We start from the raw sequence: 71,669 nt of genomic DNA, 5'->3' as shown, positions 1-71,669 counted from the left end.
TCCCTGGTCCCGGCCCTAGGGGTGCAGCGCCGAAAGACTATGGCTGAGCAGGACGCTGTCACCAAACAATTCCACAAGAAAGGCCCTCGTTTTCCTTTTATGGCATTGCATAAATTCCCAGCCACTGCTGCTGGTGGGACGTGCTGACTTTGATGGAGCATGGTGCATCGACTGGAATTTACAGCTGGGCTTTTCAGTGTGGGGCTTAGCTTATTACTCTTTTGGGTAACCTCTCAGGAGATGTGGGATAGCTTCTCTGTGGCCAGACATTCTGAGTAAGTTCTCTAATTTCCATGAGGCATGTTTGCCCTAGCCCTCAGCTTGTGTGCTAATAAAGGCAAAGGGTTGCTATTTCAGTGAGCAACCCAGAAAATCTGCACTGGCTTCTTTCAGGGAGTGTGGTCTCGATGGCCGTGCAGCCCGACCCATGTGCGCCAAAGGCTGATTGATGGGGCGTTGGAGGAAGGTTCCAGAGGTGCTGATTGCCTGTTCACCTAGACCGGTGCTTTCTGATGCTTTAAAAATGAAGCCTCCTTTGTAATCTTAAAAACTTCCAGAGCCCCCTGCTCCCCACCAATATTGCTGGTTTTCTTTTAATACTTGTTGACCGAGAAAAAAGCATAAATAAAACTACCATGCATTTATTTATAGTTTTAAAATGGATTCCTATTTTAGAAAATATAGCAGCATCTGGGCACATCTGAAAACAGTCTGTTATTTAGCCTACAGCCAAGCCCTGGACTCACACTGACGAGCAGAGCCCGCCCCACCCCATTCCCAGCAGCTCGAGGTCCCCAAGGCTGTGATGTCTCTGAAATCTGTAGGTTGGAGTCTGTGGTTCTCGATGCTCTGGGAGCTCTCCCTAAACTAAGCCAGACTAGCAGGGAACCTTGCGTGTGGATTGCCTTTCTCTCCTCCTTTCCCACAGCAAGCTTCCTCTGCTGCGTCGTACTCTGTGCTGATGTCACGGTCCGAGGGACAGCACAGGGATGGTGCTCGGAACCCATCTGCCCCGAGGGAGCTGTGGGGCTGCTGCAGCTGGGAGGCTCGGCTGGGCTTCCTGGTCGCCGGCAATCGCAGCCTGTTCTGGCCGAGCTGGGTGGGAAGGAGCTTAAACAATGTTAAACAACCATGAAAATGGGAAGCGTTTATGAGACAACTGTGCTCAGGCACAGACGACAGGCAGTGCAAGACTGTGAGCCCAGGAGAGGGGACACTGGCGAGCTGTGCCCCATGATTGCCCGGGCTCCTGGCCTGGTTAAAATTTCCTATTGTGTCACAGAAAACTGGAATCCAAAGGAGCACGGCAACCCCACTAAGCGAAGGAGCCAAAGCTCAGAATCTGTGGAAGCAGATGCACCTGGAGTCAGCAGAGTGGGCACGAGGGAGGAGGGGCAGTGCAGAGGGGAGCCCGGGAGTCCATGTGTGCGCTCTCCATGAGCACTTGGCAGGGACCTGGGCTGTGTGTGTCCAGGCCAAACTGCATGGGGCCCACCGGTGCGTGGCTGCTGTGGGGCTGAGGGGGACAGAGATACTAGAGGCCACACAGTGCTGGTGACATCTGGGCCCGAACAGAGTAGACAGAGACTGTTAGCACCTCCGTTAACACCCTGCACCTTCATCTCATGGGAATGAAGGGAAAAAAAAAAAACATTTCCTGGAGTCAGTCCTATTCTAGAGCATCCCTAAGTGTAAAACTAAGCCCTGATAAGACCTGCAGACATGGAATTTGGAGGTTGAGTCCTACCAAGTTACAGAGTTTAGGCACAAGTAAAAAGGAAAATGAAAACAAAACAACAACAAACGTGTGTATTCATTCAAGGTGAGTAGCCAGTGAATGAACTGCCTAATAGAATAAAATGGGCACTCTTTCAAAGAAGGTGACAGAACACAGAGGCCATATAATGTCTCTTCAACAAGGGCAAATATACAGAGGAACAGGAAATGTGACCTGAGTCAAGAGGGCAGTTAAAGGAAGCAGACTCAAGATAGCCAAATGTTGGATTTATGTGAAAAGGTGATAAAGCAGCTATTATAAGTATGTTTAAAATTCCAAAGTAAAACATATTTAAAGAATTAAGGGAAAATATGGCCCTCACGAGTTCCCGGATAAATAGAGAAATAAAAACTAGAGAAAAACCAATTGAAATTCTCTAGAACTGAAGAGTACAACAACTGAAATAAAAAATGTATGGGCTCGGGGTGCCTGGGTGGCTCAATCGTTAAGCGTCTGCCTTCGGCTCAGGTCATGATCCCAAGGTCCTGGGATCGAGCCCCGCATCGGGCTCCCTGCTCAGCGGGAAGCCTGCTTCTCCATCTCCCACTCCGCCTGCTTGTGTTTCCTCTCTTGCTGTGTCTCTCTCTGTCAAATAAATAAAATCTTAAAAAAAAAATGTATGGGCTCCACATCAAATAGAAGAGGTCAGGAGAAAAAGTCCATCTAAACTTCAAGTCTAAACTTGAAGACAAATCAATAGAATTTATCCAATTTGAAGGTGAGAGAGAAAAAAAAAGAAGAAAAGTGATCTCACATACAGTGAGAGTCTCTTAAAAAGAGCATCTTTTTAAGGGCAGAAAACATTTGAAGAAATAATTTAGCTGAAAAGTTCCAAATTTGGTGGAAAACTTAGAGATTCAGAAAGCTCAGCCAACCCCAAGCAGGTTAAATACAAACAAAACCACAACTATAAGTGTCATTGCCAAATTGCTGAAAACCAAAGATAAAGAGAAAATCTTGAAAGCAGCCTAAAACCCTGAAAACAAGCAAAAGGACATGGGGGGGGCAATTATAAAAATGATACCCATCTTCTTATAAAATATAATGAAGTCCTGAAAACATTAGAACACCTTTAAAGTGTTGAAAGAAAAAAAAAAAAACAATAGTGTATGTCCAGAATTTTCTATTTCAATGCAATATCTTTCAAAAATGTAAGCAAAATAAAGACATTTACAGAAAACCAGAAAACTGAGAGAATTTGTCACCAGCAGACCTGCACTACAGGAAATGTTAAAGGAAATCCCTTAGATCGAAGGAAATGCAAAGCACGAATTTACAGGAATTCACAGAAAGAAGAGCACCAGAACTGGAAATAGGTAAATATAAGGTGGTGTCTCTCCTCATGATTTCATTGGAAGACAACTGACTGCTTAGGACAAAATAATGACGGCATAAGGGGAAGTTTATAAAGTGTGGGCAATAAAGGCCTGAAGACTGCCACACAGAAGCAGGGCGGGCGCTGAGTGGGTGCATCGGTGTGGCCACACTGCAGTCGGGCAGGAGTGAGGCCTGACGTGCAGATGTAAGACATCAGATGGGAAGCAGAAGGTGTTAGAACAGAGATGTTATGGCATTGACTCTAAATGGACTTTGGTCATTTAAGGATGTATATCGTTCTAGAGCAACAATGAAAAATAATTAAAAAGAAAGAAAAAGCAAAGAAGCTAATAGAGGCTATAAAATGAAATCCCAAGAAACGTTTGATTAACACAAAGAAGGCAGAAAATCAGCATCAGAGGGACAGAGACATAGAAGGGGCTGCAATAAACCCAGCCATGTGAGGAATTACATTAAATTTAATTGGACTAAATATTCTAATTAAAAGGCAGAGATTGTCAGGTTGGATAAAAAAGCAATCTCCAATTACATGCTGTTTACAAAAGATGCACTTCAAAGTTGAAGACACAAATAGTTTGATAAAAAAAGAAGTTAAACACTTAACAACCCAGGTTGTGCATGGGCCCGACCGCCAAGCTTTAAAATTCACTATGCAAGAAGCGACAGTTCTAAGGGGGAAAGAGGCCATCCATAGTCCTCATCTGGGGCCGTTAACTTTGCCAACATTATATATCTGAACATTACCTGTGAACATGATCTACTTGGCATTTATAGAACACCACACTCAACACAACACATGTTCTTTCCAAGTGAACACAGAATGCACCACAGAAAGTGTCAATAATTTTTAAAAAATTAATATGTAACAGAGAATGTCTTCTGACTAAAACAGAACTAAGTTTGAAGTAAATAACAATAGGATATCAAGAAAATCTCTAGACTGTTGGAAATAAAGTAGCATGCTTCTAAACAGTACCTGGGTCAAAGAATAAGCCACATCAGAAACTGGAAAATAATACAAACTAAATGAAAATCAACCCACAATGTATCAAAATTTCTGTGAAATAGCTAAAGGAGACCAGAGAGGGAACTTATGGCTTTAAGTGCATATTTTATGAGAAGAAAGGTTAAAATCAACAATCTAAGTTTCTTCCATTAGATGAAACAGAAACAGAAAAGTGAGTTAAATCCAAGTAATTAGAATGTAAAAATAATGAATATCTGTCCAGAAAATCAGTACAATAGAGCTCAAAAGGACAATAGAGATAATAAAGAAAGCCAGATACTGGTTCTTTGAAAATATTAATAAAATTGGTAAATCTCTAGAAGGGAAAATAAAGAAAATCAGATACAGCTTACCAACAGCAGAAAGGAACAAGGGAATATCGCTACATATTCTGCAGGTATTTTAAGTAGGAAACTATTATGACCAACTTTAAAAAGATAAAATTTACAACTTAGATAAAATGGAAACATTTCTGAAAAGCAGAACTTGACAAAACTGACTCTAGAAGAAATTAAAAGTCTGAATAGCCTTACAGTTAATAAAGATTGGATTAATAATCAAACACCTTTCTATGGAGAAAACACTGGACCTAGAGGGGTTCATCAGCAAACTGTATCAAATTCTTAAGGAAAATAAAATATTACCAATCTTATGCAAGCTCTTTCAGGATGTAGAGGGAAACTGAAAATTAGGGAGGCCAGTATTGATCTGATAGCGATACCAGTTAAAGATCATCTAATTAAAAGTACAGACCTATGTCCCCATGAAAAGAAACAAAAAGTCCGTATCAGAAATATTCTCACATCATATCTAGTATTGTATAAAAAGTATATTACATCGTTATTAAGTGGGGTCTGTCTCTGGTATGAAGGTGTAGGTTCAATGTGAGAAAATCCACCCATGTGAGTTCCCACTGGTGAGTAAGAGCCTAACCAACCAGCTCTCCTGAAACTAAAATTCCTGGGAAAAGAAATAACTACATGAATGCTCTGAAGAGTGAACTAACCAGGCCGGTTTTGGATGGGCATCACACCTGGAAGGCGGATGGATCCCCAGGGACCCCGGTGCACTTGTATAACCATGTACAGAAGCCCTCTGAGGGTGTGGGGGGTGGCCCCCCATGGCCACCCCTGATCTGCACCCTGGGCGGGATGTGCGCTCCCCTGAGCATGGCGGCTTCTCAGCGGCCACGCCAGGTGCGCCTCCTGGAGGCTGCGAGGGAGGCATGTGTCTGTCTGTGCCGTTGTCCTTCATCCTCGTGGGTTCAGGGCCCCTGCAGACGGTCTGGTTCATTCTTGCGCTCAGCTGTGCCTCGTTTTCTTACTCCTTACTGTGCCGGCTGACCTAGGGCCCCTTTTATCTGGGCCTTCTTTTCCTTTTTCTCTAGTGTCCCTATCCTGCTTTAGTTTGATCCACCTTCCAGAAGTTCTTTCTCTGTGTGGCCTTGTCCTGAGAGAGAGTCCTAGCTGGTCAGGGTGAGCCGTCTGGCCCCTTTGGTCCTGTGCAGACCCTGCCCCGTGCCACGGCGTGGCCAGAAGGGTTTCCAGCCCAGCTGCTGTGCTGAGGCTGGTCAGACACGTCTCCTCCCTCCGTTTTCCCCTCACGGATGCTGGGGTCACGCACATCTGCTAGATGGCAGTGGTTTGTCCTCCTCTACTTATATTTTGGGATTTGTGGGGAAACCTTATATAGTGAGTTGAAGTATGTCCCCAGAAAACATGTCTAAGTCTGCAGTGCCAGGCCCTGGGTCTGTGACTTAATTTGGAACAGAGTGTTTGCAGATGTCATTCAACTGGGGACTTGGAGATGAGATCATCCCCCAGTCCCAGGAGCGGAGAGGGAGACTGGACAGAAGGACGCAGAGGTGGAGGCAGAGGTTGGAGCGATCAGCTGCCAGCCGGGCCACACCCAGGACGCTGGCAAAGGCACAGGACAGGTTCTCCCCCAAGCCCCCCAGGAAGACTCAGCCCTGCCCACGCCTTGATTTGGGGCTTCTGGCCTCTGCCACTGTGAAGACACGAATCTCTGCTGCTTCAGCTGCTGGGCTGGTGGTGCTCATTACAGCAGCTCTGGGAAACTAGGCAGTGGGTCACTGGCGGCATCTGTTCGGGGCGGCTCTCACGGGGGCCGCAGACCCGGCAGCTCACGGACCGCGGGCAGGTGTGTGTCTCTCCCGGCTCTGGAGGCTGGAAGGCCTGGTGTTGGGGAGGGGGTGGGCGCTTCCTGGCTCAAGGGCCCTTTCCCGCTGTGCCCTCACCTGGGGTGGGGGCGGGAGCTCCTGGGGTCACCGGGGCTCCACCCTCAGGACCTGACCACCTCCCACAGCCCCACCTCCTAACCCAGTGCACTGGGGGTTAGGTTCCGACTTGTAACTGCTGTGGGGACACAACATTCAGTCTCAAGCACCTGGTTGAGCTCTGAACGTGAGCTCTGGTTTCAGTGGGGCTGTCTAGCTGCCCATCTGCTTTCCCGGGGATGTTTCAGGAAGAGGCTGCGAAAACTCTGCCGTCACGGCCACCATATCCCCAGGTTCTGTTCACTCACCATTTTGTGCAGTCCGGACCCCTCCTCTCAAGCCCCCTGCCTCTCTGTCCCCTCCAGACTGTGTCCCGCCCCTGCTCCTGCCACTCTGGACCTGCTGTCTGGGATTCCTCCCCTGCCCCGCACGGCGGCTGGGTCCCCTGCACCCCCAACCTGCACCTTCCCTTCCCTGGTTCCTCTGTGCTTTGTTTCCCTGCCTTTTCACCCTGGAGCTCGGGCGTCTTGGTTCCCACGTGCCTGGAAATGCCTTATTTGCACTGTGCTGGTTTTGCTAGTTGAAGAAGTTCCGCCGTTTCCCGGACCCAGTGCTGGTGACATCCTGACACAGTCCTGTGCTCGTCCATTGTATGTGACCCGTTTTTCCTTCCCGGAAGCGTTTAGTGGGCCCCTCATCAGGGCCGCGGACACTCCGTGGGCCTCTGGGGCGCAGGGGACACTTCCTGCATTCTTTCCGTGGCCATCTGAGGATGGCCTTTCTGGCTGTCCTATTTCTCAGGCTCCTAGGAGTTGGACACAAGACGACCTACGTCCCGTCCTCTAAATCTTTACCATTTTCCCTGTCCTCTGTCGTCTCTCCCACATTTCCTGTCCTTCATGTCCCAGTTTGTCCTGTGGATCTTTAATTTCACCTATCTTAATTTTAAAGAGACCTCTCTTTTCGTTTTCTATAATTCTTACATTTTTTTAAACAAATTCAACCATCTCCAGACCTGAGAGTGTTTCTTCTGTATGATTTTTCCCTCAAATTTTTTCTGTTATTATCTGTTTCCTTCTGATTCCAACTCCACCTTTGTTTCTTGCAGCCTCAATTTCGTGCTTGGCTGTCTGCCTGGTTCACAGCGAAGGGCTGGGGGCCGGAAGCGGCATGTAGCACGGGGGTGCCCGCCGGCTGACTTCAGTGCGGTTGTGGGGAAGTGGTGGGTGTTCGGGAACAGAGCTGCTTTCCCTCTGATCGGTGGTCCCTGGCACAGTCCGCCAGCTCCCTGCCGGGGCTCAAACCTGGCGGGGCAGAGGGCTGGTGGGGTGGGCACACAAGCGGTGAGGCAGCCCGGGAGATCGGTCCTTCCCCCCGTCTGGGCCCTGTGTGTTAGTGTGGCCCTGGGGTGGGGTCGGGGGAGGAGGGAGTCATCCGTGAGTTTGCAGCGCTCCTGGGTCATCCACCTGCTCTGTCCACGAATCTCGGCACCCCCGTTTCTGATCTCGTTCCTCGTGCCCGCGACCACGAGCTCCCAGCTCGCTTCTGCGGAAGCTGCCCGAAGCCTGATCTTTCCGTCCTGATGCTTCTCCTGGTTTCCCGAGGCAGAAGCAGCTGCTGGTGCCACTGTCCTCCTCCACCCACGTGCTGTTTTCACAGGATCTGTGGACAGTCTTGCATCTGCTTGCTCCCTATACCCTGTTCTCTCTGGTCTCGCGTGTTTATAAATTTTAGTTCTTTCGTCTTTATTTTGTGTGGTCTAGTATGAGATGGAAGACTTGATGTTTAAATTGCATTGCACTATGATATTCTGCGTTTTCCTTGGAAGTCTTCTTAGGTCCTGCCTCGGACAGAGAAGGCGCATGCGTGGGAGCCCCAGGCTCTGGTCCGTGGTCCGCAGGCATCACGCTATGGTTCTGGGCTACGGAACCATCTTGGTGGGGTGAGCATGTTCTTCCCTTGTTGTCCTCCCCGCCCACCTGCAAGTTTAGGTGCCTAATCTTTTAAGAGTGAAATCCCAGGGAGTACCTTCAGCTGGCAGTTGGGGCCACAGGGACGAGACACCTGGACTGTGATCCTGGTTCTAGCTGAGCCTACACCCCAGCTTTGTGGCCCCCCTGGACTGACCAAAGACGGCGTCTGATGTCGCAGGGACTTTGTGTGGATCCACGTGAGCAGGAATGTAGAAAACGCTTGCACAGTGCCAAACACACGGGGGACCCTCCGCCAATTCTGACTCCAGCTGGTCCTCTGTGGACCAGAGGAAGCCAGGCGCCTGCATGCAGCATGGAGGAAGACGGTTACAGGGAGTCTGGGGGCTGCTGGGGCTCACGCATGCGTGCCCACGCCCACACATGACTCCTCCCAGACTGGGAGCCCCCAGGGCAGGAGCCAAGAGTGGTTTCCTGTGGTGCGTCGGCCCCGCCTCGTCCTAGGAGGTCAGTGTGCATGTGTGGAGTGGAGCCGAACCATGGGAGGGGTCTCGCCTTCCACCCGGGCCAGGTGGTTCGCCCACAGGGGCGTGCAGTGGGGGCTCCCCACGGTGAGGGGCGGGGGAGATGGAGGGAGAACCCCCAAACAGGGCTTGAGAAACTGTTCCTAAGGGCAGCAGACCACCTCCCATCCCGGGGTGCTGAGGGCTGCATGGCCGCCTCCTGCTTGACCACCCAAGTTTTCCCGAGAACTTTCTCTATTTGTTATAGAATTTGCCACAGGAACTAGATTCCTTATGGTGAAAAATGTTTATTCACCATGAAGGTTAAGAAAAACAGCCCTTGAAAGGGAATGAGCTTTTGTCGGAGGATTGTAGTTCTTTTAATGAACAGGATTATGTTTATACAATTGTGCATTTTGTGCGCATATTTTTCTAAAAGGAATGAGGACTTTTCAGAGTAAAATGAAATCCTTTAATTAGAAAGCATTTGAGAAAGCAGAATAGGAAATAATCCCACACTTGCAGCTCTGCCGTATCTCCTAGGAGGGCCTAATAGCATGTGTGTAGATCGCTGGGTTTCTGCCGAAAACAAGCTTGCTGTGCTGAGCTGCAGGCCGGGAGGCTTTGGGAGGACGAAGACCCAAATGTCCGTGTGCCCAAACCCGTGTGAGCACAGCATGGCCTGGGCAGGGCCCTGTGTGACTTCCGCGCCCCCTGGCAGGTGCAGGTGGCCCCCTGGCCATGCTCGGGGAACAGACGTCTGGGGCAATGAGAGGGGGTTTGGTGGCTTGCAGGAGAGAGCTGCTGTGAAGGGGTATTGGGGTCCTGGGCTGATGGAGTCGGGCCAGCTGGGGGGCCGCTCTAGACTCATGGACCCAGCAGGAGAAAGAAGACCCACGGCTGCTGTGGTTCACCAGGTCAGCGGTTCTCGACTGGACGACTCAGCCCCCTTGGCGATGTCTGCGGACATTTCGATCGTCATGGCTGCAGGGAGGGAGGTGCTGCCGGCACTCGTGAGTAGAGGCCAGGGGTGCTGCTGATCACCGTGCAGTGTGCAGGACCCCCACCCCCACCGAGAATCACCGGGTCACTGAGCCGCAGTCGAGAGATTCGCGTGTGAAGCCCAGAACTCTGGACTTTCTGTCCAGTGTCTTTGCTTCAAGGTTCTACATTTGCCTAGGACTTACCTGGTGGAAGGAAGGACAGGAGGGATGCACAGTGTGATCCCAGGCTCCGGGGTGGCCCACTGTGTCAGAATTACGCACGGACAAGGCAGGTGCCGTACCCAGATTCCGCTGTCTGGCCGGGAGCTGCGGGGCAGGCCACGCCGGTCACCTGCACACTCTCTGGGTCGGGCTGCCGGACCTTCACAGCGTATCTCCATGCTGGGAGTACAGTGCAAGTCACACGAGGACGTCGATTACTTGCCCTGTGAATCTGGGGTCACTGGAAAGATGCCTCTGTATCTGCTAACCATCCACACGTCGTTCTTGTGTCAAAGACTGTAAATATGAAAATGCCCCAGAAGAGGGTCAGATAGAAGCTCTTATTAACCTTTTATTTTTTTTTATTTATTTTTATTTTTATTTTTTAAAGATTTTATTTATTTATTTGAGAGAGAGAGAGACAGCTAGAGAGGGAACACAAGCAGGGGGAATGGCAGAGGGAGAAGCAGGCTTCCCGCTGAGCAGGGAGCCCGATGTGGGGCTCGATCCCAGGACCCTGGGATCATGACCTGAGCCGAAGGCAGACGCTTAACGACTGAGCCACCCAGGCGCCCCTCTTATTAACCTTTTATCCTTTCATGTGAATGAGGCTGTGGATTCCAGGCCATATTGATCATTGGCTGAAGCCAGAGAGTTCCGTATTGATCATTGGCTGAAAGGTTCTGAATGTTGGACAGAAAACCCTTGCCGAGTGTGGGGCAGGCTTGGCCCTGGGTGGAGGAGGGCCTTGCGGGCCTGGGAGGTATGAGGCCAGCAGCCCTTGGGTGGTGGAGCAGAAGGCAGCCCCCAGGGGCACCTGTGCTTGGGCTGGTCCCGGGCCTCGGCAGCCCTAGGAAATGAGCGTGAGCTTCAAAGAGGCGGAGGTGATGGACCAGGAGCTCTTCAATGGTCCATGCGGCTAGGTCTCCAGGGGCCCGTGAAGCAGGAGCTCCCTGTCACACAGGAAGCTACTGAAGACGCTGGGGGAGAGCAGCAAGCATTGCTTGTGTCTAGACCAGAAGCTTCTCAGGATCCCTGGTTCTCTGGAAGTTAGTCATTCTAGAAAATCGGGAGGCAAAGATCCAGTGACTCCACTGACGGGTCAAAGCGACCCTCAAAGTATGCTCCAAATCTCACCACCCTGCACCAGCTGTCACTGTGTCTGTCTGGGCATGGCCGTGGCCCCAGATGGCCTCCAGGTGGCCCCCGCTTGGGCCCCTTTCCCAGTCTGCCCTCTGCAGAGCAGGATAACCTTTCAAATCATATTTCTGATCACATTGCCCTATTATTCAGACCATACAATGGCTTCTGTCACACTTAGAGGGAATGAGAAGCCGTACCTCGGTTTGCAAGGCCTACTGCTCTCTCCCGGCCTTCGTTCTAGCCGCGTGGCCCTTCTTCCACGTTACTTGACGACGCTGAGCCTGTTTGAGCGTAGGCTCTTTCCTCTTGCCGTGGCTTCTGCTGGAAAGTTCTCTCTTACCCACACACAGCTCATCTGAACCTCTGGATGTTCCATCTAAAAATCTCTGTGACTTTCTTAACTCTTACGCTCTACTATTTTATATTATCACCACTTGAAATTACAGTATTTATTTATTTGCTTGCTTTTCGTTACCTAGTTCCCACTAAATCGTAGGCCCAGTGTTGGCAGGAACTTTGTCTTTTTCATCTGTGGTCCTAGTGACTAGGACAGTGCCTGGCACACAGAAACCCTAAGTCAGCATTTGTTAAATAAATGCCTGAGTCATCAGCAGAGGGACTAGGAAAAGGGATACTTAAATAAATTACCTTAAGGCATAAAATTTAACTAGCACATTTAAGAGAACAAAATAATAAAAGTTCACCAATAAGTTTAATAACATAAAACAAATTTTGTCAAAATGCTTAGATAGGAAGGGGTCTGCAGCAGACACTTGGTTACAAGAAGCTAAGTCAATTCCAGAATGGTCCACCTGAAGGACAGGGGTTGGAAGGCCCATTTTATGAGAAACAGAATGCACAGAAGTGATATGGCCTGGACCTCCGAGAATGAGGGGATTATTCCCAGAGAACTGGGCATTCGTGTTGGAGCCTGCGGTCACTGTTGGCCGGCATCCATGAGAACGCGTGGTTGGAGAGGGGCTTGGCGGGGTGTCTAATGGGGCAGCGGTGTCTCCTCTCCTGGGTTCACACCTGTGGGGAAACTCTTTACACGTATGCACAAGGTGACAGGCATAAACTTGTGTATTGCAAAATTGCTTATAACCACAAAGAACAAAATAATCTAAATGACTATCCCTGTAAATGAATACATTGTGATATATTGAGAGATTAATTTTATAGTAATTAAAATGAACGAACCTCAAATCTCGCTCTCTCTCTCTCTCCGTGTATGGACATTTGTAAGTCTCGGTCATGTGATGAGGAGCCACGGACAGCTGGTTACGTGGAATCCCCATGGCAGGAGCTCACGCATGTACAATAACGGTACAGAACCACGCTGGGAATGGGAAATGCCGGATTCTGGGTGGTGTTTGCTTCTGAGGAAGGGCAGGTTAGGGATGCGCAGAGGTGAATACGGAAGTGAACACGTTTATCACTTAAGTAAATGTTTAAAATTGTAAACATAAAGCATACATGGCGCCACGTGATAGAGCTGCGTGGGCAGTACTTGTGTGTTTTTTCTCTCGTTCTCTGTACTTTCATGCATGTGTGTCGTTTTTCGTAAGCATGTGACTGATTTTTTAATGGGCTGAATAAATGGCAAACAAATAGGAAACAGTATTATTATTTCTATAGTTTCTTTTCTTTTTTTTTTAAAGATTTTATTTATTTGAGAGCGAGAATGAGAGAGAGAGAGAGAGCACATGAGAGGGGGGAGGGTCAGAGGGAGAAGCAGACTCCCTGCTGAGCAGGGAGACGGATGTGGGACTCGATCCCGGGACTCCAGGATCATGACCTGAGCTGAAGGCAGTCGCTCAACCAACTGAGCCACCCAGGTGCCCCTTTTCTTTTCTTTTTTTTTTTTTAAGTTCAGGGGTAGAATTTAGTGATTCATCAGTCTTATGTAACACCCAGTGCTCATTTCATCACATGCCCTCCTTAATGCGCATCCCCCTGTGACCCCATCCCCCCACCCTCTCCCCTCCCGCAACCCACAGTTTGTTTCCTAGAGTTCAGCGCCTCTCATGGTTTGTCTCCCTTCTGATTACATCTTGTTTTATCTTTCCCTCCCTTCCTCTATGTTCATCTATTTTGTTCTTTAAATTCCACATATGAGTGAAATCATATGGTATTTGTCTTTCTCTGACTGACTTATTTCAGTTAGCATAATACCCTTGGTTCCATCCGTGTGTTTGCAAATGGCAAGATTTCATCCTTTGTGATGGCTGAGGAGTATTCCATTGTCTATATACACCACATCTTCCTTATCCATTCATCAGTCCATGGACATCTGGGTGGCATCCATAGATTCTCTTAATAGCACTCTGGGTGGTTGGCTTTCTTCCTTTTACCTGAACTCGCAGGCAGACCTCACAGCTCTGTGTCGTCTCGGGGCCACAGACGATCCTGCTCTGATAAATATCACCTGCTCAGGTCCGTAGAGGTCCAGGCTCGTCCGGGGCAAGCCCTCAGCCTCACGTTCCATCCTGGCTTTCCTCCCCCAAGTAGCGCTGTGGCTGGGGGTCCTCCTCCTACAGGCCTGCTCTTCAGGGGGTTGGGGGCCAGAGAGCAAATAGTAAGACATTGTTTTCCTGTGGCCAAGACCGCTGATGGCTACTGGAATCAGGGAGGGTGTCGGAGTGCTCCGGCCAGACTGGCACCTCTGGGGTCTGCAGGAGAGGGGGGCAGATGCTGGTCCCCATGCTGCAGGGACACAGCCAGTCTGGTCCAGGATCTCTCCCACCACACGTTGCCCTGGTGGCCAGGCTGGGGCAGGCCTGCAGAGTCCCCGGCAAGTGTTCGGCAGGGCGGATGGGATGGCCAGCAGCAGACAGTTGGATCGGAGGGTGTGCAATTTTTTTTTTTAATAAAAAGTAAATCATGCTCAAAATTAAAAAAAAATCAATTTGATATTCAAAGAGCAAAAAGTGTTTTTATTTCTCTTCCTACACCTACCCTGTAATTTCTTTACCTATAATTTACTTAAAATGTGGTCATGTGCTTAATACATCGTACTTGATAAATAATTCTCAGTTGGTTAGACATGAAGATGTTACAAAGGTAAAGGGAGTGAGCAAGAAAAATGCCCACAAGGAGAGTTTTCATCCCTAAGTCTGGACTGTGCGGAAATGTCAGGGGCTTCTGAGGAGGGGCCAGGAAGTAATCAGCCTTGCTTGTTGCACCTGTCCCAGGGGCCCTTGGACACCTGTAGCCCAGACACGATGTAGACTGAGCCCTTCCTCTTAATGCTCATAGAGCAGATGCTGGAGGCGGTGACATGTCGTGGCTCGGTTCCTGACCATCCCGCGGCTGGTGAGGGAGCCGAGGAGGCTCTAAGGCACCGTTTGCGGGAAGGCGTGAGGTCCAGGCTCAGCGTGGGCGGCGCTTACTGCGGTAAGAAAGGATTTCTGACAGCCTGACAGAGAGGGGGAAGCTGGGAGAACCATCAAAAGCGTATCGACTTGAAATCATTTAGCTTTTAGGAGAGAAGGCTTGCCTTATTTATAGCTCTTCCATCCCTGGGTGTGGGAGCTGGTGGGGAGCGGGGTGGGGGGGCAGGCTGAGAAAAAGGAGATAGAAGGCCCAGGATGTGTTTGGCACACGTATCGCATTTGGTTTTTAATTGCGAGTGCCTCTCTGTGGGGTGGATTTGACTGTCTGCATTTATAAGTGAGAAAAGCAGGGCTTGGAGATAGGAAACAGGTCAGATCTAGCTCATTACAAGGACCACCGAGACAGCCAGAGACGATGAAACTGTATTCCAGGATGCTGTGTCAGAAGGCAGGGGGCATGCCCCTGGTGCAAAAAGGTCTCCAGAAAAATGGCTCCTCGCAAAGGTTTTGGTCGTGCAAGGGGAACAATGCCATTTCCCCAAAGAGTCCGCAGTGGGCGGCGCTCTTTCCCTGGTGTGGAGCGCCGGGAGCCGCCCACACTGAGGGCAAACCCCGGCTACATTATAATGCCTTTTTTGGGAAAGAGGGGCTTCTTCCAGTTTGGGGGTGCGCTGAGGGAGGTTTGGGGTAGGTAGGTTGCTGCAGGATGTCCCATCCCTGGACTCAGGTGAATGATGCAGGACAGGCAGCCTGTGCACTGAGCTGAATCAGGTCTTATTTGGGAGGAAGTGCACGGTACTTTGAGGAAAACCAAAAGATGCAGAGCATTAGGATGGGTGTTGTTTGGCCCCAGGGAGCCATGCGGGGTGGGGGGGCGGAGCAGGGGCAATTGCTGCTTGTCCTCCTCCAACACTGGTCTGATGGCTCTGGGTAAGGTGGTGTCCCTGGAGGCTCCAAGCTGGGAAAGCTTTCCCCCCTTTCACAGGCCGAGCCCACATGCAGGGGGCTGGCGCATGGAAGGGCAGGGGTGGGGGAACGTGTATGTGGTGTGCAGTGCGAAGTTCACGGGGTGGCAGGTGCCGTGTGTGCATAGTCCCTCTGCAAGCCTCTCTCATCGTGAAAAACAACTGGTATTTATTCTGTGGGCTTTGGGGCTAGCCTTTGTTCCTTCGGGCCCTGGAAAAGTGCCCTTAATCCAAAGTGATTACTTTGCTGCTGACTCAGATTTATTCTTTGGTGATAGGCTCTCCTCGTGGCCTGAATCTGGGGCTCAAATTACCCGAGGCCTGTCACAGAAGGGCCATCTGTCTTTCCATTCCCACGCTGGGAATGACATTGAGGCCTCTGTGTATTCTGAATCTTTTGTGTGTGTGTGTGACATTGACCTCCATGCTTCATTTCCACCCGCAGTTAAGAGGAACCATAAAGAACACTGGGACTTTAAAAAGTGGCCTGGACAGAAGGAAATAGCTCTCCCAGCAAGGGCTTGCAGGGTCCCTGCGTCTCTCTTTCTGGCCATTGGAGTGACCAGAGCACACGGGGTCAGCAGGGGGCGCACCTGCATCCCATCTGCATGGGGATATGAGTGGCTGGTCTCCTATTTGCTCTGCTCCTGGAGCCCACTGGCTTTCTTGGCAGGCTTAGAAAGGATCAGAAAGGGCCCCAGAGGGTGCATGGAGGAGAGAGACTCCTTCCTGGCAGGGTTGGGGATGCCCAGGTGTTCAGGATTTGGGGCCATCCCTCTCTCCATTGAGTGTCTCCTTAGCCCACAAGGACCCTGTCTGTGATGCTTTAAGTCTTGCTTCTCCATCCAGAGCATTGGCCACACGGCCTCCCCTCGTGTTTTCCAGGCTCTGCTGCCGTTTCACTGATGTGGGTGTTTATTTCAGGCAGGACACAGGAGCGGACGTGATTCCATTTCACGGGCGCTAGGCATCGACTGGAAGGCATGCCCAGTCACACCGAATGCTCGCTCTCTTTGGAGTGACACAGAGAACATCTTTGGTCTTTGTGTCTCTGCTTGACATGAGGCTTGGCTATTTTGCACTATATAAAAAGTAAAATTTCAAATTAACTGCGGTTTAGTTGTGACTCAGCTTTTAATTGCTTGGAATTAGCACTTGATTTGCATAGTACTTGATTTGCTAATTATCTGTGACTTTGGGGTAATCTGTGCTAAAATGAGGGACACGTCCTGATTATATTCAGTAACGGGAAGAAGCAGGATCACGAATGATCCCACGATGGAAAACCCCCAATGCTATGATTCAGCCTTACCATGCGCTCCATCCTTCCGCTCAAGTGTGAGCAAGCTGCTCGTTCCAGAAGGAAGTGGCGTGATGGAAACTCAATCGGGGGGCCACGGGGGAGCTGCCTGGCTGCCCCTTTCCCACCTGAGCCCCTGTCCTGGCCACCCGTTCCCTCACAGCCCAAGATTGGCAAGATCGGAGACAGAGCTTGGGCTGACCTGACCTGCCCCGGCTGCCTGGGGGCGGGCGGGGGAGGGGGAGAGTAGACAGATCATGACGTCAGAGTGGGTGGTTCACCCCACGTCACACCGCTGTCAGCTGTGGGCCTGACACGGACCCCCAGTCAGTAGTTCCTAACCATGGATGACCCAGGGTCTTGCAGAGGTACATAGATGGAGGGCTGCTCCCAGAAGCCCCACTCTCGGGATGGTGGAGTGGGGACCCAGACCCATGACCCCGTGCCCTGTGGCCCGTGGTCTCAGCTGTCTAGGAACTGCCTTCCAACACAGGCTTCTCCAGGGGCTGGTCGAGTCCGTGGATTGATCTGAAAGGGATGAATCCTTTGTGCCACAAACAGAGGGGCAAACGAAGACACGGCAAACTGGGAGTTTTGGTTACCACTGGAGTGAAGTGCTCTCAGGAGCAGATGCTTCTGGAAGTCGTCATTGGCCCATCCACCCCTCCCGCCGGTCTTTACTGGGCATTGAACATAGGCCAGGTGCTCTCAGTCCTGGGGCTACAGCAGCCAGTGAGACTCAGTCCCTAGCTTCTTGGAGCCTTGAGCCACATGGCAGAGCCAAGGAGAAATACTTAGGCATATAAATTAATGAGAAAGTAAGAAATGGCTGAAGGGCTCAAAAGGTAAAAAACAACAACAACAACAACAAAAAACCTAGTAAATAAAATAAATAAAAATAAATAAGATCAGCTTTCTGAGCTAAGCAAAGGGAAGGAAGTAAAAAATTATTTAAGGTTTGTTTATTTGTATGATTTCCTGCCTTCATTGACTTTTTCAGTGATCCAACCAGAGACCCATTCTAGAAAGAGGATTGCTCCTGGGCTCACCCGTAATGGCCCCACTACCCAGTAGTGCAATTGCTGGGTCATAGGGTAGCTCTATTTTTAACTTTTTGAGGAACCTCCATACTGTTTTCCAGAGTGGGTGTACCAGCCTGCATTCCCACCAATAGTCTAAGAGGGTTCCCCTTTCTCCAAATCCTCACCAGCATTTGTTGTTTCCTGTCTTGTTAATTCTAGCCATTCTGGCTGGTATCAGCGAGGTGGTATCTCGCTGTGGTTTTGATTTGTATTTCCCTGGTGCCAAGTGATGTTGAGCACTTTTTTTTCATGTGTCTGTTGACTATTTGTATGTCTTCTTTGGAGAAATATCTGTTCATGTCTTCTGCCCATTTCTTGACTGGATTATTTTTTTGGGGGGTGTTGAGTTTGAAAAGTTCTTTATAGATCTTAGATACTAGCCCTTTACCTGATATGTCATTTACAAATATCTTCTTCCATTCCATAGGTTGCCTTTTAGTTTTGTTGACTGTTTCTTTGCTGTGCAGAAGCTTTTTATCTTGATGAAGTCCCAATAGTTCATTTCTGCTTTTGTTTCCCTTGCCTTTGGAGACGTGTCTAGCAAGAAGTTGCTGCAGCTGAGGTTGAAGAGGTTACTGCCTGTGTTCTCTAGAACTTTGATGGATTTCTGTCTCACATTTAGGTCTTTCATCCATTTTGAGTTTATCTTTGTGTATGGTATAAAAAAATGGTCCAGTTTCATTCTTCTGCATGTGGCTGTCCAATTTTCCCAACACCATTTGTTAAAGAGACTGTCCTTTTTCCATTGGATATTCTTTCCTGCTTTGTCAAAGATTAGTTGACCATAGAGTTGAAGGTCCATTTCTGGGCTCTCTATTCTGTTCCACTGCATCCATTTTTGTGCCAGTACCATACTTTCTTGATGATCACAGCTTTGTAATACAGCTTGAAGTCCGGAATTGTGATGCCACCAGCTTTTGTTTTCTTTTTCAACCTTCCCCTTCACAGATGACATGGTACTTTATGTGGAAAACCCAAAAGACTCCACCCCAAAATTGCTAGAACTCATACAGGAATTCAGCAATGTGGCAGGATATAAAATCAATGCACAGAAATCAGTTGCATTTCTAGACACTAACAATGAGACAGAAGAAAGAGAAATTAAGGAATTGATCCCATTTGCAATTTCACCAAAAACCATAAGATACCTAGGAATAAACCTAACCAAAGAGGTAAAGGATCGGTACTCTAAACACCACAGAACACTTATGAAACAAATTGAGGAAGACACAAAGAAATGGAAAAACATTCCATGCTCATGGATTGGAAGAATAAATATTGTTAAAATGTCTATGCTACCCAGAGCAATCTACACATTCAATGCCATCCTGATCAAAATACCATCGACATTATTCACAGAGCTGGAACTGAATCCCCATATACTTCTAAGGAAGATCTCCCTGGCCTCTCTTGTGTGTCGGTAAAATCCATGTGTTTAATAAGAAGAAATTAAAGGTACAGAGTACTTGGTTTTGCTGAAGGTTTGTTTTTTGTCTCTGCAAAATCAATGAGGCCTGTGTGGTCTAGGAAGAAATTAGTTCTGTTGTGGTTTGACAATAGTCAAAGCTGGAAGTGTTTTGCCCACGGGTGCTGAGCCCTGTGACGGGTTGTCCTGGGAACAGGCTGAAGGGGACTTCCCATTTGACTGGATGCTCTGTGAGCCAGGTGGTATTTCAGACTGCTTTCCATGAAATGATCGGCTATTTGCATTGATTAGATTTTCCTTTTCTTTGAGAAAATGTTCGTAGCAACCTAGTTTCCCTTCTGAGTTAAACAATAATTGAAAACACAAAATAGAGCCAGCTCCCTCTGGCAGTGTTTCTTGGCCCCCAGGATTTGTCATTGATTTTCGGCAGCCTCACCCTGCTGTGGATGGCAGGATGTCTGGAGTTCATGGAAGGTCTTCGGTCGATACCCTCCGATTCGTTCCGTGCCCTGTGGTGCAGTGCTTGAGCTGGGCGCGGGTGCAGGAAAGGCCGGGGCTGGCCAGCCCGGCCCTCCGCATAGGATTAACACTCCGTTACACTCAAACTGCCCTCACCACCACCAAACGGAATGCTTTCCCTCAGCTTTTAAGTGTCTGTGTTTCAAAACCTTCAGTTTCAAGAAGGTCATAGAATTTCTTGATCGAGAAAGACCTGAGGACATTTGTATGTGGAACCATCGGTTTACCAGCAATATTTTAAAAGCTGTAAGTTTTAGGGAAAGAATAAAAAATCATGAGGCATCCATATTATGGATGGATCCCGCCCCTCCTCCCTCCTTCCTTCTCTCTCTCTCTCTCTGTTTCTCTGTCGTGTCTAAATAGGTTCAGGGGGATGTCTTGCATTCAACACTAAGCTATTACTTCTTTATATTTTCCAAACTACATAAAGGATTCAAGTTAGCTTAGAATATTAAATCATGTATGAAATAACAATCATAATAATAAGTAAGTAAGTAACAAACTAATAATCATGAACAGGAGGAATAAAAACACCTTTTAGGATTTGAGAGTCAGATGCTAAAACTGAATGATACATTTTGCTCTCAACTTTTCAATAGTCAGATGAGAAGGATGGAAAGCAAGAGGCTAGATGAGGGAGAAATGGGGACAAATGGCTTGGAGAAGGGTCTGAGAGAGAGAGGGAGGGAGACAGGGAGAGAGAGGAGGGAGAGAGAGAGGGAGGAGGGAGAGGGAAGAGGGAGAGGGAGGAGAGAGGGAGAGGGGAGAGAGAGAGACAGAGAGGGAGGGAGGAGGGAGAGAGGGAGAGAGAGAGAGAGGAGAGAGGAGAGAGAGAGGGAGGAGGGAGAGAGGGAGAGAGAGGAGAGAGAGAGAGGGAGGGAGGAGGGAGGGAGGAAGGAGAGAGGGAGAGGGAGGGAAGGAAGAGGGAGAGAGAGGGAGAGGGGGGGGGGGGGGGGGGGGGGGGGGAGAGCCTCTGGCTGTCTGCCTGGGGTGTACTTACCTAGAGGAAGAGCTGCTTTAGGCCCTTGGTCCCCGGAGTGTGGCTCCTCATGTGGGGACACTGGCTAATTTAAGAGAGACCATTTCCAGTCATGGTGGAGCGCAGCAGGATCTGGTGAGAGATTGGACACAGAGGGCAAGACAGACAGAGGAGCCAGACTCATCTCGGGCCAGGCTTGTGCGGAACCCAGGGTCCTCCTGCCCAGACACCCTTCCTGCTGCCCCTCGGCTCCAGAGTCACCTTCCCTGAGACTAGCACATCTGGCCCAGGGCCTCCCTCTCTGCCACTTTCCTTCTCTTCTCTGGCTCCCTCTTTCCATCCTTGCCCCACCCGCCTCTCCTTTCCTTTCCTGAGTCAGTTCTTACTGCACATGCACAGGACAGCTGCTCTGGCTGGTTTATCATGTGCTGTGATGTTTGCGATAACTAGCCCAGCTAAACACTGTGCTGGGCACAATGCCGTGAGCTTCATCCACACAACTTTATTTCATCCTCACTCATTTTAAGGATGGTGCCAAGAGTATACCTACTTTTAGGGAAGACGAACTGAAGTAAAGAGAGGCTGAGTAATTTACACCCACCCTCCCCCAGGAAATCACTGTGAGCCAATTCTAGTGCTAGCTCCTTAACATTTGAAACCAGCCCCTAATTTAACAGGAGAGGACTCAGGCTTATCTCTCAGCAGATGAGAGCAAGCTGGCCTGGCTGTGTTCTCTGGCCTGATGACCCCACCTGGCTTCGACAACCCAGAGCTAAGAGGAGTCTGTGTTCCCCGAGCCTGTGGCTGCACAGGCAGGGTGGAGATCTGGACGGAACACAGGTCTGCTTAGAAAGGTGGGGGATGCTTCTGAGTAGGCAACTAAAATATCCACTACATGCATCTAGACATTTACTGCATGGAGTTTACTGAAGCCCTAGAAAACTGGTGATGCTCCCTTTCCCACACCCCATTGCCATAGTGGAGAGTTCATGGGAATCTACTTTCATACTAACCCTTTGCATTTTTATTTCCTATGCATAATTGCACCAAAATTGGTGGAGGCAGGTAGAGATCTCCAAAGAGATAGATGCAGGCAGGAATAATGTGGGCCCGGGGACCATATACCCCACAAAGCTTCCTTTGGGCATGTTGTGATTCCTGCTTGTCAGGCACCTGTCCTAGGTGTTCCACATGTGCACATTGGCTGGAAGCAATAGCATTCTTCCAAGTAGCCTTGCAAATGAAATAAACCTTAGTTAATATAAAGCAGGTCTGGTCACAGCTATCTGAATGTTCAGAGGAGTAATAAGCAAATACAGCTTTCCTAGAGTTCAGGAGAACCCACGAAGCCCGCCTTTGCAAGTGAGTGTTGAAGAGTGTGAGTTAACATCTGGGATAACAATTACCCATGGTATTTATTATGACTGCCTGGTATTTTATGTTGCCTCTTTTTTTTTTTTTTTTTTTTTTTTAGCTTTTGTGGCCCTTTGTATCCACCTAGAGCACAGTAAGAAACTATTTGGTTGGAAGAATCTTAGGAGATTTTCTAGTTCGCAGTTTAATGGTTCTCAAAATTTAGGATCACCTTGAGGCCTTACTGAAGTAGAGACTCTGGACCCCACACCTAGAGATTAGGATTTGGTAGGTCAAGGGTCATGCTTGAGAATTCACATCTCTAACAGATTCCCAGGTGATGCTGGTGGGCTGGACAGGGCTCACATTTTCAGAAACAGCAGCATGATCATTCCATGGGAATCAGCTGATGTTGTGGGCCAAATCTAACTCAAAGAAAATTTCAAAATAATACTATAAACAAAAATGTTAAATATGTCTCATCAGTTCTGTTGTTTCTGCTTCTTTCTATGATCTTCAAAACTCAGAGGCCATAGGTTCAGGAGAAGAGGTTTTCATTTTTCTTTGTTTTATTTTTAAAGTTTCTTGTCCAGGGGCTTTGTCCTGCCTGTTGATGCTCAAGATTTACAAAATACCCAGTAAATCAATCATTGTATTTTGAAGATCCCTAGTTCCCTAAATATTGTACATCATTGGTATTTCCTCTCAAAGCTTTACAGGAAAGAGCAAAGTATCATGAGCAGTGGATTAGGGTGTAGTGGAATAGTGGGGAGTTTCATGGAGAGAGTGGCCATTTGAAATCCTGCTGAATGCCAGGGATGGGAAAGGGAAGACAAAAACCACTTTCTGTCCCCCATGACATCACCTCCAACCCTGCTTCTCATTTTATTTTCAACTATGGTAAAATATATACCACAGAGAGTCACCATCTTAACCACTGTACAGTTCAGTAGTATTGAGTATATTCACATTGTTGTACAACCATCTCCAGAACTTTCTCATCCTGCAGAACTGAAACTCTGTCCTCATGAAACAGCAGTGCCCCATTCCCCTCCCCCAGACCCTGACAACCTCTGTTCCACTGTGTCCCTGTGGATCTGACGACTCTAGGAACCTCATATGAGTGGAATGATACATATTTGTCTTTTTGCAACTGGCTTATCTCACTTAGTATCATGTCCCCAAGGTTCATCCATGTCGTAGCATTACTTTTGAAGGCTGAATAATATTCCATTGTATGGATCGGCCACATTTTGCTCATCCATTTACTTGTTGATGGACACTGATGTGGTGTCCATCTTTTGCTTTTTGTGAGGAACACTGCTATGAACATGGGTGTACAATCTCTTTGAGACCCTGTTTTCAATTCTTTTGGGTACATACCCTGAAGTGGGATTGCTGGGTCATCTAGTACTCTATTTTTGATATTTTGAGGAACTGACATACTGTTTGTTACAGTGCCTGCACCATTTTACATTCTTAGCAATAGTGCATTTTCTCCAGATCCTTGCCAACACTTCTTTCTTTCCTTCCCTCCTCCCTCCCTTCCTTCCTTCCTTCCTTCCCTCTTTCTCTCCTTGTCCTTCATCTTTGGATAGTAGCTGTCCTAATGGGTATAAGGTGGTGTCTCATTGTAGCTTTGGTTTGCGTTGCCTAATGATGAGTGATGTTGAGCATCTTTTCATGACCTTGCTGTCCATCTGTATGTCTTCTTTGGAGAAATCTCTGCTCAAGTCTTCTGCCCATTATTAATTAGATTTTGTTGTTGTTTTTGTTGATTTGTAGGAGTTTTTTTATAGATGCTAGACGAGCCCTGTTTGAATACTAACATTCCAGACTGGTGCCCTGAGGCCCTGTTTACTGTCATTGAACAGCTGTGTTGCCTTAATCCAGGGGTCTCAACTGCAGGTGATTTTGTGCCCAGGGGGATTTGACAATGTCTAAAGACATCTCTGGTTGTCATAACTGGGTAGGAGTGCTATTTGAACATCCTATAATGCATACCAAAGCCCCACAACAAAGAACTATCAGGCCCAGCATGGCAAAGTGCCAAGATTGAGTAACCTGCTTAAGGCAAATCACTTTCCCTCTTGAGGATTTTGTCTCCTCACTGTGCAGTGAGAGGGTTGGACTACATGACCTTGAAGGTACTTTACTATTTTAATCTCTCATGTGTTCACTTTCTTTTATCTGCCATCAATTTAAAAAAAAACTAACATATCTTGAAAGGTCCCCCTCGGTCCGTGATGGGCGTTTACACCAACATCTCAAATTCACTCAGCCCACATGAGCTCCTCCGCTTGTGGAGCTGATGGTCCACACTGACAAACAACTGGCATGGGATGGACGTGGGGACAATAAAAAGTGCCCTGGCCACTTGCCCTTTGGCTCGGCCTTGAAGGGACCAGAGCTGTGTGATGGGGACAGCAGCAAGCTTGGGGTCATGGGGACCCAGACTTGAACCCTTGATGGCCGAGCACCTCTGGGACAAGTATGCATTTTACCGGTCATGCATTTTTCAGAGAACACCACTCAGACTTGTGGGAGCTGAGACGTGAGTGAATCTGAGGCTCCTCCTTGAAGTCTTGAACAGTCCCTAGACCCTCTGAGTGCCAGAGTCCCGTCTCAGAGGGCGATACAGGAAGTCCCTGGACAGTGCCGGGCGCACAGTGAGCACTCACTAATGGTTGTTGAGTGAAGGAGTGAAAGACTTTCTTCTGAGAGTCTTCTGCAGTTAAAAAAAAAAATCCAGTTATTCTATGGAGTCTGGAAATCTGGTAATGATCACAATACACAGAAATTCTATTCTTCATTCTGTTCTGTACCTGCTGGTCCACAAATGGAGAACAGCCCCTAAGAATTGCAAATTCCTTTATATAGCTTTCAGTCTGGAAATTCTAATCTGAAGGGGAACTGCGAACATATTAAATTATTGTTTGCAGGCACTGAAAACATGGGTCCTGAGTGTCCTGTTTGGCACGTCCGTGGTGGCTTTCCGGCACAGATGTGTCCCCCAGCACAGGGAGTTCAGTGTGGCTTGAATCGAATCCTAACTTGGTGCCAACTCTCTGCTCCTCATTATTAGCAGCCCCATTAGGGGCTGTCAACGCTCACAGAGATATGTGGTCAGGGAAAAGCTCCTTTTCATTTAGAGAAAATTCCTCGAAGACTTTTCTTAAATTGTTTCTTTCCCGAGTGGCTAGAATGTGGTTATTCATTTAAATAATTACCATGGGGAGAATCCCCCACCAACTGCAGGATCTCATGTGCTGAGGGATCTGAGACTCACGCAGTCTCCTGTACAATTTGGAATTACCTTTGAAAACCCTCTCAAAATAGGAAGCTGATGAAGCATCCATCTTTGACAGATCAGGAGAATAAAGCCAGGTCTTTGGGAAGGAAGCCAAAGCGGATCGTTAGCAAGGATCGGGTGGTTGTTCCCATGCCAGGCACCTTGCGATAGGTGCTCCTATATTATCTCATTGAATTTAAGCCACCTCTCGAGGTAGGAACCATCTTGCATTGGACACATGGGGAAACTGGGGAATAAAGGCTTTAAATCAGCTGTGCGTGGCCCACTACAGCTGGTCAGTAGGGAGGCCAGGTCTGCCCAATTCCGAGGCTCCTGCTCGTAGCCACTCCCTGGTCTGGTGCTGAGTGACACCACACTGGTGGAAAATGCTTGGCTTTTATCCCTGATGTTCTTTCTCAGTGTAGGTAGTAGGAAACTCAGAGAGGCTTTCTTGGAGGAAATGGGAAGAAAATGTGTGCACATGTGAAGCTTTCAGGTGTGAGAAATTAGGGGTAGGGATGAGCCTGTGAAAGCTTTCAAGTCACACGGTGGTGGCGGGGCCCTAGTTAGATCAGCCCCGGTGTCCTGCATGCTTTCCTTTCAGCTCCAGTAGGAGCACAGTGGGGAGGGGCTGGGACGTGCCAATGATCCTGGCCCGTTGCGGGCACCGGCCCGGCCGACGCCCACAGGTCGGGCCGGTGAGAACAGATCAGGAGCCAGATCTGTGGAAGCGAGAGTGCTCGGCCAGGTGCAGAGAAATGGTGAGAGGTCTGGTTTTGTATTTCTCCTTTTCCCTGATTCCTTCTACCTTCCTAGATAAATAGAATCAACTCTTTAAAGACTTAATTACAAAAGCAATACATATCTTTATTGTCTGTTTAGAAAATAGAGGCGAGCCAGCAGAAGAACACAGGAATAAACCGTAATACTGCCATCCAGCAGGCGGCAGTAACCCCTACCAGCATCCTGGTGTCGGGCTTCCAGGCACCTCGGGGCGTTTGTGTGTCTGCATGTCTCCCCACAAGACACATGCACACACGTGTGCACACATGCACACACACACACAGGCAAAAGCAGTTAGAATATGCAGAAATAGAAAAAAATTAGGTATTCCTCTCTTAAAGTGTTGTTTTCATTCATTATATATATATTTAAAGATTTTATTTTTTTGTTTATTTGACACAGAGAGAGAGATTGAGCACAAGCAGGGAGAGGGGCAGAGGGAGAGGGAGAAGCAGACTCCCCACTGAGCAGGGAGCCCGACGTGGGGCTCGATCCCAGGACCCTGGGATCATGACCTGAGCTGAGGGCAGATGTTTAACCAACTGAGCCACCCAGGCACCCCCATCATTCATATATATATATATTTTTTTTTAAATTTAATTTTATTATGTTAGTCACCATACAATACATCATTAGTCTTTTTTAAAAATTTTTATTATGTTAAGTTAATCACCTTACATTATATCATTAGTTTTTGATGTAGTGTTCCATGATTCATTGTTTGCGTATAACATTCATATATTTTTAAAAACGATTTCCTTGGTGTCACGTAACTTGCTCTTCATGATTTTATGCACGTTGGGCGCATGTGCTGCCGGCCGTGTGGTGGCCAGCATGCAGGTGGGCAGCTACCCCGACTTGACCTGGACTTGACCCAGACATGCACCTCCAGCTTCTCGCTCTCTCCTGGCCCTTCGTCACTCCCTTGGGGTTTGATGGGCTGCTGGCTCGTGCAAGGCCGTGGGGTCAGGCCCTCAAAGCCACCACATGGCAGGTCTCTGGGAGTTCCTGCTGACCCGGCTGCATGAAGGTGGGGCCTTTCATGGGTAGGAGGTCTATCTTGGGGGGGGTTGGCGAGCAAGGGTGGACAGGCCACGTGAGGGGCAGGAGAGTCAGGTGTGGCTGGGGCACCGAGTAGACAGGCCAAGCGCAGGCCCAGGGAAAGCTCAGGCAAAAAGCTAGCGTGGGCCTCGTCTTGGCTCAACTGCTGTAACAGAAAGACCAGACTGGGTTTAAGCAACACATACTCATTCTCACAGTTCCAGAGGCTGGAGTCCAAGATCCAGGTGCGGACTCAGTCTGTGGCGAGGGCCCTCTCCCTGGCTCGCAGACGGGCACCTCCTCCCAGTGTCTGTGCGTGGTGAGAGGGAACTCTAGTCACCCTCCTCTCATGCGGCGCTGGTCCCACTACGGGCCCCTCCTTGTGACCCCATCTATACTCAGTCACCTACCAACGGCCACAGCTCCTAACACTGGCACCGGGGGCGGGGGGGACACAGCCACACCATCCACGACAAGCCCACCCCAGAGGGCACCTTGACTTCCACACTGAGGACTTCTGGACACTGGATATGTAGGGTTCCAACATTAACGTTAGCCCCGTGGCCTTGAGCAGCTGAACGGACTGTGTCTTGCCACCTCATTCCATGAAACGGGACAGTCATTTATGTGGAATATGCTCCTTGGCCAGAATGATTAAATTTATAGTTAAATTTTATTATCAAAAATCACCTGATAGACAACTGGTTTTATATCTAGAGGCCACACCACTGCATAGCTCCTGTGGGGTCCCCACAGGTTTCCTGGACATGGCTGGACCAGAATGCAGGGGGCGGACAGCGACTTGCCCCCGGCCACAGCTGTGGCTACAGGACTAGAATCCTCATCTCCTGGGCCCTTATCTGGGGTCCTGCCTCCTCCCTCTAGGTGCATATGACAGTTCATGGCACCTTTTTTCAAAAAAGCACCCTGGCTGGCGAAAGCCCAGTTCTTACTTGATGGAGATATGCCTGATCAATGTTTTTCTAGGGAGATACCTACAGTTTGCTGGTTCTTCTTAAGTTTTCGGGAATCCCTAATAGAAAACCAGTTACCTGGGAAGTGGGGGTGGCTGGTAGCGTAGCAGAGATTGACTTGAACGGGACGTGGATGGTGGAGTGCATACCAGTCTTTGCTCACTTAGCTCACGGATTACTTGTGACCCCAGGGAAGTCACTTAACAAGAGTCTCAGTTTCCTTATCTGTCAAATGCGGGCATTAATGCTTATTCTGAGGATAATGCAAGAGTCAAACGATATCGCAGATGGAAAGGACTTGCACAGGTGCTTATCACCTCCCAGATGGTCAATAATGTTTGTTCCCTTCCTGAATTCTCTTTCGCTGTTAGCTGGTATTTGTCTAGGGTTGAGCATTTGGACTGAGTGCCTGCCCTCCCCTCCAGCCCTCAGCTGCTGTCCTGGCCTCTCTGCTGGAGACAGATTTGGACAGGCCTGGCTAAGCCAGCCTCCTGCCCAGCCTGACCCTGTCTGTGAGCTCTGTGGAGCCTTCTCCAACCTGTCGCGGGGACCTTCTGGAGGGTGTTGGCTTCCAGGGACTTGTGACCCCAACTTTGCATGTTTCAGCCTTACATGAGTTTGAATAGATTCCTCGGTGGTCAGCTGTTCTAGGATTCAGGGCTGGGATCTGGCAGATGGTGGCTGGGTTTTTGCAGCAGACTCTCTCATTCCTGTTCCTAAAGTACTTGTGTTTCTGGGGCTGAGGCTTGGGTGAGTCTCAATCATTTATGCTCCCAAAGCTGACTTCAGTGCCACATCTGGGCATAGATGCCTGCATCGGGAGGCTGTAGGGAAGGTGACTGGATTGCACAGGCAGCGTCTGATCTTCCCAAGGAGAACCAAGGTGGAAGGATGAGGTGTGTTTCCTCCCACTGCTTTCCTGTCTGATTGCACAGACTCAGAGGTTCCTAACTGATTACACAGAATCAGAGGTTCCTAACTGATTGCAGAGAATCGGAGGTTCCTAACTAATTGCAGAGAATCGGAGGTTCCTATCTGATTGCACAGAATCAGAGGTTCCTATCTGATTGCACAGAATCGGAGGTTCCTAAGTGATTACACAGAATCGGAGGTTCCTAACTGATTGCACAGAATCGGAGGTTCTTAACTGATTGCACACAATCGGAGGTTCCTATCTGATTGCACACAATTGGAGGGTCCTAACTAATTGCACACAATCAGAGGATCTTTGACATCAGAAGATTCCGCAGAGATCACACCTTCCAGCCGCATCATTTGGGAGAGGCAGAGAGGGAGACTCAGGGATCTTCAGTGATGTCCTTGAGATGCTTTGCTAGCTGGTGACAGCAGAGCCAGCAGCGAACCCGGACCTCTAGGTGTTTGATCCAGTGCATTTCACATCACCACAGGGAGACTTTAAAGCATGGCTCTCCAGGGGCCGGGGGAGACCAGCCTTTGACTAGTGCCTGCTCTGGGTTAGTAAGTTCACGTGTATCCCACACAAGCTGTGTTTCGCAGGAGAGCAAAGGACTAAGGTATTTCCTCAAAGCCGCATAAGCGAATCCAAGCAGGAGCCCAGAATGCCTCTCCGTGGTCGCGTCAGCCGCCACCTGACATGCAGCCCCGCAGCTCGCTCTCCCAGCAACCCCGCGGGCCAGGTGTCACCACCCCATCTCATGAGGACAGACAGGCATGGAGAAGTTGACAACGTGCCCAAGTTCACAGCACACAGACTCCGTGGCCGGGTCCAGAGGTCTGCCCCCCTCCTTCATCTGGCTCTTATTACCCCTTCCAAAGATAGTTCTGAGACATCCTGCCTTCCTTGCCGAGGACTCGTGTTCGCGAGAAGAGCTGATCACGATGCACGGAGAACATAGAATAATCTTTTGCGCTCTACAACACCATGTAGTTTACGGAACAGCTGTGTAGGTTTTATCTGAGCCTCCCAGGAACCAGCCTCCTTGTTCACGGTGGCGGCCAGGTCAGGTCGCGGTTCTGCGGCTCCTCAGGAGCCTGCGGTAAGGAGCACGTTGTTACCCCAGGGAGTCCGAGGGGCACCCGTCCAGGGCCGGGTCTTCCAGCGTGGCCGTCCTGGCCCAGCTTTGATCAGGGGTCTCAGGTGGGTTGGCTGCCCTCTTGGTGTGACAGGTGTCAGCAGGACAGGACGTGACAGCCGAGCCCACATTAGTCCCTTCGAAAGGACTTCTTCTCCTGACCACAGCCACACGAGCACAGAAGTTCCTAAAACAGCAGTGTTGACAAGCAGGTGGTCTTTATGTGGATTCACTTAGTACTCTAACATAAAGAAATAGAGATGTGATGCATTTTCTGAAAAGTCTAATTTCTGATCCAACAATTCCTCTTTAAGTACTTTCTTCCTTTTTAAAAATTGCTTTAAATGTCCTCAAGAAAAATTATCCCTGCAGTGACAAATGGCTTGCTTGCCTTGGGATCCAATTGTTCTTATAGTTAACTAATGTAAGAGTTTGGGTTAATATAAAAAAAAGTCTGGGAAAAATGTGTTTTTGTCTAACCCAATTATTCTTTGCTCCCCCATATTGCATTAGTAGGTGTCACCGTTACGGGACCTCATATCTTACTTTTTCACCAGCCCCTTGTGCTTCTGCACCCTCCTCCCTTCTGAGACGGCGGTGTCGCTGGCCCCTTTGCTGCGGAGGGCAGATGTGCACCCAGGGAGAGCCGGCAGGTCGGACCCAGCGGCACCGAAAACCATCCGACATAAAGAGTGTCTCTCCGGAGGACTTCTTTAGGAAAAGATAAAAGCCACTTCAGAGATGATTTTCACCCTTCTTTACGTTGATTTAACCCAAATCTGGCTTGTCCTCCCCACAGGCTCTGGGGGCGGACCCTCACCTCCATGTGCTCCTGCCCCCGCTTTGCCTCTCACGAGGCCTCGCTGGCCTCTCCCCTCCCCGCTGCAGCTTTTCATTCATTATGTTCCTTCCTAAAAGGAGAAATGAAGAAAAGAATTTATTTTTCCCCAGACAGGTGGTAAGAAAGAACGTGAGAGATCAAAGCCATGGATTTAATTGATGCCTTTCAACCACTCATCTGTCTTTTTGGCCCATTTAAATATTTTAGCAAATAAATGTCAAGTCAATAAAGCTACCTGGTCTGAGGATGCTTGTAATTATTCGTAGAAAATAATTAAATGATCTTAATATTCTCTGTGATATCCTCCGCGAAGCACACCCACGCGTGCGCACGTGCACATGGAAGAAATGCCCTGGGTCGTCCCGTCTCTGGAAGGCGAGGAAGATGAATAGTAGCTCGGAGCTGGCTGGTCTGGGGGCAGGTGACGGATGGTGGCTGGCTCGGTCACCGGCGCGCCCTCCTCACACGCATCCCCATCAAGGACAGCAGCGAGTCCGTGGAGGGAACTCGGTGCAGGCCGGCTGTCACGCTCATTCCCTCCACTGCTGGGCTACAGGCTCCTTGAGGCTGAGAGGTCATCTCCTGTTACTTCTCCTGCCCCCACACCCAAGCTCAGCATTGGGCAGAGTGGAGAGACTCAGACTTTTTAAGACTTCATACTTTATTCATGGGTGAAATTCCTTTGTTCCCCTCAGCTCTGCTGTGTGTCCTCACCTGGCTCTGTGCGGGGGTGGACCAGGAAGGGCTGCACCTGTCTGGCCCCTTCCTTGCCCTCCAGGGGTGGGCTTGTGCCGAGTGGGAGGAGAGAGGCGGGCACCTGTCGTCCCAGCTCCTTCCCAGCCAGGCTGGACCCCAGAGAGCCCCAGTGCTCACTGGGCAGCCTGCCACCTGGTAACGGCCCCCTCTACATGCCCCTGGGCCTGGGGACACAGTTACTAGCCCCCCGTGTTTCCTTGTCTTATTTTGTTTCCTTTAGCCCCGTATTCCTATAACCCACACTGTTGTAAGCAGCGCCTTTGATGATCTCCTTTTAATATCCCCTTTGGAATGTGCCCGTCATTTCTTGCTGGGATCCCGACCAATACAATTAGGACTGTTCCAGCTATTGTTGTTTGCTTTTTTTAGAGGATGCTTATTTTTACTCCTTTGAGAAGATAGATCTAGGAGGTTAGTGAGGAAATAGCGTTCTCTACTGGGTGGCCAGATTTGCCAAGTAATGCAGCCAGTTCCTTCTGTGTTTGAAACTCCAAAGCCTCTGGCCCCGGAGCCTCTGCTTTGTGCTGAGGAAGTCAGGCAGGGCTGCTGCCTCAGTGGGACCAATGGTCCAGAGTAGAGCGCAAGTCTGTACGTTTGTGCTTCCGGGGACTGTCCTGCACCCTGTTGGATCCTTTGCACTGTTGTCAACTGGCCACGCCTGCCCTCCTCTCTGGATTGGAGCCTCTGGTGGGCAGAGTTGGGTTTTATTCCTTTTTGCTCTCCCAGTAGCTATGGAAGAGGCCAGTTTCTGACTTTGCATTCAGGAAATATTTGTTGAATGCTGAGTCAAGAGATGCCAACACCAACTTCGCCTTCTTTCAGAGCCTGGACAGACCCCACATGGAACATTTAGATGTTACTACAGTCCTGTGATTCCCATGACTGGACCCGCCGGTTCTAGTGGCCTAGGTGTTTTCTGCCTGATTCAGAAATGACAGTGTGTCATTTTCTCTGAATCCAGTTCCCAGCATAAACTGCAATACATGAAGGTAACAAAGTAAAATACTAGTTACCGCCTTTAAAAATATTCCACAGAAACTAAACCGTGAACAATGGAAGGTTGTCAAAGATGTGAAATTCTTCCAAGTGTGTCATATTTGTCAAGACGTATGTTGAGATATGAACACCATGCCTGTTGCGTTCTATTAAAAGGAAAGCAGCTGTGTAAATGCTCATAAAGCTCTCCCATTGTTTGTGATCATGGGTAATGCAGTTTATCTTCTCCATTTTAGATACCTCAGATCTATATATGATTATCCCTAAAATAATTCAGTGTTCAGAATCAAAAAGCATGGCCTTTCATATCTTGCAAGCCCTGTATCTCTAATTTGGGATTGCTGGGTGAACCACTCTGCCGAGATGATATTTTAACTTTTAATATCTTTTACATTGGATGAAATGATGAGCATTTTTGGATCTCTTCCTCATTAATTAGTGGTATTTCGCTCCTATTGGGAAAAAAAGTTGTGTATACATTCTCATTTAGAAAACACATATCAACATTTTAAGGACTAGAAGTAGAGCAAACAACTGAGAAAAGTGGAGGCAAGGGGTAAGGGAGTTGAAGAGTGAAAAGCCACATGGCAACATCATCACCACCATCACCATAATGACCATGAGCATACCATCACTATCACCATGACAACCATGAGTATTATCATCACCATCACCATCATCACCATCACCATCACCATCATCACCATCACCACCATCACCACCATCACCACCATCATCACCATCACCATCAGCACCATCACCACCATCACTACCATCACCATCATCACCATCACCACCACCATCACCATCACCACCATCACCACCATCACCATCATCACCATCATCACCATCATCATCCTCATCACCATTATCACCATCACCAACATCACCACCATCATCATCATCCACATCACCACCATCATCATCATCCACATCACCACCATCATCATCATCCACATCACCATCACCACCATCACCATCATCACCATCACCACCATCACCATCATCACCATCATCATCCTCATCACCATCACCACCATCACCATCATCACCATCTCCACCATCACCATCATCATCATGATCAAAGTAATGATAATACTCAGCATTTGCTGACTCTACTCTGCAGCAGGCACTGTGTTCAGTATGTTTCATGTCATATATCAGCTTTGTTATAACCTTCTGAGGCAGGTAGATTCTTATCCCCAATTTACAGATAAGGAATGTGAAGTACAGGGAAGTTTAAATAAATTGGGCAAAGTGATTCAAACCCAGCAGCCTGACTCTGAAGCATGTATTCTTATCAGCTAAGCTATATGCAAGTATACAGTATGGCTGTGTGCACACACTGGCATTTCATGTGTGTAATGCCGTATAGGAAGGCAGGCTGGCCAGGTATAAATAGCCTCTCAGCTACCGCAAGTAAACCAAGCCTCAGACACTTAGGAGCACCTGCTATTTGTCTTCTTCTCTCTGATAAACTTTCCTCCTTCGGACGATCCCTTTCCCTGCTGCCACCTTCAGAGTTGTCTTGTTCCCCAGGCCCCTTCCCCACACAAGAAGTGCCTGAGGGCTTGTACGGGAATGGCATAGAGGGTCAATCTTCAGTGCCAGCTCTATGAACCTGTTGCCCGGGTGTGGTTGTTCCCTCTATGACCTGTGAGCATTGCATGGATGGCCTCCATTTCCCTCAATGCCCTATAGCCGTGCCCTCTGCTAATCTCGTCCTGCTCTGACACAGGCTTGGTCACCACCTGACCTGCTTTGCCAATGGGACAGAGCATCTTGATGTCCACAGATGCATGTCTGCCTCTTCCTTTGGACCTCCATCACTGCCATGTGAACATGACTGGGTAGCTTGCTGGGGCGACTGGAGTCCCCCTGGCTGGGCTATCGGAGACCAGCCATGTCCCAGCAGGGATCCCTGGAGCATGGGCAAGTCCTGCTGAGACCAGCAGAGCTGCCCCAAGGACACAGAGACTGTGAGCAGGAATCAGCGGTTTTCACTGAGGCTGCTAAGTCTGGGCGCTTTGTTATGCAGCAGTGTCAAGATGGTAGAGAACTGATCCAGCATGTCTGGAACAAAGCCTTACGGCAAAGCAGAGGAGGCGCCTCATGCAATGGAATTGTCTGTAGGGACTGAGTGCACATGAGGGGGCTCTGCTGAGCCTCCCCGAGGTCAGGCTGCTCCTGGGGCAGGTTGCCCTGCCCTGCCCTGGGAAAGACCTTCTTCCTCCTTCTTCCCATCATGCTGCCCTTCAACCTGATGCCCAGAGGGTTGTTAAATTTCCAGGAAACACATGAACATCGGGTGCAGGGAGACTGTGAAAACAGTGTTGTCAGAGGCGTGATCCCTGTGGGAGGACGGGCTTTCCCCACTCCCCCTTGCCTGGGGGCTGACATCAGCTGCAGTAAGCCTGGCCTGGGACCGGTGGCTGCCTGTGTGCAGGGGGATCCTTACCCTCAACTCAGGTTGCAGAAATGCAGGCCAAGTGCCTTGGGGTTGGTTGTCTGCATGGCCCTGGAGCATGGGACAAGTGACCTGTCCTCCCAGCCGCAGACGCCAGACCACCATATGTCACCATTGTTCTGTCTCTGCTTCCTCTTCCATTCCCTTCACCGTGCTGGCCGTCAGCTAGGGGATACCGTCCACTTCCCGGCCAACCGCTCCAGGGCCACAGAGACTTGGACTGTGTCCCACCGGCCACCCCATGCCGTGACAGTGCCTGGGACACCAGAGGGCCCCTGGATATCGCGTGTGGAGCACACACCTAGAGGCACCAGCCCCTCCCTTGTATGTACACAGTAGAAATGGTGGGTCTTATTTTTGAAAACGTCGATGGCAAGACTCTTGCTCTACCTTTGGTTCACGAGTGGCCCTGCAGCGAGGCTCCTGCTCTCGGGGCCTCGTGTGGGAACCCGAGGAAAGGAACAGTATCTGTGGTTCCTGCTCTTTCAACACAAGAGACAACTTCTATCAGGATGATTTTTAACCCTTCTCTCTCTGCGTCTCCCTCAGATTCCATATGTAGAAGAAATGCGTTCACTAAATACTAACGTTTAACAAGAAATGGTTTGTTCCTCCCTTTTTCATCAAAGACATTGCCATGACTAACGGGAGTTCATGATCGGCAGACATGACCCGTGTCCGGCCCCCACCTGATGCCTCTGGTCAGGGGAAGGGCAGCAGTGTCCAAGCCCGCCCTCTTCCCCTGCGCCCGGTCCAGTTTAGACCTGTTTCTGCCCACTCCTGATGGCCAAGGCTGGTATCATCACCTCTAGCTCTAATGGAACTGTTTCATGAATACAAACTTATGGGGGCCCCTGCTCATCCCCTAAATGCCCCACTTGAGCACCGGCTACAAAATTGGTGGGGTCCAGTGGAAAATGAAAACACAAAGCCCTCTGTTCAGAGCTTATTAAGAATTTCAGGTCATCACAGGAAAGCCTCACCCCTGTGACTGCCCTGGTTTCGCTCTGTGTTTCTCAGCACTCCCAGGGATCCACTCTCCTTCAAGTGGGCGTTCTGGGTGATGCATAGAGGTACCGCCTCTAAGATGGGTATCTACGCCGGGGTTCCAAGTATTACCTAGTGACATAGGACGCACCCTATCCATTTCCTGAAGGTATAGTTTCTTCTCTCGAGAATCATATGCAGGTTTTGCCATGTGTGTCAGTACTGGGATTAGGGTATTTGTTGCAAATACATTTTTATTTACATAAATACGAATGCTCTTTGCGTATGGAGTCTCTCCCTCCCTCCCAAGTGCTTATGTGCCCGGCACCATGTTAGCTGCTGGGCGGGGGGCTCAATCAGACACCTATCCTCATAAATAGTACAAATGCAAAGTTGAAAATATGAGCACCTTAGGAAAGGTACAAGGTTATAGGAATTTGGAGAAGAATGTCAGTGCACTTGGCTGGGGACAGAGAGGACATCACAGTTAAGCATCTGGAACTGGTCTGGCAAAGCTTCTCAGAATCCGCCTGCCTCACCCTCTCCAAGATGGCTCTTCCGTCTTGGAGAGGGAGAACTTCCTAGCTCATGAGACTCTGTCTCCTACAGAACTCATTATGCTGGGTGACAGAGAGGGAAAGGCAGACCAATCCTCACCGAAGTGACCTCTGTGTGAATATTTCAAGTTTAACTTGAAAAACAGGGGCTCTTCTGAAACCCTCCTAGGAAAGCATATCAAAACCCTACCTGAGGATTCCTCACTGTTTTACTTCCCAGAAATTGTCACCCTGTTGGTATTTGGGGTGTATTAAAGGATGTCGTTGGCACACGCTGCTAAATTTCCAGGTGTTGGCATCCTGGAAGACATGAATCTTTCCGATAATCTCAGGTGTGGATTATTTGCTCCACTGAGCCCCTGAACTTGTCAGAACCCTATGCCAGTTGGCATTCCCCATCTCACCTAAGTGTCAGGAAACCCAGGATGTCTGAGGGGACAGGCTTGGGCACACCTGACACTGTCCTTGCACCCCCCCTGCACTCCCGCACCCCCTCCAGGCTCTGCTCACCTCTGCTGGGCTTCCTTCTTAATGGGGGTCCGCCACGTGGCAGCCAGATGGCCACGGGCTGGCAAACCTCACTCAGGGATGGGAGGCAACTTTTCACTCCAGTTCTGGCCACAGTCCAAGGGAGGCTCTTCTTGCTCTGATTTGGGCCGTGTATGGCCTGGGGTGGGTGGGGGGTGGAGCAGGGTGGGTAAAGGGAGACTACACTTGAACAAAATGAATGGGGCAGGATCATTCTAGACCAGGGGAGGGGGACAGAATCTGGACAGACAACCACACTCCTTATTTCAAAAGGGATCATTGGGGACACGAGTTCGACACTTGTGCAGTATCATTTCCTCAAGCAGAGTTTTTGGCTGATTCCTTTGAGCAGTGAAATGTGGCTCAAGGGCCCAAACTGTGTCTTGTAAAGAAAGACAGCTTCTTTATCTTTTTTTTTTTAAATTTTTTATTATGTTAATCACCATACATTACATCAGTAGTTTTTGATGTAGTGTTCCATGATTCATTGTTTGTGCATAACACCCAGTGCTCCATGCAGAACGTGCCCTCTTTAATACCCATCACCAGGCTAACCCATCCTCCCACCCCCTCCCCTCTAGAACCCTCAGTTTGTTTCTCAGAGTCCATAGTCTCTCATGGTTCGTCTCCCCCTCCGATTTCCTCCCCCTTCATTCTTCCCTTCCTGCTATCTTCTTCTTCTTCTTTTTTTTTAAACATATATTGTATTATTTGTTTCAGAGGTACAGATCTGAGATTTAACAGTCTTGCACAATTCACAGCACTCACCATAGCACATACCCTCCCCAGTGTCCATCACCCAGTCACCCCATCCCTCCCACCCCACCCCCCACTCCAGCAACCCTCAGTTTGTTTCCTGAGATTAAGAATTCCTCATATCAGTGAGGTCATATGATACATGTCTTTCTCTGATTGACTTATTTTGCTCAGCATGATACCCTCCAGTTCCATCCACGTCATTGCAAATGGCAAGATTCATTCCTTTTGATGGCTGCATAATATTCCATTGTATATATATACACCACCTCTTCTTTTTTTTTTTTTTTAAAAATTTTATTTTTTTATTTGAGAGAGAGAGAATGAGAGACAGAGAGCATGAGAGGGAGGAGGGTCAGAGGGAGAAGCAGACTCCCTGCCGAGCAGGGAGCCTGATGCGGGACTCAATCCCGGGACTCCAGGATCATGACCTAAGCCGAAGGCAGTCGCTTAACCAACTGAGCCACCCAGGCGCCCCCACCTCTTCTTTATCCATTCATCTGTTGATGGACATCTTGGCTCTTTCCACAGTTTGGCTAATGTGGACATTGCTGCTATAAACATCGGGGTGCACATAACCCTTCGGATCCCTACATTTGTATCTTTGGGGTAAATACCCAGTAGTGCAATTGCTGGATCGTATGGTAGCTCTATTTTCAACTTTTTGAGGAACCTCCATACTGTTTTCCAGAGTGGCTGCACCAGCTTGCATTCCCACCAACAGTGTAGGAGGGTTCCCCTTTCTCCGCATCCCCGCCAACATCTGTCATTTCCTGACTTGTTAATTTTAGCCATTCTGACTGGTGTGAGGTGGTATCTCATTGAGGTTTTGATTTGGATTTCCCTGATGCTAAGAGATGCTGAGCACTTTGTCATGTGTCTGTTGGCCCTTTGGATGTCTTCTTTGGAAAAATGTCTGTTCATGTCTTCTGCCCATTTCTTGATTAGATCATTTGTTTTTTGGGTGTTGAGTTTAAGAAGTTCTTTATAGATTTTAGATACTAGCCCTTTATCTGATATGTCATTTGCAAATATCTTCTCCCACTCTGTCAGTTGTCTTTTGGTTTTGTTGATTGTTTCTAAGAAAGACAGCTTCTATTCTGAGATGAGACCTGAGCTGAAGTCAAGAGCCAGACACTTAACTGAACCACCCAGGAGCCCTGAGACAGCTTACATGGGAAGGCAATGTTGTTCCAGACGATCACCGATGGTTACCATGGGGCTGTGACTCGCTGGCAGGCTGGTGAAATGCTTGCAGGTGGCTGGAGGAGGTTTGGAAGAGACCGGATCAGGACCACTGCTTGCTAAGCTTCCTGGAGGGAGGGAAGTGTGCGCGGGGGCAGAGCGCCTGGCTGCGCTTGGGCGTCGGGCAGCCTGGCTCCTCGGTTCTGTCCTGACACAGGTGTGTGACCTGGGCAAGTTTATAAGCCCATCTGTGCCTCCAAAATAAGACACTGTACCAGATCCTTCTCCCCTGAAACTCTGTGTTTTCATGAATTGAGCCCCATCTGAGTAGCTGGGTTCCATCCACTTAGTATCTAAGTATGTGCATTCCTGGCGCGCTTCAGTGGGATAATTCAAGACGCTGTTGGCAGTTGGGGGACAGCAAGCTTCTAAAACATGAATTCTCTGAGTAAGACATACCGATAACTCATATGATCAGCACTCCTTTTCAGACTGTTCATGAAACAAAAGGCGGGCAAACTCTTGTCACACTCCTGAGCCAAGGGGCGCACCCACAAGTGGGAACAGGGCTCTCATGACACAGCTGTGTGGCCTCCCCAGCCACCTGCCTGCCTGGGACTCAGTTTCCTCCTGTGTACACTGAGGGGGTTGGGCAGCATGATCTTGCAGATGCTTTCCAGCCCACCTGCTCTGTGCCCGCTCGACTTCCTTTGTCCATGAGAGGCAAACACGGACATGATCCAGTCTTCATCACTGGACTGGTGACCCTCCTTCCTTACCCTAAAGGAAGTGCAAAGGGCACATGTGTTATGGAAATACATTTGTACTTAATTTTAGGTGAAAAAAGCAGGTAATAAATTGCATGAATACTATGAGGCCATCTTTGTAAAAATATACCCACTTGAACATATTTGCAGGGGAGAGATACCAGGACAGTGAGATCTGGGGTTGCTTACTTTACTTTTTTGTTGTTGGTCAGTACTTTCTACTTTTTCTATAATGATAAGGCCTTATATGGAGCATTACATTTCATTTTGTTCATTTTGCAACTTTCATGTCTCAGAGTTTTGGGGGCATAACGAGGAGTCCTAACGCCAGGCTAGGAATCAATACTGAAGGACCAGTTCCTGGTCACCCGAGGACTGATTTTCATTTCCTTGGAAGATAAAATTTCTTCCAGCACCTTCATGAGTGCAATGCAGCCTCCCTGCCTGGCCTTGGCTGGCCTCCCCCCACCCTACCCCCTGCAGTCGCCCAGGGCCCCAGCTGGTTGCCCTGGCCCTCTGCACCTGCAGAGCACTGCCCCCCACCCCTGCTCCTCCTCATGCAGCCTGCATCTCCTCACATGTGAGCTCCCTCCTCTTCCTCCTAAGACTCCCCGACAGAGGCCACCTCTTTTCTAAATTCTGACCAAAGCAACGAAATAAAAGGCAGCAGACGAGCTACCGCGTGCCACATTCCATCAAACATTCTATTTGATATAAAAAGCACTCTTGCTTTGATATTCCCCTCCAGGCTGCCCTGTGAAGGATGTGAAGTCAGGGACCACTCCTCGGCTGTCTGCGTTCCCCAGCACTGGCCAGAGCCTGCACACAGTAGGTGCTCAGGAAATGTGAGTGGTACCCGCTTTGAAATACGGTCGGAACAACCCTGGAGGCACTGTCATTTTAGGTGATGTGTTGCCTACTTTTTAAACTTTATGTTATGAAAAATTTCAAATATACTCAAAAGAAGAGAGACCAGCCCAATAACCCCCCCCACCTGTCACCTCCATCACCTGCCTCCAGTCAGTTCCGACCTTTTGTCAGCCTTATGCCATCTACCTGCCACTTTTTTTTTTTTTTCTTTTGCAAGACTATTTCTGTGCCAATCCCGGATATACCATTCCACCTGTAAATACTTCAATATATATCTTTAAATGACAAGGATTTTTTTCAAACACAGCTGTGTGATAACACCAGTCCTAGCTGTCCCTGGTAATTCCATATTTGTGAAGACATGTAAGCTTGGAGAAGAGGCAGGCAGGCAGGGACAGGCCGCTGTGAGGAGGAGAGCCGGGTCAGCCGGTGGGTCACGCGCCCCCACCCCACTGCTCGGTCAGCGGGTGGCTTTGGTAACCTGTGGGAATTCTGGGCCTCGGTTACCCGAGTTTTAATGTGAGGGGCCTGGTGTGCTTGCCTGAGGCAGAGGAATGAGGCAGTGTTTGTACTACTCTGGAGGTTGGGTCAGTGTTCTCGGCAGTTGGGGGGGCCACCCCCGCCAGGAGCTGGGCAGGGAGGGAGGTCCCCACGGAAGTTGGCTTCGTGGCCGCGGCCGCACCTGCTGAGCGCGGAGACGGTGTCCTGGGCTGACTGGTCCCTGCTGAGTGAGGCAGGGTTTGAATGCGAGGCTCGGCCATCCTGCAGTGTTGGGGGTCCCTGGAGAAGAAGGGTCCACAGCCGAGTTTCCTGATCTATTCCTGGATCGCCAGCCCTGACTGAAGCATCACTATGGCAACGGGAGAAAGGAAACCAACGGGTTCAGGAATGAAATGTGTAAGGCACACCTAAACAGAGCAATAAGGGACATCTTTAGTTTTCCACATTATGGAGCATCTGTTGTTTACGGGATGTGGATGCAATCTTTTCCTTCCCCTTCGAGAGAGCTACTGGCCTAGAAGGAGATGAAAGAGAGCCCCCGAGGGATGATCAGAGGACCGGAGGCGAGGAGAAAACACAAAGGCCGCCTGGCGTTGCCCAGCCGCAGAACCCAGTCTGGTGCTCCCGGGGGGCGGGCTCGGAGCTCACTGCCCCGAGGGCGCGTGTGGCTCTGGCCCTGCTTGCTGGTCCACCCGGGTCTGGGTACCGGGCCCCGTGCTCGTGCTGGACCCGCAGGTGCAGGGGCCGTCAGAGGGGCCGCGGGCGCGCGCCTGTCCGGAATCACGGGGGTGCTCAGGAGGAGAGGGGGGCATGCCGCTGCGCGGGGGACACGCGGTGACTGCGGGCCTGGGTGCGGGGGACGGGGCACAGAGCGCGCGCGGGTGTGCGCAGGGTGCCGGGCTGGGGCGCGCCCCGCGGTAATGGTGGGGATGACCGTGCGTCCCCCTGGGCCGCACCCTGAGCGGGCGGCGGGCGTCGTTCCGTGCGGCCTGCGTGTCTCCCCGTGACAGCCCACCCTGCCCAGCCTTCCTCGGGGTGGCGGTCCCCACCGTGGGGACGAGGCCTCCCAGCCGCCCCTGCGCGCACACCTCACACGTGCATACACACCCCCCACACTCACATGTACACACCCCACACACGCACACACCCACACACAGGCTACAACTTACATACACGCTCATATTTCATTCACATATTCATTATCAGCAAATATTTATTGAATACCCGCTATGTGATACTTTCCAAGCTCTGAGGACACAGCTGTGGAAAAGGCACCGAACACCCGTGCCCTGCGGAACTTACGTTCTGGTTTACATAACTGGTCTACTCGTCCTGCGCAGCGAATCCAGCTTTGCAGAGATTTCTGGTTTCCAGGGAAGAACTGGGGCATTTGCACCAGACAAGGCTCCAGGCAGCCCATGGCGCTGGTGTTCTCACTCGTCCCCAGAGCTTCTGAAGCGGTGTGGACGAGGGCCTGCCGGCTCCGTGGCCAGCCAGCTCTGGGGACGGGGGCTGTCACCCAGGGGCCTTCCCTTCCCACCTCACGGTGCATATCCCATTACTCCCTCTGTAAACACGCAGTGTCGGGCCTCCGGAAAGCTTAAATGAGAGCCCCCCAAGGTAGCAGTGCTGCCAAGTGGACAGTGGAAGCCAAGCTAGCTCCAAATCCAGCGCTCTGTCATGAATCGGTGCCCAGCGTCATGTCTAGGACAACGGGCGGAGAGCCTCCTGCCTCCCTTCAGAGCCATCTGACTCCACAGCTGGCTTCCATCAACCTGATGCACCCCAAGGCAGAGCACATGACCTCCCTCCAAGGCGGGAGGAGGAAGGAGGGAAGTGCTGTTGGCCAGGCTCCATCGAGCCCCTGCCGGCCTCCCCCCGGCTGCCCATGGCGTGGCTCTGACCTCCAGGGACAGCAGTGCCCGCCGAGCATCTTTTCATGTGCTCACGGACTGTTCATGTCTCTTATTTGGAGAGATGTTTATTGAAAACCTTTGCCTATCTCTTTATTTGGGTTATTTGTGTTTTGTTGTTGAATTCTAGACACTCTTTATATACTCGGGAAACTAGATCGGATGTGTGATTTGAAAATACCTCCCTCCATCCTGCAGCTTATCTTTCCACTATCTCAAGTGTCTTTCGAAGCACATAAGTTTTTAATTTTGATGGAGTCTAATTTATCTGATTTCCTTTTGTTCCTTATGCTTTTGGTGTCACGGGCAAGGACCGTCACCAAATTCAAGGTCATGGGAATTTACCCCTGTGCTTTCTTGTAAGAATTTTGCAGTTTTGGCTCTTAGGTTTTATACTTAGCTTTTTACTCAATAATTTAACACGGCTCCTCACACTGACGTGGAGGACCACCATCCTTACTCTCTCTGTGCTGCTGTGTTGGCCTCCACAAGATTTGAATAACGTGAACTTGGGAAGGTGGATGTGACGGAGCTCTCTGAGACACCTTTATGACAGAGTGGCTTCCCAGTTCCCAAGGCACAGAGCGTCCCTTGCGGTTGTGTTCATCCCACATGGCCTTGCCTTTAGGGTCACGGACCACATACCTGGGGCAGGGGATGCTGCACCACGCTGGGTCCTGGCGGGCGTGCACCTGGGTCACGTGACTCCTCTCTCCCTGCTTCTGGGCTCCACTCCGTTCCCTCCTTGTCTGCTCGCTTTTCCTGCAAAGTGCAAGGATTCTTCTGCCGTGGTTTTCAGAGGAGTCCATCTCCTGGCCAAACAGGGCTCCAGGGCCCCTCCCTGAATAGTGCTTGATCACCCTGCCCTGGAAGATCTGACCTAAGAACGGGGCCCGGCTTCTTCTCCCAGACCTCGTATCACCTCCTCTCTGATACCTTTCCAGAGCCCTTCCCAGGCAGAGCTGCCCTCTCTCTCAGTTTCTCTGTGTGTGTCTCTGCGTCTCTGTGTGTGTGTCTCTCTCTGTTTCTGTCTCTCTCTCTCTCTGTCTCTGTCCCTCTCTCCCTTCCTCTTTCCTCAGACTCTCCCAGCACTGTCTCCATGCCCCCTTCTCCCGCTGGGGAGGCCTGGCTGCACGGAGTGTGTCTCTGTTTCTGGACTGTAAGCTCCTTGTGGTTAGGGACAGGGTCCTGCGTCCTCAGAGCCTAGTAAGGGCCTCGCACACCCACGGTGCTCAGTACGTGTTGGGTAATGAATCGAGGAGACCCCAGTGGAGTCTTGGGAGCATACTTGTGATTTTGTTCTAAACCGAGAAGACCCCGGAGGCAGGGCAGGTGTGGTGGAGCTCTGTGGGGTGGCTCGACTGCGGCACGTTCCTGTTTCCCGAGAGCAGGACTGTGAGGGGAGCTTGGCAGGTTTCCGGAAGCATCTGCAGAGTCACTCCTCCTGCAGCTTTTCCCTTCCCGTGACTGGAAAACTGGGAAAGTGTAGCTGTCTGCGCCCTGCCGCCGCCCGGAGCTGCCAAGTCTGTGTGGGCACGAGAGCATTTGCATCGATTCCGATGAATCTGCTTTGGGGTGTTGGGCCCGTCTAGGGCTTCTGGATGCGTGGCATGTGTGGGCCCATCGCGGCCCGTTTCAACAGTGTGCCCCGGGGGGTGAAGCTGGTGCCTGGGGCGGACAGTTCAGCCCGACCCCCTCGAGGGGACGGGCCCTGCCTTGGCTTCCGCTCTGCTGGGTTCTCCCTGCAGGATGTGCTGGCAACGAGGTGGCCACGGTGGGCCGGCCACGGAGCACGGGGGGTCCACACCAGCGACTCTGCTCACTCCCAGAGCTGCGGGTCCTGGGGATTCGGGAAGGTCTGTTGGACCAGCCAGTTTTCTGGGATTTTCAGGTAAAGAACTGAAACCTAAGTGAGGGCAGAAGTGTGACCCTCGCAGGACCGGGACCGGGTGGGGTGGAGTGGGCGGCTGGTGCTCAGCAGCAGACTCTGTTCTCCCGTGAGGCCTTGGCGCCCTTCAGGAGAGCATCGCGGACTTCCTGCTGCCGATGGGTATGGGGGCTGTGGAATAACCCGTAGAAGGAAGGAAGCCAGAGCCCAGCATTTTACCCCAGGTGACGATGAGTGAGCTGTCCCGCTAGAATCCGGCTCTAAACCAAACCCAGCTCTTCCATCCACAGGCAAGGGCGCCTCCCGGCCCCCAGCAGCTGCTCATCGTCCAGGCCGTGCTCGGGTGTCGGTGCTGAGAAGGGCTGAGAAGGCTTCCACCACCAGAGGGCCGGTCAGCCGGTGCTGCCTCCACACGAAAACCAGCCGGCCACTTCGCAGCAGCCCTGATCAGACGCTCTAATGTTAGACCGGAAACTGTGAGACCTCCGGACGAGAACCGGGGGTGAGCTCCTTGACATCGGTCTTGGGGATGATGTTTTGAATCTGACACCAAAAACAAAGGCAACAAAAGCAAAAATAAACAAGTGGGACCACATCAAACTAAAAAGCTCCCACTCAGCAAAGGAAACTGCCAACAATCATGAAAGGCAACCTACAGGATGGGAGAGAATATTTGCCAACCACCTATCTGGTAAGAGGTTAATATCCAAAACACACAAGAAACTCACACAGCTCAATAGAATAAAGAACAAAAACCAACCAACCAACAAATACAAATTCAAGAATGAGCAGAGGACCCGAACCGACATTTCTCCAAAGAAGACACACAGGCGGCCAACACACTCATGCGAAGATGCTCAGCATCACTCGTCGTCGGGGAAAAGCAAGTCAGAACCACAAAGAGACACCGCCCGACACGGGTCAGGATGGGCTATCGTGAAGACGAGAGCTGACAGGCTAGCGAGGATGCTGGTGGGAGGGCAGGGGCTGCCAGTGGGATCTGGTAACCCCACTTCTGCATATTTATCCAAAGGAATTCATTTCATTTCCACGAGATATTCTGTTACTCGGCCTTAAAAAAGAAGGAGTTCCCGGGGGGCTCAGTTGGTTAAGTATTGGACTCTTAATTTCAGCTCAGATCATGATCTCAGGGTCCTGGGATGGAGCCCCGTGTTGGGCTCTGTGCTCAGCGGGGAGTCTGCTTGAGATTCTCTCTCCTTCTGCCCCTCCCCCGCTCTCTTTCTCTCTCAAATAAACAAATCTTTTTTTTTTTTTAAAGATTTTATTTATTTATTTATTTGAGAGAGAGAGAGAGAGAGAGAGAAACAGCATGAGAGGGGGAGGGTCAGAGGGAGAAGCAGGCTTCCCGCGGAGCAGGGAGCCCGATGCGGGACTCGATCCCAGGACTCCGGGATCATGACCTGAGCCGAAGGCAGTCGCTTAACCAACTGAGCCACCCAGGTGCCCTCAAATAAACAAATCTTAAAAAAAGAAGGGTTTCCTGTGAAACTGGAGGGTTTTATTTTTTTTAAAAAATTTTATTTATTTGAGAGAGAGAGAGCGAGCACAAGCGGGGGGAGATGCAGAGGGAAAAGGAGAAACAGGCTCCCCGACCAGCAGGGAGCCTGATGTGGGACTCGATCCCAGGACCCTGAGATCATGACCTGAGCCGGAGGCAGATGCAAGGCTCTTACTGGTGGGGTTGGCGCGGTGACAGGAGCGCGGGGCTGGACGGAGGCAGAGACAACACAAGGACCTTCGTGTTTTCCTCTGGTGAACGTTGATGTGCCCCGAGCAGTTCCTCTCGTGGGGGCTCCAGCTCCCTGACCTTCTCAGCAGGGCGGGAGCGTGAACCCCCGGTGCCCTGAGGCTCCCTGCCTGTCCCGACTTAACTCCTCCCCTGTACCCAGAGTGCCGGCTTGCACCATCCGCAGGCCAGTTGGGAAGACGGTCGTCCCAGGCCTGCTCTGGGTGCTTCATCTCCCCTGGAGCCCTGCCCGAGAAGGGATGCCGTGGGTCCTTAAAGACTGGATTGAGGAGGGGGCGCCTGGCTGGCTCAGTCGGTGGAGTGCGCAGCTCTTGCTTCCAGGGTTGTGAGTTCGAGTCCCACGTTGGGGGTAGAGATTACTTAAAAGATAATTTGATAAAATCCTTTAAAAAACATTAAGAAGATTGGATTTAGGGAGGGTTCGCTGTGGAGGCACCATTGACGGCCCAGCCAGTGCCACCCGGGGCCTATCTGTTCTGACCACTGGGTGTCTCAGACTCAAAATGTCTTAAAAAATGTCTTGGTGAAGTAAGAATAAAGTTAATTCCTTAGATTTTAAAAAAATCCTCACATTGTTATGACTTAAGAAATATAATCTCCTCTTTCACAAATCTCTCTTAGTCGAATAAAGACCTGTCCCTTCTCTGTAGAACCAAATGTTCTTTGTTCACAACTCAGGATCGCTCGCTTAGCCGCTCTCAGCAGCGCTGCCGGACGCGGACAGGACAGAACGTCACACGGGCTCATCTACTTTTGCAACAATGAGAGCGCGGACGGCCACTAAGGAAAATCCCCACAGGAGGATGTCAAGGCATTAACAAAAATCTCAGGTACAAACATGGGGGATTACCAGTATGTTTTAGATTCAAGTTCATTTTCATAATGGGCTTCATTTTCCTTGGATTCTACAGGGTTTTGGCCTCTGCCACGAGGAATAAGCTCTCCTCCCGATAACTTAGGATTGGCTCTTTGTAGTACTTGTCTTTGGGGAAGAATGAATGGTTTGAGAAGGTACGGGAGTGCCCTTGTGCTTGGCGTTAATCAGGAGCCATCCACGCAGCTCTTCTGAACATCAGCCCTTCGTCCGGCCTTGTCTTTCTCCTGGCCGCGTGGGGTCACGGGGAGGGGGTTGGACACGCTCTGGAGACAGAAACCCAGGTTTGCACCAGGTTTCTGCCACATATTAACTTTGCTGTGCCTCAGTTTCCCTGTCTGTACAACGTGGCTTGGTTTACCTGCCTCACTGGATCCTCGTGTGGGTTAACGGGATTGTTGAGCCTGCTCTAGGCCCCCACCTCCCTCGGCCTCACCCCTCGGGCCACCAGCCTGGGCAGGCGCAGGAGGGGCGGGGGTGGGGGCTCTGCCTGCTCCTGGCAGGACCCGCTCGCTGCAGACCTCACCACTACCGTCTCTCTGGCGGACCGCTGAGTGGCTCCGTCACTTCCTCCCACCCGGTGCACTTTGTTCCGCACGAAACACCCCACACGGCCAGGTCACCCTCACCTGGACTCACGGCCCCGAGGGTCTCCGTGCCTCCTGACCTCACCTCCGGCCCCGCCCACGACAGGCAAAGAACAGAGTTACTCTCCTGGCAGGAGTGACTGGCCTGACTCTCCCGAGTGTGAAGGTGCAGTGGTGCGGGGCTGGGCAAGAAGACGCGGGACTCGGGGCATCCACGCGGCCTTTCAGCGTCCAGGGTAGAGGCGAGTCAGCAGCTGCGTGAGAAGCCCTGCGACGGCAAGGGCTCCCATCCCTTGGGCACCCCCGGGTGTGGTGGCATTGCCCCCGCCCCCCGATGTCGGGGGGGGCCCAGCCCACACGTGAGCAGCAAGGAGAACCCGCGTGGGGAGCCTGCCTCGCTGGGGTGGCGGCTACAGGGCTCGCTTCTGCCCCTTGTCCTTGCGACCCACAATTCTGTGACACTGGCCGGGGTTCCCGGTGGAACCCCGCCTGACTCCCTGTCTGTGACAGCCGGTGCCACGCCCTTAAGTGGCTCCTCCCCCGTCCCCCCGCACCATCCCCACGCCCAGGACGGCCCCCCACAGGGGCCACCTGCACACAGTGATCCCTCAGACTTGGCGCGGCGAGCCCAGTGACGTGCAAGTGATGCCCACGTTTGGTTTTAGAGGATCGGCGATGTTTCTCAGATGGATTAGGAGTGCAGCGTGGAGGAGGCGGAGGGACTTTCCAGCAGGAACATCACACAGGGGCCGGGAGGCAGGGGGACACGTCCTTCGGCTTAGGGGTGGCAAACGATGATCCACGCGCCAAACCAGCCCAACACATGTTCCTGTAAATAAAGTTTTATTGGTCCACGTGTGCTGGTTTCAGCCTGCAGCAGAGCAGGGGGCTGCAAAGGGGACCTCACGCCGCACAGCCCCGAGTTCCTCTCTGGCCCCTTACAGCACGAGTTTGCCATCGGCCCTTCGTGGAGCTGTGGAGCCCGTGGGGGGCAGTAAGCAGGGGCGACGCGACCGGATAACGTCCTAGAGAGGTCACTTTCTCGGGCGGTGTCGGGTGAGGAAGCGAAGGGCCTGGCCGAGGACGTTCAGAGCTGCATGCAGCAGTGGCCGGAGATGGTGGGCGTCAGGACGGAGCGAAGACGGAGCCCGTGGGCTGGGCAGGAGGGCGTGGCCTGGGCCTCACGGAGGAGGAAGGGCTGGCGAGGGGGCCGGCGAGGGGCCGGCGAGGGCAGCAGGCGCACACATGCACGGCGGTGGCCCGCAGGGCGGACTGTTTCCGCGGGCAGGGCTGGCTTCTCCCAGGCCACCGGCTCCCTGCCTGACTGGGGGCTGTGGTCACGGGGCGACCTCGAAGCTCAGGGCCCTTTCCTGGCTCAGCAGTGAGCTGACTTGCCCTCTGAGTGCTACCATGTCTCACTGCATACGATGTGTGGTGGGGACAACTGCCACGGGAGCATGGCCCCAGGGGCAGAGGGCCGGGAATGCCACGTGTGATCTTGGCTCCTGAGCAGGTGGTGGCTGGAGAAGGAGGCGCTCACCTCAGCAGGCCGGGGTTGGGGGCAGGGGGCTTGAGGACACATGACAAGTGGGAATGGACCCTGCATTTCTCTACCCGGTCTGCGGGTGTGGACCACGAAGCCGCAGGAGCCTGGCAGGTGTGCGAGAAAGACCCGGACGGGCCTCTGGAGCGCGCTCCTGATAACCTCATCCTTTATTTACTGCTGGGTCCATGGATGCTCCTTGTAAGTAAGGAGCCTGGGAGGAAAGGCCTGTAAATTCCATTCAGGACACCTGTCCGCTTTGTTCTCAGTTGTGCTTGAAAGAGAACAGGGGTAAACTTCTGTCTGCTTTTTTCTCAGCCGTGAACTTGCACCTCTGTGTGTCCCTCTTCTTCCTCCTCACTTGTGTGTGTTCTCAGCTCCTGTTATTCATCAGTTACTTGGGGCTGTTTGTAATCTGATGACGTATTAGAAGGTAGCGCAGCTTGCCGGCTGCCTTACTTCTCCTTGACCAAACTCTAAGCCAGCTGGGCCTTCTTACTCTGAGCATAAAGTTTTATGAGGGCAGTTACAGCTGGAACTCCTAAATTTAATACAAAGAAAAGTCCATATAAATATTTTGGAATTCTTTAGTTAATTAGTAATATCACAGAAGTCACTCTGTATATCATGCTAGATCATTTGAGTTTGAAAGTTTAAAAAAAGTGCAATTAAAATATACCTCTTTATTTTCATGGCAGCGTAATTATTTGATGGGACTACTTTATTTTTTTTTATTTTTTTATTTTTTTTAATTTTTTTTATTGTTATGTTAATCCCCATACATTACATCATTAGTTTTAGATATAGTGTTCCATGATTCATTGTTTGATGGGACTACTTTAAAGCTTCTGAGGCATCAACTATTCTTCTGTTGGAAGAAGTCTCTCTGACCTTTCTGGCTTGTGTGGTAACTGCGGAGCCTTGGTCCCACAGGCTTTTACACCGAGGCTCCTGGTGGAGCTGCTTGGGTGGTAGGCCCGCTCTCCTCGTGGGGAAGCCTGTCTGCTCTGGGCTCAGTCTCATGCCCTGTCCCCTCTCTGCTGTCCCCCTCCTTGGGGAATACCGTTTGCTCCCAGGGCTCCGGGATCCAGACTGATGGTCCCCCAGTGTCTCTCCCACCCTGAATCTCCCCTGAGCCTCCTGCTTCGAGGGCTCCCCACCTAGCATCTAGAATGCATCTGAAAACCTCACTCAAACGCTCCTTGGCAGCATTCCACGTCCTGGTTGGCGGCACCCCTGTCCCCCAGATCACAGCGCAGAAATGTGAAAGTCATCCTGTTTTCCCCCTTTTCTCTCGGCTCCACTCGGTCTGGCTCGGTCCTGCCGGCCTGACCGACCAGCCACCGGCTCAGCGAACCACCCTTGCTGTTGACCGCCATACGCTGGAGCGCTGGGCCCTGTGCTGACTCCCGATGTCTGTCCCTCTGTGTGTCCAGCCCATGCTTCATGCACGAACCATAATTATCTCTTTAAAATGTAAATTACTTCCCATCACTGCCCCTCTTAAAAGCCTCTTAATAGTCTTCTCTCACACTTGGAACAAAATCCAAAATCCTTACCCTGATCTGTAAGGCCTCACGTGGCCTGGTGTGGGTTTTTCCTTAAAATTCACTGGGCGGCCAGAGCTAATCCTTTGTCCACTAAAAATCCCACCGTCCGTGTTATTATTATATTGCTATAGTTCAGATGTCAGTTGCTATATTAAGAGGATAAAGCACATATTTACATATTTTAATCAATACATTATACTACTGGTATGGCTTTTACATATTTAAACTATTCTAATGGATCTTCTTGAAATATCATTAAAGACAGCATATCCTTGACGTCTGTCTCAGGAACATGGATGTGTGGGAAGTTCTCTGCATTGTAGCTAAAAATGCAGCTTTTGTGTTCTGGGCCTATTGGTGTGATGGGGTGAAGTGTCGCCCTCAGTCTGTGTTCCTGTCCTCCCGGAGCAGTCACCCCACAGGCCTCAAGTCCTTTGGTTTTCATGTAAGTTTTAGAATAATCTTATCCACATATGCAAGACTTTTGGTGGGCATTGTATTAATCCACATGTTGGTCTGGGGGCAACCAACATCTTTGCTGTCGAACCTGGCAATCCACGATTGTGGCGCGTCTCCCTGTTACATTTATCTTCTCTAATTGCTTTTTTTGGCATTTTGTGGTTGTCAGCATACACACGTCCTGTGCAGGTTTTGTTAGATCTACACCTAAGTATTTCACCTTGAAAGTAATTTTACATAGTACTGTGTTTTACTCTCAGTGTCTGTTCATTGCTGGTGTGTAGAAATACAGTGGATCTCTGTTCACTGATCCTGTCTCCTGGGAACTTACCCAATTCACTTTTTAGTTCTAGAGCTTTTTGTAGATTTCTTGGGGCTCCATGCACAGATAATCATGCCATCCACAAGTAGAAACCATTTTATTCTTTCCTTTCTGGTCTGTATGCTTTCATTCCCTTTTCTTGCCTCATTGCATTGGCCTGATTTCCCAGCATGTTCTGAGTAAGAGCGGTGAGAACAGACATCTTTGCCTTGTTCCCAAAGTTAGGAGTGAGGCATTCAGCCCTTCACCAATGAGTATGAAGCTAGCTTTGGCTGTTGGTACATGTTCAGAATTAAGTTGAGGAAGTTCCCCTCTATTCTTACTTTTCTGAGAGTTTTTATCATGAATGGGTGTGATTTTTTTCAAATGCTTTTTCTATAATGATTGATATGGCCATGTGGTTTTTATTCTTTAGCATGATAATATGGTGGACTACATTGATTTTTTTTTCTTTTTCTTTTTTTAACTGACAGGCTTTTTGCATCTTTATTATTGAGTTTTGAATTTACTCTTGTTTTTGGTGCACAGGTATTCTTGTTTTTTATTAATTTTTTTTAAAAAAGATTTTATTTATTTATTAGAGAGAGAGTTGGGGGGGGGGGGAAGCAGAGGGAGAGGGACAAGCAGACTCCACACTGAGTGTGGAGCCTGACGCAGGGCTCAATCTCATGACTCCAAGAGCATGACCTGAGCCGAAATCAAGAGTCAGACGCTCAACCAACTGAGCCACTCAGGTGCCCTCTTACTAAGTTTTTAATTTCAATTCCAGTATAGTTATATACAGTGTTGTATTAGTTTTAGGTGTACAATACAGTGATTCAGTAATTCCATACATTACTCAGTGCTCATCATGATAAGTATGCTCTTAATCCCCACCTATTGCATCTGTCCCCCCACCCAGCTCTCCTCTGGTAATTGGCAGAAGACATGAACAGACATTTCTTCAAAGAAGACATACAGAGGGCCAACACTGATTGACTTTTGAATATTGAACCAGCTTTGCATTCTGGAAATAAATTGTCATCGGTCATGGTATGTAATTATTTTCCTATTGTGCTGAACTCTGTCCCTTTGCTGAGGCTTTCCATTTTTCTATTTGTTTCCAGTGTATCTGTACTTGTGGATGCATTTTATAATGGCTGTTTAAAATCCTCATTAGATAATTCTAATATGTTGGCCATATTGGTTTTGGTGTCTCCTCATTATCTCTGACTCATTATCAGTCAGAGATATTCTTGGTGTTTAGTATGACTGGAACCTGGACGACTAGGGTATTATGGTATGGTACTGGATCTTGTTTAAGTCTCTGTTTCGGCGTGCTGTGGCAGAGAAAAGGAAGTGCCGCCGCATTGCTGCCAAGTGGGGGGAAAAGTGCAGGTTGTCCACTTGGCCTCCATGACACTGAGCTGGGGGAGCCCCGTGGTGCTGCTGGGCAGAGTTGGGAGTGTGACTCCCCAGTGGGCCCCATTGATTCCTCTGGTCTTGCAATGTCAGGACTGCTCCCCACATGGCCTCCCCTGACACCATGATTGGGCGACTGTGAATGTCCTGACTGGGGTCACCCCAACAACCACAGGGTAGCCTTTGTCCTCTTCTGCCTGCTTCCGTCCCAGGACCCAGGCATTTTTTGCAAATAGCTTTGGGAGACCTAGGGGGACCCTGCCATACACACCTGGTGAGCACGCTCCTGGTGAAGTCGGCCTATCAGCAAGTGTCTTGGGTCTGTGCCCTGTGGAGAGCACGGCCTCTGGTCGTTGGGTACCTGAGTTCAAATCCCAGCTCCACCATTCTTGGCAGTGGGACCTGGAGCACGTTACTAAACCTCAATACTTCAGTTACTTATTCCGTAAGGTGGGGATGATAATAAGGTTATAGGGGGTTACCTGAGCTAATAACGTGTAAACCCCTTAGAAGAGTACCTGGTGCACAGACCGTGGTACATGAGTGTTTACATTTGCTGTTGTTATCAATGCCGCCCAGTTAGGTGACCTGGGACACTGCCATCTGTCCCCCGCCCCTGGGCTCTCTGTGGTCATCTGGCCTTTTACGGCCAGTGCGAAGGGTGCGGGTGCCCGCCGGGGTGGCCAGACCGTGTCCAGGCTGAGGACTAGGATCTGACGTGTGAACAAGGACGGCGGCGAGAAGCGTGGACGGTGGTTCTTATGACAGTCGGCAGTTGTGCAGGCCAGGGTGACTGGGGCCGTCACGGGTGTCACCGTGCCCTCCGGGGCCAACCCCTGCCCGCAGCGCTGCTTCTGCGCCCCAGGCAAACCCGACCACTTCTGCCTGTTTGTGCGAGTACGCTCCCGCCCACGTGGGTGTGACTCTAGTTCCCACGTTCTTCCCAGCAACTGTCCAAAGTCCTGAGTCTCTAACTCAGCTTCTACGTCTAGAAGGAGAGGCTTCCACGGTTCACACAAGAGCGAGATTTCTCAGAAGTGGTCATGCCATCGTCTGTCCCCTACACTTTTCTTGTGTCCTTCGCTCCTGCCTCCAAGGGTGAGGGCTCACCCCACCAGGGTTCTGGAAGTGTCTAGACTCCACAAATTCAGGTCGGTGTTAGATCCTGAGGCTGCTGGAGCAAATGACCACAAACTGGGTGGCTTACAACAACAGAAGTGCATGTCCTCACAGCTCTGGAGGCTGGAAGTCTGAGGCCAAAGTGTCAGCAGGGTCGGTTCCTTCTGAGGCCTTGAGGGAGCGGCAGGGGGAGTGTTCCAGCCTGTCCAGATCTGGGGATTTGCTAGCGGCCCTTGGTGTTCCTTTGCTTCTGGAAGCATCACGTCGTCGCTCTAGGCTCTGCCCTCACCGGCACGCGGTGCCCCTCCTGTGTGTCTCTGCATCCAGATGTCCTTCTTCTTACAAGGACACCATTGCCTGCATTAAGGGCCACCCTACTCCAGGACACCTGCAAAGACCTTGTGGCCACATTCACGGGTGCCTGCGGTTACGACTTTTTCATAGCTTCTCAGGGGACCCAGTTCAACCCACAACCAGGGGTAACAGTGATGTCCAAGCGGGGACCTCTGCTGGGTCAGAAATGTCACCCCCGCCGCAGTGTGCAGAGAGTGCGGATGGGGAAGGGTCCTGGGCAGGGGAATACGAGTAGAGACACGATTAAAGTTGTTCCGGAAAGAGATTAAGTTCTGAACCAGTGAGCGGGGTTTGGGGTAGATCACGTTGTCTCTTTAAAATTTTGTGTCCCAAATTCAAAGCCTTTTTGTAGTCTCCCCCTCCCCTTTAATGCCAGGTGTCTGAGCTCTGCACACAGGCGTTTCCTGGGCTCGTCCCCGTTCTGCTGGAGGCCACGCTTATCACGCTGTCCACGATGGAGGCTGCGCAGCTGTGCATCTGGGCTGGTGGGAGCCAAGTTTGTTTATGTAAATTTTGTTTTATTTTAGTCTTTCCAATGACTGCCTTGGGGCTTTAGTTCTGAGCCAAGGGCAGGGAAGAAAAGCCTTTATTGCTGAGATGTAGGCATTTGGGATAATACGTGAAGCAAACATCAGCTCGCACCTAGCGAGCCCTTCCCGAGCAGCTCACCTTCCTCAGTGATTCTCGGAGAAACAGACACTGTTCCCAACTGGGGCAAGTCTGTCAAACGTCTTTTCTCTTTCATTTCCACAGCTTTATTTAGCTTTTGAAAAATTCCTTTAAATATATTATGTCATTCTAGTATATGTTTCCTTCCTTTATAATTATTCTTGAGCCCAGGCTGCAGCAAAGGGAGAACAAGCAACAGCAATGATGGATTTGTAGGCAATTATTTTCTTACAAATTCTTCCATTCTAAATACAAGTGAGTCTTTCCAAATCTCATTATGTGAAGTAGATGGTCAGGAGAAGGCTATGGTCATCAGTAAAATATTTTCAATTACATTTATACGTGCGTTAAAGTTGAAGAGGGTATTGAAGGTGATGGAGAAGACCCTGATACGAGGATTCGTTGTTTTAGAGTGTTTACTGACCCGACTCTGTGTCGGGAAAGGGTGGGCCATGGGGGTGGGGAGAAGAGCAGGACCCCCATGGATAAAGGCCCTGCCGTCTGTCCGTGTGGGCCACGAAGGCCCAGATGCTTAACCCTGCCACTCCCTGACCCGCTCTGCCACATTCTTCCCAAACCCTCCAGCGCCCCGAGCCGCTGCCTCCAGAAGGAGGGTGCGCCCTCCACCTCTGTCCCCTGCACCCTCCTGTGTCCTTTGCTCTCCTCCAAAGAAGACTCTTCTTCAGGCTCCCTGATCCTACTCCCTCTCTCTGGTACACAACGGTTTGTGCAATTGGAAAAACCACAAACAACATTTTTTGGTCAACATCACTCAGCATGCCAATACGTGTCATTGCAGTTGTGCCCAGTCCCGAGAGTCCCTCTGGCTCTGAGTTGAGGGGACCGTGGAAAGGCCAGTGGGCGGGGGCAGGCCATGGCCACAGCAGTCAAGGAGGTCAGAGGCATCTAGGAGTCAAACACACGAAGCCCTTGTGCTCGCTTCGGCAGCACATATACTAAACACACGAAGCCCTCTGAGCTTGGCCACGGCGTTCTGACGGTTCTGTGCCAGTGGTCTTGCCCCAGAGTCTCCCGGGTTGGGATCTGCTGCTCTGCCTGGCCATGCTCTCCTGCCTTCCTCCTTCACTCATCCCCTTGTGCTGTTTATCCTTCCTCACCTCCCCATCCTTTCCCGTGGCCCTGAAATCCCCCTCATGTGCCCAGAGATGGCCTGGGAGGACAGGTGGCCCAGACCCACCAGCCTCTAAATATATTTATATTGTCCGCTTGGAGGAGGAAAGTGGAAGGTCTAGCACTGAACATAAATGGGCAAATGGAAACTAAGAACAGTGGCGTGTATTTTGCACTTGACCCTGAGAGCCCACCATGCACTGCAGAGTCGTTCTGTCTTGGGGGCTGTGCCTGGGCCTGGAGGCAAAGTGCCCATCCCCACACGTGCTGTCCCGCGGGTTCAGCCTCCCCTGTCAGCCGGGACCCAAAGAATCATGGCGCGCCTTCCAGGGTCTTCCCTTCCCACCTGCTCAGCGTCATGGCCGTCACCGTGAGCACAGGGAGTGATGGCTCCCGCCTGGAGTCTGAGTAGCTGTGCAGCCCTGGAGAGGTCCCCGAGTCAGCAAGTCTGCCACTGCACCTGGGGCTGATCTAGAGCCTAGAGCGGGCCTTCGCTGATGGCCAAGTGACTGCCCTGCCACGTTGTCGGGCTCGGCCTATGGCTTGCTGCCTGGTCTGCCCACAGGAGGCTCAAGTTTCCACCAGCGGGGAGACCTGCCAGCCCCCCGCAGACCCTCCCCCGGCCTGATCTCCTCGCGGGAAGCCGGCGGCTGCCACTGGTGTGTCCAGTGAACAGTGAGTGAGCGTCCCCCATGCCACGGAGACTTGGGGTTGTTCACACCTACAGCAGACACTGACTGACACCCCGTCTTTGTCAGTGCTGGATTTTGCCAGATTTTAGTCTATCATTCTGAGGCTTTAATTTGCTTTCCCAAATTAGTAATGGAGTTGAGGTTTTGTTTTGTTTTCATTTTTCTGACTCCTCGTGGTTCTACTTCCGTGACAGGCCCGATTCTAGTTATTTGTTGACCTACAGGAGTGCTTTCTGCCATCCGGATACTGCTCTTGGGTTGGATGTGTGTGTTCCAAAGACCTTGCCCCATTGTTATGCGTTGTCTCTTCATTCTCTTTAGGGTGTCTTTAGAGATCAGACACTCTTAATTTTAAATTAATTCTTAATTTTAAAGTTAAATAGGTCAGTTTTTCTCTCTGGTTGTGTTTTTTACATCTGTTTATAAGAAACCATTTTGTATCCTGTGACTTTACTGAACTTGTTTGTCAGTTTTAGCAGTTTTTTGGTTGAGTCTTAAGGGTTTTCTGTATATAGTATCATGTCATCTGCAAATAGTGAAAGTTTGGCTTCTTCCTTACCAATTTGGATGCCTTTTATTTCATTTTCTTGTCTGATTGCTGAGGCTTGGACTTCCAGTACTATGTTGAATAAAAGTGGTGAGAGTGGACATTCCTGTCTTCTTCCTGACCTTAAGGGGAAACCTGTTAGTTTTTCTCCATTGAGGATGATGTTAGTTGTGGGTTTTTCATACATGCCTTCTATTATGTTGAGTTATGCTGCCTCTAAATCCACTTTGTCGAGGGTTTTTATTATGATTGGATGTTGTACTTTGTCAAATGCTTTTTCTGTGACTATTGAAATGATCATAAGGATTTTATCCTTTCTTTTATTTATGTGATGTATCATGTTGATTGATTTGCAAATATTGAACCACCCTTACAACCCAGGAATAAATCCCACTTGATTTTGGTGAATGCTTTTTTTAATGTACTGTTGGATTTGGTTTGCTAGTGTTTTATTGAGGATTTTTGCATCCATGTTCATCAGGGATATTGGCCTATAGTTCTCTTTTTCAGTGGTGTCTTTACCTCGTTTTGGTATCAGGGTAATGCTGAACTAATAGAATGAATTTAGAAGTTTTCCTTCCTCTTCTATTTTCTGAATAGTTTGAGAAGAATAGGTATTGACTCTTCTCTAAACGTTTGGTAGAATTCCCCTGTGAAACCATCTGGTCCTGGGCTTTTGTCTGTTGGGAGATTTTTGATTATTGATTCAATTTCTTTGCTGGTTATTGGTCTATTAAAGTTTTCTATTCTCTCTGTTTCAGGTTTGGTAGTTTACATGTTTCCAGGAATTTGGCCAGTTCTTCTCAGTTATCAGATTTGTTGGCGTATAGTTTTTCATAATATTCTCTTATAATTGTTTGTATTTCTGTGCTGTTGGTTGTTATTTCTCCTCTCTCATTAGTGATTTTATTTATTTGGGTTCTTTCTCTTTTTTTTCTTGGTAAGTCTGGCTAGAGATTTATCAATTTTATGGAGTTTTTCAAAGAACCAGCTCCTGGTTTCATTGATCTGTTCTTTTGTTTTTTTGTTTCTATATTATTTATTTTTGCTCTAATCTTTATTATTTCCTTCCTTCAGCTAATTTTGGGTTTTCCTTGTTCTTTTTCTACCTCTTTTAGGTGCAAGTTTAGGTTGTTTATTTGAGATTTTTCTTGCCTCATGAGTTAGGCCTGTATTGCTATAAACTTCCCTCTCAGAACTGCTTTTGCTGCATCCAAAAGGTTTTGGACTGTTGTGTTTTCATTTTCATTTGTTTCTATGTAATTTTTAGTTTCTTCTTTGATTTCCTGTTTAACCTATTCATTGCATGTTGTTTAACCTCCATGTATTTGCGTTCTTTCCAGATTTTTTTTTCATGGTTGATTTCTAGTTTCATAGTGTTGTGGTCAGAAAAGATGTATGGTATGACTTTGATCTTCTTGAATTTGTTAAGACTTGTTTCGTGGCCTAAAATGTGATCTATTCTGGAGACTATCCCGTGTGCATCGAAAAGAATGTGCATTCTGCTGTTTTACAGTGGAATGTTCTGAAATATCTGTTAAGTCCATCTGGTCCAATATGTCATTCAAAGCCATTATTTCCTCATTGATTCTCTGTTTGGATGATCTGTCCATTGATGAAAGTGGGATATTAAAGTCCCCTACTATTATTGTATTATTATTGAATTAGTTCTTTTATGTTTGTTATTAGTGTTTTATATATTTGGGTACTCCTATGATGGATACATAAATACTTACAATTGTTATATTTTCTTGTTGCATTGTTCTCTTTATTATCATATTGTGTCCTTCTTTGGCTCCTATTACAGTCTTTGTTTTAAAGTCTATTTTGTCCAATATAAGTATTGCTACTCTACCTTTCTTTTGACATCCATTTGCATAATAGATGTTTTTCCATCCCCTCACTTTCAGTCTGTAGGTGTCTTTAGGTCTAAAATGAGTCTCTTGTAGGCAGCATATAGATGGGTCTGTTTTTTTTTTTTTTTTTTTTTGTCTATTCTGTTACCTATGTCTTTTGGTTGAAGTGTTTAGTCCATTTACATTCAAAGTAATTATTGATAGATATGTATTTATTGCCATCTTATTACTTGTTTTGTGGTTGTTTCTGAATATTTTCTCTGATCTTTTCTTGTCTTTCTCTCTTTCATGGTTTGCTGGTTTTCTTTAGTGATATCTTTTGATTTCTTTCTCTTTATTCTTTGCTTATTTTTTAGTGGTTTTTGATTTGTGACTACCATAAGTTTGTATATAACATCTCCTACATGTAACAGTCTATATTAAGTTGATGCTCATTTAAATTTGGACTCATTCTTTACTCCTCTCCTCCCACATTTTAGGTATATGGTATCATATTTTATATCCTTTCATTTTGTGAGTTTCTTGACTGATGTTTTACAGAAATATTCATTTCTACTGCTTTTGTGTTTCTTATCTTTGTACTGTCACTTTTGGTCTCTCCTTTCTACTCAAAGAGTTTCCTTTAATATTTCTTGCAGGGCTGGTTTAGTGGTCATAAACTCCTTTAGTTTTTGTTTGTCTGGAAAACTCTTCATGTCTCCTTCTATTCTGAATGAGGGCCCTACTGGATAGAGTATTGTTGGCTGCAGATTTTTCCCATTCAGCACTTTGAACATGACACTCCCTTCTGGCTTGCAAAGATTTTGTTGAAGAATCTCCTTCTAGCCTTATGGGTTTTCCCTTGTAAGTTACTGACTACTTTTATCTTGCTGCTTTTGAGATTTTTTTTTCTATATCACTATATTTTGCAAATGTAATTACAATATGTGTTGGTGTGGGTCTCCTTTTGTTGGTTTTGATGGGTGTTCTCTGTGCCTCCTGGATCTGGATATCTGTTTCCTTCCCCAGATTAGGGAAGTTTTTGGCTATTATTTCTTCAAATAAATTTTCATCCCCCTCTTCTCTCTCTTCTTCTTCTGGGACTCCTTTAATAAAAATGATATTACCTTTGATGGAGTCACTGAGTTCCCTAAGTTTGTTTTTGTTTTGTGGAATACTTTTTCCTGTCTTTTGTTCAGCTTGGTTACTGTTTTCTCAGTCACTAATTTGTTCCTCTCCTTCTTCTAGCCTGCTGTTCATTCCGTCAAGCATGTTTCTCATTCCATTTATTGAGCCCTTTATCTCTCTTATTCCTCATCTCTATGTTAAGGGTCTCACTCATGTCTTCCACTCTTCTCAGGTCCAGTGAATATCCTTATGATCATTGCTTTAAAGTCTCTACCGGGCATGTTACTTATATCTGTTCTGCTCAGATCTCTGGCTGTGGCCTTGTCCCATTCTTTCATTTGGAATAAATTTCTCTCTCTCCTCACTTTGTCTGTGTCTCTGTGTGTTTCTGTGTGTTAAGAAACTCAGTTATGTCCTCTGCTCTTGAGAGTAGTGACTTCATGAAGAAGATGTCCTGGAGCGGTCTGCAGTGTGGTGTCTCCCCTGCACCTTCTCCAGACCCCGGCACTTCAGGAGAGTATCCTGTGTGTGCTGCTTATGCCCTGCGGTTGTGTCCGAGTCACTTTGCCTTTTAGTGCAGTTGTCTGCACTGAATCCCCACCTGACGTGGGTTGTGCTTGCTCTCCGTGGTGTTAGTGGGGCCGAGGCAGGCAGCTCTGAGGGGGTGTGCTTGCCAGGGAACTTGGGAGCTGGTGGCAGTGTTAGCAGAATTTGCGCTGGGCCACGAGTCCTATGCCGGATCCCCTGAAGCCCTTGCAGTAGCTGGGGGCACACCGCTGGGTGCGGTGCATGATGGTGGCTGGGGTGTATGGCTGGGCACAGCATGTGACCAGGCATTGTAAGGGGAGAATTGGGGACGTGGGGGTGGAGCGAGTGGAGGCTCAGGGGAGTCAAGGAAAAGAAAAATATTAAAAACAGGAAGGGGGTGGTCCATGTGAAACCCATTAGGTTTGTTTGCTGGTGCTTATTGAAGTTAGGCTCCTGCTTTCCACAGAGATGGGGAGATGGGTGTCATCTTCAGGTGTCAGCTGCAACACACAGTGGATTCTTCTGGCTGCCTTGGGTTTTCTCAGACATTTTAAGAGAGGCTGGGGTCATCTTAGGGATATGGCCTTGAGCTGTTAGAAACTCTGTTTCTGTTTGTTCAGGTCTTTATAGGACAAGATTGGGACCTCATCAAGAAGAGGGCTCAGCAGAACATGACTAGAGTTTGGTCAAGAGAGTTTTTGTCAATATACACATTTTTACATTTTTATAGCTTCTCTTATGTTTTTCAATAAGGCTGTATAATTTGCTCCGTAATATCCTTGAAATTTTTATTACATTTCTTACTAGAGATATTAATTTTTTTGTGATTTAAGTAGCATCTTTTTATTTTCTACTTAAAAAATTTAAAATCTAGGGACACCTGGGTGGCTCAGTTGGTTGAGCGTCTGCCTTCAGCTCAGGTCTTGATCTCAGCATCCTGGAACTGAGTCCCGTGTTGGGCTCCCTGCTTGGTGGGAAGCCCGCTTCTCCCTCTGCCTGCCGCTTCCCCTGTTTGTGCCCTCTCTCTCTCTGATAAATCAATTAAAAAAATTTAAAATGTATAGGAAAGTTAGTAGAATGACACAGTGAATACTCACATGCCCTTCACCTGGGCTCACCAGCTGTTAGCATCTTATAACATTTACTTTCTCTCTCTCTCACTCTCCATAGATATGTGTGTGTATACATATGTCTGTGTGTGTGTGTGTGTATGTGTATCTCTCTATATTTTTTTTACCAACATCATGCCACTTCGTTTCAGGTTATATTAGCTAAGAATAAAAAACATAAATCCACATGATTGTCACACTCATGAAGTTTAATATTGATATAATATTATTATCCAACATGTAATTCACATTCAAATGTCACTGATTATCTAATCATAATATTTGTTGTAGTCCCCCTTTATCTGATTTAGAAGCCTATTAAGGGTCACACTTGGGATGCCTGGGTGGCCCAGTTGGTTAAGCGTCTGCCTTTGGCTCACGTCATGATCCCAGGGTCCTGGATCGAGTCCTGTATCAGGCTTCTTACTCAGTGGGGAGCCTGCTTCTCCCTCTGTCTGCCATCCCCGCTTGTGTTCTCACTCTCTCTCTCTGACAAATAAATAAATAAAATCTTTAGAAGAAAAAAGGATCACACTTCGCACTGCACAGCCACAGGACCTTGGTCTTCCTTAATCTTGCTCCTGAGGCTCTTGAATTGCTGGTGTGCTGTCAGATGCCCTCGACAAGGTCCTGCACTGGGGTGGAGGTGAGTCTCTTCCCTTTGCATCGTACTGGGAGGCATGTGGTTTGTTCCATTACTGGCATGTGAAGCTTGACCACTTGGTCAAGTTGCATGTTCTAGATTTCTCCATTATAAGTGATTTTGGGGGTGATTCTTTGAGGCACTGTGAGTATCCTGTTCCCACCAGAGTCTTTCACCCAGTTGTTGTAGTGGCCATTGCTGAATCTTGTTTGAATCATTACTGTGCCAGGGACAAAATAGTGATTTTCTGTTTCCATAATTTATTCCTCATTCATTGGTTAGCATTCTTCTATCCTGAAGACCTTCTTCCTCATTCTTTAATAATTTTAGTATCAGAATAGATTCCCCTCAAAGATTTATAATCCACTTGATCATTATTCATTTCATCATTCAAATCATCCCAAATTCAGCCAATGGGACCCTCTTTAAGCTGGTATCTGGGTCCCAATCAATGTTTGAGAAATAAGTAGTATCTGGTAAAAATTGCATCTTTCTATTTGCTTGTTGCCTACGTATCTGATTTTGCTATACTGATCTTACTTCCAGCAACCTTACTTAACTCTTCACTTCTAATATGGTATCTGGAAATTCTTTTGATTTTATATATTGATAATCATACCCCTATGCATAATGACAATTTAATTTAATTCTTTCCAATTATCTTTTTATTTCTTTTGTTACTTAGCTGGCTAGAACCTCCTAGACAAGGCTAATTCTATATAAGAAAACATTTACAAAAAGCACTATTGTCTCCTTCCTAATTTTGATGTTTCAACATTAAATATGATGTTTGTTTTGGGTTATTAGTTGCTATCCTTTCCTCCATTAAAGAAGGTCTCTCTCTCTCTTCTTTAAATCACTGAGTTTTGTTTTTTAATACCTAATAGGGTTTGGATTGTATCAAACACTTTGTTTTGTACTTGTTAAGATGATTATGTTTTTTGTCCTTTAATATATTAATGTGGTAAATCACAATAATATCTTTTGCATGGGAATCATCCCTGCATTATTGGTATAAACCTTATTTAATATATTTAATATATTCTACACTTAGCTTGACAACATTTTGTTTAGGCTTTTGGCATGTATACATGAGATTGGCTTCTGTTTTTCCTGTGTCGTATTTCTCTGTTTTACATTATCTAGTTGTCTGAACTCATTTGTGTTTCAGTATTTTGTGTGTCTGCTCTTGAATGTATGGAAAAGCATGTGTATGTAACCTGGGCCTGTTTGTGTGCAGTGTGTCATGGGGAGGAGTGACATGACATTTCCTTGTGGATGCATCTCCTCTCAGGTGTCTAGGACTTTGTAAGGTGGGTGCCTATAACACCGAGAGACCCTCCAGTGGCAGGTCTGGACCTCACATAGCCAAGGTGGGTGAAGGAGGCAGAGTTATGGGAAATCAGATCTCGCCCCAGGGGGTCACCTATCCCCTGGGGGTTGCCTATCCCCGGGTCACCTAGCCCCTTGGGGTCACCTAGCCCTTCAGGGTGGTCTAGCTCAGGAGTTCACAGTCTGGACCTGGAAGGCCCCATGTTTAGGTGCTCTCACACTGCATGTCCCCTTATGTGTCTGTCAGTCAGTTGGTCTCTGCTATCTGTTATGAGCTCCTTGGGCCCAGGGCTCAGTTGTGAAGGGTCAGGGGAGTTCTAAGGACCCTGACTGGAGGAGAAATGCTGTCTGTGGACGGGGATTTTTCGTGCTCTGTGCTGTTTGTTTTCTTCCCAGGTATCAACAAAGACAGGCATGTGTCACACTTGCCCATGACCTAGGATTTTCTTCATGCCTCCTAACAGAGGATTTCCTTATTGTGTCCACAGAGCCTGTGCCTTTTCACCTGAGTCGTAGGTGCCAACAAGGGGGGCTGCAAGCCTAACCCCTGGGTGCGGGGCACTCCCCAGCTACAGGAGTGGTTAGTGTGTGCATGTGTGTGCACGTGAGCAAGTGTGTGTGCCTGTATGTGCCAGTGTGTGTGAGTATGTGCATGTGTCAGTGTGAGCAAGTGTATGCGAGTGACACTGTGCTGGGAGTGTAAGAGTGTTTACATGTGTGAGTGGGTGTATGCAAAAGTGTATGTGCATTGTGATCAGTGTATGAGTGTGATCAAGTGTGTACATGTGTGTGAATGTGAGAGTGTGCATGCATGTGTGAGAGTGAGTGTGCGTGTCTGGAACTGTGCACATGTGAGAGTGTCCGTGTGTGAGAGCATGTGTGCTTGCATGTGTATGTGTGTGTGTGTGCATGGGTGAATGTGAGAGAGTGTGCGCTTGCATGTGTATGTGTGTACACGTGTGTGGATGTGCATGGGTGAATGTGTGTGAGAGCGTGTGTGCTTGCACGTGTACGTGTGAGTGTGCATGGGTGAATGTGTGTGAGAATGTGTGTGTGCTTGTGTGTATGTGTGTACACGTGTGTGGATGTGCATGGGTGAATGTGTGTGAGAACACATGCGTGTTTGCATCTGTACATGTGTGAGTGTGCATAGTGTGCATGGGTGAATGTGTGTGAGAGCGTGTGCATGTTTGCATGTGTACGTGCGTGTGTGCATGGGTGAATGTGTGTGAGAGTGTGTGTGCTTGCATGTGCACATGTGTGTGTGAGTGTGCATGGGTGAATGTGTGAGAGCACACGTGTGTTTGCATGTGTACATGTGTGTGAGTGTGCATGGGTAAATGTGTGTGAGAGTGTGCTTGCATGTGTACGTGTGTGTGTGTGCATGGGTGAATGTGTTTGAGAGTGTGTGTGCTTGCATGTGCACATGTGTGTATGAGTGTGCATGGGTGAATGTGTGAGAGCACACGTGTGTTTGCATGTGTACATGTGTGTGAGTGTGCATGGGTAAATGTGTGTGAGAGCGTTGTGTGTTTGCATGTGTACGTGTGTGTGTGCATGTGTGTGTACATGTGTGTGCATGTAGCATGGTGGGGAGTCCGAGACCAGCTGTGGCCTCTCCCCCCTTCTTCCCTTGCTTGCCCTCTCCAGTTCCCGCCCCACTAATCAGGTTGCTTGCTGTCCCGGGAACCTGCCCCGGTCCCCTGATTCCTGCCTTTGCTGAGCTGTTCTTTGTGTCTGCAAAGTCTCTACTCTCTCCCCACTGTTCTGCAAGCTGAAATCCTCCTCTGTCTTCAAGATGCAGATGAAATGCCTTGTTCTCCCTGATGTATCCCAGCTGGGGATAAACGTTGCTTCCTCTTGTAAGACTTGGCACGTCTGCCTTGAATTATACACATGTGCAGCGGAAGGCTCCTTTAGGATAAGGATTACGACTTATTTATCTTCACATTTCCCCTGTAACTCTCTCCACACCAGTACCTCAGGCAGCGTCTGGCATGTCGAAGGTGCTCAATAATTATTTATGAAATCGGCTATTAACTGCTCCTCCTTATTTGTGTGTTTAGTGACATTGTTCAGTTCAGGGGTAAGTGACGCAATCTTGTGAGAAATGGGAGCTTTCTGCCTCCCACCCTGAGGCTAAAATAGTGCCATCCCCTTCCACTGCCTGTCTTCCTGCTTCCCCCCTGGATCTGGCATCTCCTCCCCCTGCCCACCCTTTGCTGCTCTCGCGTGGGCTTCTGTGCCAGCCCAGCCTCCTTCAGCTCAGAGGGCATGCACACGGGAGCATCCTCGGACTGTGGCAGGGCCGAATGCCGTGCCTCAGAGCAGTTCTCGCAGATCCGGGCAGGGAAGTGGCTTCAGCTCCACTCCCATACAGCTCTCTCTTCTGGGAGACTTAGTGGAGGGGCTTGAGGAGCAGCTCTTGAACCCAGTTCAATGCTCTGAATTATCCTCAGGGGTGCTGGAAAATTTCAAAACAAAGTTAATTGCAATTCTTGGTAATGACACACATATTTAACGCCATGCCACGCTTGGAGTCTAAGATGACTATTACAAAAACCTGAATGTCACAACTCTAGGAAGACCACCAGGGTGACTGTATTCTTCTCCTCTGAAAATGGAAAACATGCCCGACACATTGTGACTTCATGCTCTTGAGGATCTGGTGCTCGCAGGGCCTTTCTGAGTCTTGGTCTCCTCAGCTTGGCTTGGCTGGTCTGAAATCCCAAGGTTTAGATTTGCATATTATGAGATGATTGTATTCAGTCATGTTTGTATTTATTTAGTACCTGGACTATGCCAGGTTTCTGGAAATGCTGATTCTAAGGGCAGTTTATATGACACCCAAAGTTGCAGAAGTGACTCCCTGTTTTAGGAGAAAGAATCAATGTTCTCACCTGCTTGCCTACCAGCCCTCTGGCACCAGGTGGCCCGGAGCTGGCTTGCCTCAAGAAATCCAAAATCACAGCCGTATTGTTCCCCTAAGCACTTTGTTTTCTTCAACTCCTGGCAACAACTTTCTGAGAGACCGTCGCTGTTCCCATGCTGTTGGCAAGGAAAGGAAGTTCAGCAGGGTTACCCGACCCCCAGTATGCACTGCTGGCTGGGGGTCACCCAGCTGGATCCCAGCCCTAGCTGAACAAGAGCGTCCAGGCCGTCCACTGCTGCAAGCCACTTTTAACTTGTTTGTGTGGTTTAAGCCACCCCGACACCTTGGGACTCACAAGTCTTCATGTACAGTTTTCACTGGAAAGTTCCTGCCTCTGCCCGGTGATATTCTTTCTGCTCTGGCTGCTCTCGGCTCCCACCCACCTGCACACCATGAGAACTTCCTTCATACCTGGCGGGAGAAGGCCCTGCCTCTGTCTGTGCCCGGCACTCTCTCCCTTCTCATGTGGTCTTTCGTGCTTCAGACCTGGCATTAGAATCATTGTCACGTGGGACATGGCATGGGGACACCCTGTTTAAGGGGAAGGACGTATCCAGGTCATCTCTGCTCTGCCCACAGTACTTGGAACAGTGCTTAGGACATTGTGGTTTGAAAGCTTATTGGAACTATATTTGTTGAATACGTGAAAGAGGGACATGTTGCTGTAAGTGGGAGGGTGTGATTTTCGTGTGTGCTTTCGTGGCCCGTGATGTGTGGTCTGCACCTGGCAGGGTGACATGGTGCCGCTCCAGTTATTGTCACTGTCACAGAAATGTGAGCCGCCCACGAAAAACGGGGGCACGGTGTTTCCTGTCTCCATGCCTTGGACCATGGGAATGGGCAGTTACTGATCTCCTGATGTCCACAGATAGAGTATTAGTCCCAGGGTGGAGAGATCAGAGGAGACTTCCAGCCAGAGACCCCATTTTCTGATAAGAGAACTATAGCCCAGAGATGGGATGAAGAGCTCAGACCTCCTGGCTCCTGAACAAGCACATTTCCTGCTAATAAAAAGATAAATTTAGCTGTGGTCTAACACAATGGAGCATGGCGACGGGGTGCAGTGCTGAGTCACTGCAGCGTTCTTCAGCTTGGGCAAAGAGCTTGAAGAGACACTGATTAGGAGGCCCTTTTGTACTTAGTGCGAGCAGAAGCCCAAGAGCCAGGGAGCACTTCCTGAAGTATAATTCATACAATTTCACTGCATAAATTACTATGGTTAATTTCTGAATCACGGAAATCCTGACTATATTCCATTCCTAGAGAATGTGGTGCGTGTGCGTGAATTCGCCTGTGTCTGTGTGCATGTGTGTGTGTGTGCGCACACGTGTGTGTGCGCGTGTGTGTTTATACATTGCCTTCATAAAAAATTGAAATGATTACGAGCTCTCATTTATCTTATCAATGTACAATTTTTGGGTTCTGAGTTACTTGTCTTCCAGTTTTGATCACACTAGTCACACCCTTGACCAGGCCTGTGATCTTATGCTGCACACACATACTTGAAATCACTTCTTCTGATCCAGCAGTGCTTAAGAGTGAGCAGTCGCTGCTGTGTTGGTTATTATAAATCACATAAATCAAGCTGACCTCTTTTTGCGTCCTATAGGAAAGGGGTTTGTGTGATGTGGAGAACTTGTCTGCGGTTTTAGATGCTCAACAGAAAGATCTTGGGCGGATGAGGTCCAGGGGATTTTTGTACTCTACAAGGTCAGGTGCACATGGTGGCCGGGTGACCGCCTTTGTCCTTTACCTCGTCCATCACTACCACCTGTAGGAATCCGGACACTTCCAACTCTAAGAATACTCTCCAGTGGGGTAATGACATTCTCTTAGTGTCTGATTGATTTAGGGTTCTGGAATAGGTTGGTAGGGAAAGATGCAGACATAACAGGTTATGGCATCTCTCCCCACAAGGATCTTAACAGAGAAGTTAGAGACGGAAAATATGAACTTTTTGTCAAACTATAAAAGTAACAAAGGGGAATTCAAGTTGACGATGATGGAGGGAAGCTAACTCTTTCCTGTACCAATATCAAATGAAATAAATAAAAGTAAAAACCAAAAATTGCAAAAATGTTCACTGGCAACAATTAAATATTCAATCTCACTCATAAATTTTTAAGTGAGTGGCCAAGTAAAGGAGCAGGACTCTGACACAGTGAGTCCTCCAATGTCTCCAAGCCCCACTGTACCCACCCTGAAGCAGTGCAAGGAAAAAGGGTGACTCAGGAGAATATTGGAATCTCACTGCATGCCCAGTTTGGAGGAAAGCCCACTGTGGGCATGAGCAGCCTGTTTGATCTGGTGGACTGGTGGGAAGACTGATAGAGAGTCACAGAGGAGTCAAAGGGGTAATGGTGGACGCACTTCATGTAATAGTTTATTTAAAATGTTGCAGATGCTAATTAGCTTCCTAAGTGACAGTGACATAAAGGCATTTCCAGGTGCACAGATGATCCTTGCTAAAAGAACTACTGAAGGAGGTACTTCAGCAAGAAGAAAACCAAGCTAGTTGGGGAGAACTGGCAGAGAGGAAAAATGGTGATTAAGGAAAGAGGTAAATTGTGTTAGTGTGGAAATGTGATAGGTTCTTTTTCATAACCTTAAAGCATAGTGGATTGAAAGTCCTACACAACAATATCAGGGAATTTGGTAGAGGGAGTTTACAGGGAAACAGTGGGTTTAAACGTGTTTCTCTTATTTGGAGGCAGTGTATGGAATTTGACCAACCTTGTATTTTGTTAGAAAAATGCAAAGGATAGGTAAGTTAGAAAATATAAAGGTAATCACTAAGATAATAGAATGGGATAGAGGAGTTCCAAGCAAGTAGAGGAAAAATAGGGATTAAAAAACAATGATTCACCTAACAGAAGGCAGAGAAGGAGAAATCAAATAAAAAATTTAAAATTGCAAATAGGAAATACAGGTGGTAGGAACATATCAGTAATCACAGTAAATGAAAATATAAAATTCACTTATGTTTTGTCTAAAAGAGACTTGGTATTGAAAACAATCTGCTGTATATAATTTATAAGATATGCTTAAAACATTTATTAAATATCATATGATGGAAAAATGTATACCAGAAAAGTAACTAAAAATTAATATAGCTATTTTAATATGGAATGAAATACATTTTTAGGGGAAAGTATGGATAAAATGGATCACAAAAGAAACAATCTATCAATAACTTACTGTAATTACAAACCTGTATGCACCTAACTTATAGTCTTACAAAATATATGACAAAACTCAACAGAATTACAAGTAGAAATTGAAAAATCCATAATGAGCAGGAGTTATTACCAGATGTCTCTCACACTGATAGATGAGGTTTACAAAAAGTAAAGTCACAGATTATTTAAATAATACAATTACTCTTTTTAAAATTTTATTATGTTATGTTAATCACCATACATTACATCATTAGTTTTTGCTGTAGTGTTCCATGATTCATTGTTTGCGTATAACACCCAGTGCTCCATGCAGAACGTGCCCACTTTAATACCCATCACCAGGCTAACCCATCCCTCCCACCCCCCTCCCCTTTAGAACCCTCAGTTTGTTTCTCAGAGTCCATCGTCTCTCATGGTTCGTCTCCCCCTCCAATTCCCCCCCCTTCATTTTTCCCTTCCTACTATCTTCTCTTTTTAACATATAATGAGATAATACAATTACTCTTGATTGTATACACATACATATGCAAGCAATAAATATAGCATGTACACTTTTACTGATAAGTAGAAGATTTTAAAAAGCTATTTATAATGGGGCCACAGAGGAATTCTCATTAAATCCAAGGAATTTATATAATAAAAACCATCTTTTCTGATAATAGTGCAATAAAATTATAGCCGAAAAAGCACCTATGCCCCCCAGAACTGTACAT

At 48.7% G+C, this 71,669-nt stretch overlaps 1 long non-coding RNA gene across 1 annotated transcript; it reads left to right on the top strand.

Moving 5' to 3' along the window:
* The first annotated feature begins 14,411 nt into the window (after positions 1–14,411).
* On the top strand, positions 14,412–53,295 carry LOC116648247. Its single transcript, XR_004302479.1, has 4 exons — positions 14,412–14,535; positions 40,831–40,927; positions 47,701–47,852; positions 53,259–53,295. It is a non-coding gene; the product is annotated as an uncharacterized LOC116648247 (long non-coding RNA).
* Positions 53,296–71,669: the final 18,374 nt, after the last annotated feature.

This window comes from Phoca vitulina, unplaced genomic scaffold (genome assembly GCF_004348235.1).
Source record: "Phoca vitulina isolate PV1807 unplaced genomic scaffold, GSC_HSeal_1.0 scaffold42, whole genome shotgun sequence".
Lineage (NCBI taxonomy): Eukaryota > Metazoa > Chordata > Mammalia > Carnivora > Phocidae > Phoca > Phoca vitulina.
Note: the sequence above shows the minus strand (reverse complement) of the source record. Positions and strands in the feature narration are given on the sequence as shown.